Source organism: Ambystoma mexicanum, chromosome 2q (assembly GCF_040938575.1).
Source record: "Ambystoma mexicanum isolate Mex_15411 chromosome 2q, UKY_AmexF1_1, whole genome shotgun sequence".
In the NCBI taxonomy this organism is placed as follows: Eukaryota; Metazoa; Chordata; class Amphibia; order Caudata; family Ambystomatidae; genus Ambystoma; species Ambystoma mexicanum.
Genome location: NC_090924.1, coordinates 722,666,600 through 722,738,688, shown reverse-complemented (window position 1 = coordinate 722,738,688; position 72,089 = coordinate 722,666,600).

Sequence of the window (72,089 nt, the reverse complement as noted above, 5' to 3'; positions counted from 1 at the left end):
TCGCGACTGGGCCTGGGAGAGCGTGTTACGTGTATTCCTGGGGTGGGCGGGAAGATTCACACGGTCGCCTACAACGCGCCAAAAAATAAATGGTCCAATCCTGAAACACGTACGCCAGCATGAAGCAGGCGTAGGTCGACCTGCGCAGCATAAAAGTGCGCGCAAGCAACAAACAAGCTCAGACCCCAGTATGAATATACCGTTCCTAGCAGCAGTGGCCGTGGGTTACCAAAGGAGGAGGAGGAGGATAGTGAGGGCCCGAATTTTCACTCCCAGAACCAGCCTTTTTGGTATGCCTGATGACCAGGTGTATGGGAGGTACAGGTTTCCACCACACATAATACTGGACCTGGTCAGTGAGTGGGAGGATGACCTCACATCACCCACCCTGTGCTCCCAAGCACTCAGCCCCCTGGAGAAGGTCCTTAATGTACTGCACTTCTTGGCAGCTGGATCATTTCAGCGGACAAGTGCCATAGTGGGTGGGGTGTCACAGGCCATGCAGTCACGCTGCCTACACCAGGTCTTGAACATCATCACTGCACGCCCATCAGTCCGCAGGCACATATACCTGCCCAGGACACCTGCAGAAAGGCAGGCTGCTGCCCTGGATTTCTACGGTGGGACACAATTCCCAAAAGTGCTAGGTGCCATTGACTGCACCCATGTGGCACTACGTCCCCCCAGGGCATCTGAGCACATCTATAGGAACCGCAAGCACTGGCATTCCATCAACGTGCAGGTAGTATGGAATGCCAAGGGAATCATCACCTCAGTATATGCCAACTATCCAGGGTCCACCCACGACAGCTTCATTTACTGAATGTCTACCCTAAGCCGGGACCTAGAAGCTGGGCGGCATGGCGATACATGGCTGCTTGGTGAGTATGAATGCCACTGCACATGCATGGATGTCAGATGCAGAGTTATGTCACTACCCCAGTAATGATACCCATCACCTCCTCACCAGGGGACAGTGCCTACCCTCTGAGCACTCACATGATGACGCCAATTCGGAACCCCATCACGCCTCTCGAGGTAAGATACAACACAGCCCATATTGCAACTCGGGGCATAGTGGAGCACACATTCTGAGTGCTCAAGTCACGCTTTCGCTCGATTGACTGTTCTGGCGGGCAGCTGTTATATGCGCCTCCAGTAGTGTGCAGGATCATAGTGGCAGCATGTGTCCTGCACAATGTTGCAACACGCCGGGGCCTGGCTGTGGACATGGTGGTGCCCCCACATCCCCAACCACATGCACGCCCGCTGTGCATGGGAGGGGAAAGGGCACAGGGTGAGGCAGCCCGTACGCAGCTGGTGGCTAATTACTTCACATAGAAATCACACCCCTGTGGAGTGCACACAGCCCTGGCACATACCATCTGATAAGCAATGATGACTCGACCTGACAATTATGACGAACAAAGGGACAGTCAACTGTCAGAACCATAGCAGCCTGAGATTGTTCATGTGGAAGTGTCACAATGTGTGCATCCCTACCTACACAAACACCACCAATGCAGTGTCATCAAAAGACACACTTCCATGCTGCACAAATGAATACCCACTTGCAAAATACTACATGAGAACAGTGCCATGTCACCCAACCCCTCCCCGGCACGGCCACACAACACACCATGGCATGGCATGTCATGCAATGTGAGAGCAAACAAATTAATCCCCACAACATGCCCCAAGTGTCACCAACTACAGTGTCCCTAATGGAAACTAGCCATACATGAAATGCTCACAGTAATGCAGGACCTACAACACACATTACCAAATACTTACCAAGAATACCAAGAATACCAATCACCTACACAACCTCCAACCTACCTTAAACATGACATTACAGACTTAAAAATTTGGTAGCCTCACTACCTGATAATGCCAGCACTTCGAACACTTCCAAGTATACAGTGTTAGCGCCACGCAAGAGTGTAGGTGCACTGCTTACAACATGGACTCCAGTTCCAAGGTAGACCGCCTTGTGAAGGATGAGATGGATGCAGAGGCACATATCAATACACCATGCAGTGTACAATACAACAACAATATGCACTATGAATGTATACACAGTATTGACTAAAGACTGCCCACACATCAAATGGGAGTCCAACTTCACCATGTACGTCAATGTCACTTGGGCACACCCTTTGCAAGCCCATGGAAACGGGAAGCAGGAGGGGTGTGTGTCACACAAACCCAAGCATCTGAACCAAATTCATGACAAGCCTGCATGTGCCCAGCCACAATACAGCGTATACCCACGGGAGCCACACAAGGCAACACACTGTCCAAAAAACAAAAATTAATAAATAAATAAATAAATCAAAAATGGCCATTAATGGGCCCAGGGGGGTGGGGGAGGCCACCCAGGAGGTCCAAGGACAGGGTGCACACCAAAACCCACCTGTGTGGATCTTGCGAAAAAAAACACCTCCATGGGCTCATGGCCTGCACGGCTACCCTATTGTGAGAGAATCACTGCTGTCGCTCTCCTCACCCTCTGCAGACTGCAACAGGAGGTGGTGGCACTATGGGAGGCAGCCCACGCAAAGCCCTAGTCTGGTCCTCCATGGCAGCAAGCATGCGGGTGTGGAAGGTCTCGTTCTGGAGGATAATTGTACGTAGGTCCCCATGCAACAACTCACGGGATGCCCGGACCTCTGCCCTAGTTGCCTGCATCTCAGCTGAGAGCGTACGTGTGAGACGCTCCAGCTGCTGTTCTGTCCTTCTGTTTGTTGAAGCCTCAAGCTCAACAAGAGTCGTCCTGAGGTGAAGGAGTTCCACCCTCAGGGCTTCCCTGTGGCCCTGGGACTCTATGGAAATGGCTTCCCGCAGAGTCGCCCGTGCCGCCCGCCTGTCCCTGTCGGACGCCAACACGTCCTCCCTGTGTGACTGGCAGATGGAGTCTGTTGCCTGCTGTAGTCGCTCCATCAGCCTTTCAGGGGGGACAATGGAAGTTGCCACCCTATCCATGGCCTGAGCCAACATCTCTGATGATGCTGCCTGTTGGGTTGACATACCGTATATGGATTGCTCCCATGCGGTATTGCCAGGTGGCGGACGGCCACCACATTGGCGGGCACCACACCTGTCTGGGGCAAGGCGAACTGCGCCTTGCTGTGCCGGCACTGCCTGAGGCTGCAGGACTGCATTCCCCCTCTGATCTGCTGGCCCAGGAACAGGATCAGATGTTACGGAGTGTGACCCTGCATCCGTAACCACCAAAGGTGTACCTGCCAACACTGACATCCCCATTGAGGGTTCTAACCCTGGTGCAGGTGGGTCGGACAGAACAGAATCCCTCCCAGGAACACTCACCTGCGACGGCACATAGGTCTCATCATCCGAATCGACACCTGAATACAGCTCGGGGGAGGTGCAGCCAGAGACACCCCTTGAGAGCACGACTTGCAGCAGTTGTGGGTTCTCACCCACCACCACACCACGTCCCTCACTGGTGGTCGGTCGGGCCTGAGACCCCTCCTGGGTCTGCACCATCTCCACAACCCCAACAGTATCGAGTGCGTCATCCCCTGCAAAGACATGAAAGAAAACAAATGGAAACAGGCATTAGCACTATGGCACACAATTAGGGCTGAGAAGCTACAGAAACAGTACTTGATTGACACATGTCCCACATGACTAAAACCCTCCCATTCATGCACCGTCACACCGTGCGTGTGAAGGGGAAGCAGATGGCACACATTGATGACACCAAGATGGAAGATGAACACATTTGCTGCATGCTGCCTAGCAGTGGCATCACACATTGGCCTGTGATTGGCAGGTCAAATACACATGCCATCACACAGATGGCATGTCCCCTAGCCATAAAGTGAAGAGGGAGAGGAGGGTACCATTTGTTCATTCAGTCTAGTTTGCTCATGAAATTAATTTTTTCATTGAAATGGTTCAAATGTTTAACCTGGAGCTGCCAGTCCAAAATGGTCCTCTAGCGCAGGGACATGTCTAAACAAATCATGTCCAGGAAACAAAGCCAGTCCACTGTACCATAGCCATGTCAGACATGTGACAATAGGACTGAGAAATGCCTAGTAAAAGTGGTGGCATGCAAACAATCTGCCTGAATAAACAGAGGAAAATAAGCAACAATGTTGTGACAAGATGACACTTCAAGGGCAACTGGCGTGGTGTTGGGCTGGATGTCTAATGTTGGCAGAAGGGATACTGCTATACCCAAATGCTGGTGCGCAGAATGTACTGGATGAGGCACATGGGTGACCCAAACCACTCAGGCACACACACCCTCACCTGGCACCCAAACAGAAGCCCTCACACACACACCATGCACATGGATGACACACACATGCATGTGCACTCACAGGACAATGCCTCGTAATCTGCCAGTTCTCCCATGCCTTGGATCTGTTCCTCCGTGACGTAGGTCCCAGCAACCTGCTCATATGGAGTGAGTTCTATGTCCTCTGCTGGAGACCCACCTCCAGTCACTAGAGTGGCGGCATGACTTGAGGCCAGCTTATTCTTTTCCCTGCGCTTCAGGTCATTCCAGCGCTTGTAGCATTCAGTAGCTGTGCGCCTCACGATTCCAAGGGCACTTATGATATCCGCGATGGTCTGCCAGTGTGCCTGACGTTGTGCAGGTGTGGTCTTGGATCCCGCAACAATCACCATTTCGTGGTCATGTGCGGACACATACTCTACAAGTGCATTCACTTCGGCCTCATTGAAGCTGGGCTTCCTTGACGGGCCGGACTGTGTAGCCGTGTCTGGGGCATCAGCCTCTACTGGACGAGCACTCTTCCTCTTCTGCTTGGAAGGTGGTGGGGATCCTGAGTGTCCTACTCCGCTCTGGACACTAGGGGCAGGAGCCCCGGTGGACTCTGTACTAGGAGTGTGGGATTGCACACTCAGCATGGGAGTTGGTGCAGGCATTAGCTCAAGTGTGATTATGTCAGGGGGAATGTCAGCAGGATGGACTTGGACCGACACTGTCCTGGCTGGGTGTGTGAGAGGTGGGGTGGATGGAGCCACAGCTGCCCCTGCATCCTCCCCAGTCTGCCTACGGGGGGCAGCAGATGACCTAGCTGCCCCTGATCCACGTGGCCTGATGACACCAATGTGCACCGGCGCACGTGGCCTAGACCTGCTGACCTGGAAGTCAGCCATGGAGTCACCCTGTGCCAGGTCTGGTTCCACAGTGGGCTGGTCCAACAAGGGCTGAGCATGGATGGTGTCAGCCACGTTACCCTCAACCGGGGGGGCATGGGTGTCCCTGACTGCTCCTCCACACATGGGGGGCTAGGGGCACCCTCAAGTCACGGCCACGTCCCCTACCAGATCCACCACAGCCACCACTTGGGGCTCAGCCACCTTTGCCACCCCTACGGCTTGTTCGCCTCCCAGCCATGGCACTGATGTTATTGTGCGTATGGGAGTTGCTGTGAACTATTGTCCTGGGCAATTGGGGGTCAAAGGGGTTGGGTACCAGATGGTAATCGTACCCTAGTGCTTTAGCAAGGCTGTATGTCACCCCTGGGGAAAGATGACGGGTCACGCAATGCACAGGCACCCCAAAAAAGAGAAGTAAGGTGCACGCAACCCCTCCTAGACCACGTGTGGAAAAATAAACCTGCACTACGCTGTGGCACCCAGAAACACAAGAATGAACGTATGCGTGTCACACGCAGCCTAGAATGACCTCTGAAGGGGTATGCGACACACGGGGCAAGCACAGATGTTAAATGCGTGCGCGACTCACCGTCTGCCAGGAACAAAAGCGTGAAAAATATGCGCGTGTGCGCGTTGGCAACACCCCCGCCAAAAGAAGAATTGTACGCTGTCTGAGGAGACAGGACAACAGTAGAAGGGAACGCTGTTTGAGGAAACAGGCCCAGGAAAAAGAGGAAAAGAGAAAAAGCTGTCAGAGGTAACAGGGAGTACGAACTTGAAACGCCGTGAAGTAAATCGCGTGTGAACCGTCAAGAAGTACAGATTTCACCCACTCGCTCTCCACGAAAAACACATACAAGGAAATGGCGTTCTACACGTACCTTTTATAAACACGTCACAGACGCACATACGCGATGAGGCCATTTCCACCAATTAAACGCTTTGACACTCGGACGTGTATCTTTTTTTTTACACGCGCCATTCTCTACGGCCATGCGCGTGACGTCATAGCTGCGCATGGTGGCCTTTGGGCCAATGAAATCGCGTATGCGTGCAGACGCGCTTACGCGCTAAGGGCCTTTCCTCGAATTACACGCAGACGTGCAGGATTTTCACGTACCAAATCACTCCGTATCAAGCTGGCCACGCTTAAGCACACGGAAGACCACGTTCCTGCCCAGAAAGCCAATTTACTGCCCCCCAGAGCCACGAGCACGCTCCCACCTGCCATCTGCTGCTGCCTGACTGCCTGCTGCCCATGTGCCCTGCCATTTGCTGCCTGCACATCAGCCAGGGGTGCTGTTGCTGTGACCACCCCTGCTGGAACCGAAGACTCCCGACTGGGATTCCATCGCTCCACAGCCCAGCCCCAGGACCCAGCTGCCCACCCACTCCTGCCTCTGGGGTTGTCATGTCGGGCGCTGCAACATCTGGCACCACTGACAACCCCTGGCCAGAGAGGCAGAGGGGCACCAGCTTCAGTGCCAGGGAAGTTTGTGTCCTGGTGGAGCAAGTCCTGGGGCAGTATGATGCCCTCTTCGGAAGTGTGGGCCGACAAGGAAGGACGGACTCGGATCTGGACGGACATCGTGACTGCCATCAACGCGGAGGGGGTGGCATTCCGCGACTTCCAACATGTCAAGAAGCGCTGGGAGGACTTCCGGTCCAGGACCCTCAACAAGGTCCGGCGCCTCTTGAAGGCAGCGGATGCTAAGGGGCACCGGGGCCACTTGTCGGAAGATCAGATGAGGGTCCTGGAACGCATATCCCCAGCGCTCCACGTCCAGGTCCTTGAGAGGCAGACCCGTCTGGAGTGGAGCGGTAAGTGTACATGCATCATGATTGTAAGCTGTGCGTGTGGTGATGTGCCAGTAGTGTGCAGGTTGCCCATCTGTTTGTATGGGGCCGAGTATGGGAGGGGGTGTACAGGGCTGTGAGGCTAACACATGTGTGGGCTGTCATGTGTGAGACATGGATGGTGCTTGTGTGTGTAGGGTTGCATGCCAAATGCAGTTGTGTGGGCACACATGTTTGGATGAATGTGTATGTAAGTAGGCATGTTTGTGATGTAACGCATGTATGTTGTTTTCAGCTGCATGTATTAACACTGTGTACATGTCCATGTGTGTGTATTTGACAAGGGTGCAACAGTGATGCAACATGGATGCATGTGACAGCGGGATGTGGAAGCCTGATTGGCAGATGTTACATGGATGCCCATCTGAACACTGCGACAGTTGGCTGAGGTGTACACATGCATGCAAGTGCGGTGGTGTGCATGCATGTGTAGTGCACTCCCTGTGTTGCATGTGATGTCTGGCTCACCTTTGCCTGCTCATGCTGTTGTATGTGTATGGATGGTGCTGGCAGTTGCGATATGGCTGTGGTATGGCTCATGTGTGCAAGTTGAAATGACATGTGTGTTGCCAATTGTGATGCCATGTCTGAGGTTTGCCAATGACACTCATGTGCAACTGTCATGTGTGTATGTGTCCATTGTACAGGGCCCTGATGCCTGTGTTTTATTTCTCCCTGTCTGCAGCGTCAACTGATGAAGAGGGCGGAGAAGGTGCTGTGGAGCACAACGGCGGGGATCGTACCGCCAGCCGGAGACGCAAGGCCCGGCTCCCCTCCCAGGTTGTGATCTCGTCGGGGAGTGAGGAGCCCGGTGCCGCGTCCCAGGCCGCAGCTGACGGGGGGAGGCCCAAGAGGCGGAGGTCAGAGTTGGACTCCTCGGCAGCAGAAGGGGAAGCTGGGACCCCACAGGGCCCAACGGTGGAAGATGGCACAGAGTCATCCAGGTTGGTGGGGGGTTTGGTGGAGGAAGAGGCCGTGCAAGCAACAAAGACGGGGTCTGGAGGTGAGGATTCCACTGGTGCTAGTGGTGCAGTGCAGGACCAGGGACAGGAGGCAGCACAGGTCGCCGCGGAGGTGCCTGTGTGCAATCCTGTCCCTGATCCTGTCACTGCATCATCTTGCACCAGCAGGGATGCCTTCGTCCAGACCCGTTTTCAGGCAGGGGATGAGCTCACGACAACTGGCCTTCCTCTGCCTGTGGACGTGGCTATCCGGGTCCGGGTTGAGCCTGTCCTGGCTGGTGTGGCGTTGCGTCAACGGGCCATGTGAGGTGACCTGCATTCTTTTCATGAGGAGACTGCACGTCATCTCGAATGGCTCGTTGACCGCGTCGGCCTACTGGGACAGGTCACCCAGGCCGGATTCCTCCGTTTGATGGGGTTTGCTCAGACCCCCTCCTCAACTGAACCCCCTATGCGCCCGTCGTCCTCCGTGCCATCTTCCCACCCATTAGTCACCTGGGTGCCCTGTGGAGCTGCCTCTGACGGTGCGGCCAGGCTGGTGGAGGAGGTATCCCTGCCACAGTCGGGAGTCGACGTCCAGCAGGGGTGGCCACATCAACAACTGCACCCCATCCAGCGGAGGATGTGCAAGCAGCAGGAGGCAGTGCACGGGCAGAGGCACAGCAGCAGCAGCAACGTGGTGGGAGCCATGATGGCTCGGGACCTTCGACATCGGAGGGGCAGGCATCGGCCGGAGGGCAGGAGGACCCAGGACGGGAAGTGTCTTCCGTGTGGCAGCGGTTGGGCCACACCATAGATGCGGAGCGGCAGCGGGCGGAAGAGGCACGGCTCACAATGGTCAGGGCGGAGAACTCCATGCGGAGGGCCCTGAGACGGGCCGAGTGCCTCGAGGCAATCCGCCGGGAGTTGGGGGTGAACATGTCGACAGCCTTGCAGACTCTCGGGGCCATGGAGGAGGACCGCCTCCGGGACATTGAGCAGGAGTTCGATGATGCCCTGGCCCGGAACATCCCGAAGTGAGCCGTCGGACTAGCCCGCTGCCCTTGTAAATAGTTCTGTAGTTAGTGTTAGGTTTCCTTTGGTTTTGCATTTTTTTGGACCTTTTGGACAATGGCCCACATTTTTGTATATAGTTTCTTTTTTTAGGTAGTGTTATTAGATAGGTTTCATTTCTTCTGTTGGGATCATGGACCCTGGATTGTTTATCTGTATATAGTTGACTTTTGGATTTTAATTTTTTTGTATGATTTTCCCATGGAGCAATGATTTTCGATTTTAATTTTCCATTGGATTTACTTTTGTGGACTGTGACTTTGGACACCTTTCCTTTGGATTATGATTTGTGGTTTTGCATTATTTCATGGACATGCTGTTTTTTTGAAATTTCCATTATTGTTTGTTTATTTTTGATTCAATTTATGTTGCTTTTAATACATATGTTTTCTTCAAACTTCAATGTGTAGTATCATCTCATTGGTTTCATGCATTTCATGATATGGGTTTTGACATTCACTGACACCCATTGGGTGTATGTGAGGGACATGTGTTCATTTCCAAACTTGCAATTGGGGTTCTATCATGTTATTGCCATTTCTAAGTGGGTGTATGCAATACTCAGGTGTGTGTTTGGCATTTGGAGGCTGACGATAAGGGCCAGGGATCTAGATTGTGATGACATGTTGGCTGGAGGACATGAGTGGGGGCCTGGTGGAGGGTGCCCTGCACTGATGGGGAGTGGGGGTGCAGAATGACATGAGTGGGGGGCTGGTGGATCTTGCCTCTGGATGCTAGGGGGTGGGGGTGCTGGGAGACATGAGTGGGGGCCTGGTAGAGGGTGCCCTGCAATGCTGGGGGGTGGGGGTGGTGGGAGACATGAGTGGGGGCCTGGTGGAGGGTGCCCCTGCACTGCTGGGGGGTGGGGGTGCAGGGGGACATGAGTGGGGGCCTGGTGGAGGGTGCCCCTGGATGCTGGGGGGTGGGGGTGCTGGGAGACATGAGTGGGGGCCTGGTGGAGGGTGCCCCTGGATGCTGGGGGTTGGGGGTGCTGGGAGACATGAGTAGAGGCCTGGTGGAGGTTGCCCCACAGTGCTGGGGGTGGGGGTGGTGGGAGACATGAGTGGGGGCCTGGTGGAGGGTGCCCCTGCACTGCTGGGGGGTGGGGGTGGAGGGGGACATGAGTGGGGGCCTGGTGGAGTGTGCCCCTGGATGCTGGGGGTGCTGGGAGACATGAGTGGGGGCCTGGTGGAGGTTGCCCCACAGTGCTGGGGGGTGGGGGGGGTGGGAGACATGAGTGGGGGCCTGGTGGAGGGTGCCCTGCACTGCTGGGGGGCGGGGGTGCTGGGAGACATGTGTGGGGGCCTGGTGGAGGGTGCCCTGCACGGCTGGGGGGTGGGGGTGATGGGAGACATGAGTTGGACATGAGTGGGGGCCTGGTGGAGGGTGCCCTGCACTGCTGGGGGGTGGGGGTGGTGGGAGACATGAGTGGGGGCCTGGTGGAGGGTGCCCTGCACTGCTGGGGGGTGGGGGTGGTGGGAGACATGAGTGGGGGCCTGGTGGAGGGTGCCCCTGCACTGTTGGGGGGTTGGGGTGCAGGGGGACATGAGTGGGGGCCTGGTGGAGGGTGCCTGTTAGGGAGAATTCTCTGTTTAGGCTGAATTTCCTAACCTAGTGAGTCCCCCAGCAGCTTTGCTGGATTTCTGGAGTTTGTTTTTTCCATCCTGCCAAGAGTGAGACTCTTTTTCTCCCACTCTTGGACATAAATGTGTGTAATTCCTTTGAATGTCAATGTGTTCTATGGGCTATGGGGTCTTTTACTCCATAGGGTCTCATATGTTTTGCTATGTGTGTTACACTGCACCCTCCCTGCCGTAGCACTGGGGCGTCCTAGTGGACCTCCATCATAGACTCCATACCCGGGGACTGACTACTGTCTCCCCGGGCATGTAAAGTCACCATTGGCTTTACTAGACCTAAATTTACTAACAGAACTAGTACAAACCATCCTATTGTGGACGTACTAGTAGGGGTAATTCGATTACTCCTGGGTCTGTTATTCGAGGGGGCACTGTCCCATCCCCCCTCGTCCAGTTTTGGCTGGTGGCAGTGGAAACTACTTGTTATGTTCGACCCCAAACATAACCCTATGGGATTCTTCACATTGTTGGAGATTGATACTTTTCCTCGTTAATCTCTAACATACCACCGGTTTACTTATCTTAAATAAGTCTATCGGATGGTATTTTCTGCCAGAACTCGGTTTTTAAAATGGCGTCTGTGTTCGTCTCTGTGACTCCTAAACCAAAGGTTGAGCCCTTTGTTCCACTTTTGGCGGGCTTCTGTACAGAGATCCTACAAAGTGGTGCCATTCTGTCTGGGTTACCACAGGGGTGTGGGAGGGGGTTTAGGCACCCTGGACGGAGTCGCCTTGCCAACTCCGGTCGCACTCTGGTGTGATTGGCCCAAGTGGTGAGCCTCCCCGCTCACCACTTAGCGTGTTGGCATTGACAGCTAGGCTGAATGAATGGGGGTTCTCTGCATAAAAGCAGGGCTTTTGGGACTGGATCTTCAGAAGTCGCCACAGGACCTAAGAATCCGACGAGGGTAATGCTGAGCCGACCTGCAACGACGACACCTCCGGTGGAGCCCTGCGGAACCGACTCACCACTTCCTGACGACAGAGGAGATCTCCATGCCGGAGAGTCTCTTCCCCTGACTGGTGGGAACAACCAGTCCCCTTTGCTTTTTCTTCGCTCCAGGACGCAGTGGTCGAATTGCCCGTGCAGAGCACCTCGGCAACCGGATAGCCACTACCCCTGTACCGCGACCAAAAGGTGGTGCCTTGTGACGGAGCACTCCGCGGCTGGTCTCTTCCCTGGTGGTGCACCGGACTTCACTTTTCTTCGACGACCAGATCATCTCTACTCTTGGCAAAGACCCGACGTGCATCCACCACCAGGAACAACTGCCCCCGCCGGAGCTGGCTCCCCACGAACAAGGTACCGTGTCCGCCTGGCTTCCCTTTCTGCCGGATCGAGTGAGGTGTCTTAATCCTCACCTTTCCATTGGGTCGCCTCCAAGCTTTCTTTAACGTGTTGTTCTGAACTGGTCCAATCTTTCCATAACAATTTTGCGATAAAGACTCGAAACACATTTCCACTAAGACACTTTTGGGACATATCGCCTTGCATCTCTCCGAGTGGGCCTGGCCTCTGAACTTTGTGATCTGCAGTAGACCTTGCCTTACTTGCGTTGCCTTTGTCCAAAAAGTATTGGTACCGAGTTGACTTCATAACCTGCCTTATTTTACTCTCCCGTCCTAACGAACACTAGAATACCATCTAGGTTAAAGCATACACCTCTGTCTGCAAATAAGTGATGCCGGTGAACCTAGACTTGTTAAACTATTGTTAGGAGGATTGATCTTTTTCTTCGTATAGTAATTGTGAGTAAAGTTGTCTGCCGTATTAGTGCCAGAGTGTTTTTCCATAGATGTGTTGTTATAAATAAATACCTTTATATCTTTACACCAAAGCCTTGTACCGTGTTTGCTTGTTCTACTGTGTAGATTGCCCTATATTGTATACTCCACATACTGCCTAACTCTTCTTCAGGGAAGTCTGACTGCTCAGCCACAGCTACCAAGTGAATCTGTGTGGTACAGACTGCTACCAAGTGGGTTTACTGCCAAACACCTGTAGTCCTAAATCTTTTGCGGTGGTCCCAGAGGGAACTGCACAGGTTTCCGCCTAACACTGGTGTACAGCGGTGGGATTTGTATCGAGTATACAGTTTAGAGTGCTTTTTGACACTTTAGGATAACTAACCACAAAGCTTAGCACTAAAAAGCAACTTTCAAAAACATGTCTACTATGGAAGCTTACAGTCAAGAATCCTTGTCAGGTGAAAATACTGAGGGTTTACGAGCCCTCTGTAGGCAAGAGAATCTTTCTGTAAGAGGCAAGAAGTTAGAACTGATAGCGAGATTGCTGGAAAACCAAAGTCTGGGTACTGGTTCAGAGGAACCAACTTCTCCAGCAGATGTAGATAACAGTGATGGTGTTGATCTAAATCGTAATTCTGACGATAGTGATGAAGAGGCTGACGAGGAAGGAGAGGCTAACGAAACTGTCTCCCCTGCTCCTCTACCTGCCTTACCAGCTGTACCTACGGGGCCCATACCAGGTCCCACATGTAACCCTGCTTATTTTGAACATGAAAAAATGAAGCTTGAATTAGAATACAAACGGTTCTTGGCTTGATCTGAACGAAACCAAGAGTTTGAGTTCAGACGGATGAATGCCCAGGCTGAGCAGAAGCAAGCTGAGTTAAGACTCAGGGAAATAGAACTTAATCACGAGTTAGAGATGAAAAAGTTGTCTGTGGAAAATGCTTCTCTCTCCTCTGGTTCCTCTAGGAGCTCCAGTCCCCAAAAGACCCCGGATGCCGAAGGAATTTGTGGGTATGTATGAACCGAGATTGGATGTGTTGGATTGGTTAAAACTGTTTGAGTACAATCATGGGCTCCAGGGCATCACCGGGAATGATTTACTTCCCTGGTTGTTCTCTAGGCTCCCCCCTGTTGCGACTGATGTGGTAATGGAGTTGGGGGAGGCAGATAAGATGGATTACGAAAGTGTGAAACTAGCTTTGATAGCTAGATTTGGGAAGACCCCTTCCCAGTATCTAAAGAGGTTTAGAACCCTCAAAAAGCATGATGGTACACCTTGGGCTACCTGGGTGAGTGAAGGGTTGAAAAACTTTGAGGGATGGATTAAGGGTTACAAAGTGAACACTTATGAGGGTATGAAGAATCTTTTTAGGTTGGAGTCGATTTATGATGCCTGTTCTCCTGAGCTCAGACAGCACTTGGCTGATTCGAAGGAATTGGATTCCCGGAAGCTAGCTAAGGCTGCTGACTTATGGGTTGCCAACAGGGCTACTCATAAGGATTATGGGGCAACTCAGAAGAAGGATGAGGGAAAACAGCCTAAAAAAGACTCAAAAGATAATTTGAATGACTCAAATTCCAAAGAGGGCCCCAAACAAAACCAGAAGGGTAAGCCACAAGGAAAACCGCAGCAGACTAGTGTGTCTTCTGGTGTCAAACCGGAAGGAGGCCAGAACAAGCCACCATTCCAAAAAGCGTTTGGTAAATGCTTTGTTTGTGGCTCGACTGACCACGTGAAAGGAGATCCCAGATGTAAGGGTAAACCTTCAGGGGTCCAGCCTGTCTCCTTAGCCTTCGCTCCTGAGGAGGAAGTCCAAATGGCAAGTGGAAACTTTCTACTGCTAGCTGACGAACCCATTGGAGTCTCAGCCAGCGTTTCTTTAGTATCTCTGGGGTTGAGGGAACAACCGAATTTAGATGTCTATAATTCTATCCCCGATAATACTAAAGAGTATTATAAGGACAGTGTCCAGGTGAATGGTCAGGAGACTCCTGCCATTAGGGACACTGGGGCCAGCATAACTGTGGTGGATAAATCGTTTTTTCAGGCTGAGGATGTTGCTAAGGCACCCAAACACCTCACCAAGTTAGCTGGAGGGCCTGTGCAGATGCTTCCCCAATTACCAGTTCTCATCCAGTGTAATGACATGACTGTGAAGATACCTGTCAGCATACAGAGTGAGGTACCAGGACGCGTACTGTTGGGTAACGATTTGAAAACTCTCGGAGTTGTATCGCATACTCCCAGACCTCCTAGTAAACGGTTACAGGAGCTAACCAGACCCGCAAGAGAGAGGACCATGCGCGGTACTCTCCCGGAGATGATGAAGAAAGAAATCACTCCTGCTCCACTGGAATTGTCGGCCGCTGTCTCGAAGAAATCAGAACCGAAAGGGAAACCTAAGACTTCTACCCCGAAACCAGCAGCCAGCATTTCAGTGCAGCCAACACGGACTTCCCCGCGGTTGTCCAAAGTTACACCCGTAACTCCACCTCCAGCTGAGGCTGAGAAGGAGGTACAACCCTGTGTGGTGGAATTAGACTCTGAGGAAGAGCTAATGGAAGGCCAGGAACTCATTGGAGATCTGGAACCTGTTGACCATCCTGAGCTGCAGTCTTTACTGGCAGAAGGTGGACCCAGCAGGGCAGACTTCAGTAAGGGACAGAGAGAATGTCCAACTCTGGAAGGTCTTCGCCACCAGGCAGAAGCTCAGGCTAAAGGGTAAGAGCCTGGGAAGTACAAGTTGCACTGGGAAGATGGCCTCTTCTACAGTGAACTGACCGAGTCTGCACCCGGAGACTACAAATGACTTGTAGTACCCCAAGAGAACAGACCACAGTTCTTGCAGTTAGCCCACGAGATTCCTTTGGCTGGTGACTTGAGTTTCAAGAAGACTAAGGAAAGGCTCTCTCTACTTCTATTGGCCGAAGATGGGGGTCGAAGTGGAAAAACACTGCAGCAGCTGCCACACCTGCCAGACCTCTGGTAAGGTTGGCTCCAAGAATGTGGCACCTTTAGTGCCTCTCCCAGTTGTGGGAGTCCCGTTTGAGAGAGTAGGGATTGACATTGTTGGTCCCCGTGATCCTCCAACCTCCTCAGGCAACAGGTTTATACTTGTTGTAGTAGACCATGCTACTAGGTATCCTGAGTCAATTCCTATGAGGACTGTTACAGCCCCGGTTGTGGCTAAGGCCCTCCTTGGTATTTTTACTAGGGTCGGGTTTCCTAAGGAAGTAATCTCTGACAGGGGGTCAAAATTTATGTCCCACTACATGAAAGCCATGTGGAAAACCTGTGGAGTTACTTACCAGTTCTCAACACTTCTACTGCCATGCCTTCTCTTTGCTTATAGAGAAGTCCCTCAGGAGGGAGTAGGTTATTCTCCCTTCGAACTTCTCTATGGTCATCCCATCAGAGGTCCATTGGCCCTGATTAAGGAGGGGTTGGAGAGTGCTCCTTCCCCCAAGCCAGTCAGAGTGACTGACTACGTGATAGGTCTCCGGAGGAGAATGTCGCACATGATGACAGAAGCAAGCGATAACTTGAAAGCTGGACAAGCATTGGTCAAGCACTGGCACGATCAAAAAGCTAACATGGTTGAGTTCGCTCAAGACCAGCTCGTTCTCGTTATGATCCCAACAAGGCAGAGGGCCTTGCAAGACAAATGGATGGGACCCTTCAGAGTTGTGGGTAAACTCAGAGAGGTTAACTATCTGGTGGACTTGGGCAATCCCAAGGAGGCTCCGACAGTCTTCCACACCAACAGACTCAAAGCGTATGTCTCACGACCTGATGTAGGAGCGTTGCTTCTAGCATCATCCGAGGAAGAAGAAGAGAGTGAAGCTCTTCCGGATCTCCTCAGAGGCTTGCCTTTGGACGAACAAATTGAAGGAGTAACTCTCTCCTCCAATCTGACACCCGAGCAACAAGAAGAGTGCAAATCCATGTTGAATCAGTTTGCCTCTCTGTTCTCGCTTTCACCAGGCTTGACCCTTTAGGGTCAGCATGACATACTCACTGGTGACTGTCTGCCAGTCAAAAGCATAGGATACCGAATGTCAGAACACGTACGAACACATAACATCAAAGGTGAGGTCAGCAAGATGCTTGATCTCGGGATAATAGAGCCCTCTACTAGTCCATGGTCTAGCCCAGTTGTGTTAGTGCCAAAGGCCGGATCTAAAGAGCTTAGATTCTGCGTGGATTATAGAGCTCTTAATCAGTCACCAAGACTGATGCCCACCCTTTGCCAAGAACAGATGAGTTGGTGGAAAAACTTGGCGTCGCCAAGTTCCTCAGCACATTTGACTTGACGTCAGGCTATTGGCAAATAGCCCTGACAGACCATGCCAAGGAGAAAACTGCATTTTCGACCCCCGTTGGCTTATACCAATTTAAGGTAATGCCTTTCGGATTGAAGAATGCACCTGCTACGTTTCAACGGATGGTAAACCAGGTTCTGAATGGGATGGAGGACTTCTGCATGGCATACTTGGATGACATCGCAGTGTTCAGCAATTCCTGGGAAGAACATGTAACCCACCTGAGAGATGTTTTGCAGGCTCTTGGACGAGCCAATCTGACCATAAAGGCGAGTAAATGCCAAATTGGACAGAGTAAGGTAGTCTATCTTGGACATGAGGTAGGAGGTGGAGAAATAAGGCCTTTGCTCAGTAAGATTGAAGCTGTGCAAAATTGGACAACACCTACTACTCAAACCCAAGTGAGAGCCTTCCTAGGCCTCACTGGGTATTACAGGAATTTCATCGAGAACTATGGAACCATAGCCTCTCCACTGAATGTCATCTCCTCGCCCAAATTTCCTAAAAAGGTTACATGGAAGGAGGAGTGCAATCAGGCTTTTGAAAACCTGAAAAAGGCTCTTTGCCAAGCCCCAGTACTCAGAGCTCCTGATTACCGCCAACCCCTCATTGTGCAGACAGATGCTTCAAATGTTGGAATAGGTGCCGTACTCTGTCAACTGGATGGGAAAGGTAGGGAGCACCCCGTTTGCTTCATCAGCCGCAAGCTGAAGGATCCTGAAACAAGGTGGGCAACAATCGAAAGAGAGTGCTTTGCTATCGTGTGGGCTCTGAAGAAGTTTAGGCCGTACTTGTATGGTTCTACTTTTGTCATTCATCTGACCACCAACCCTTGAGATGGTTAATGCAAATGAAAGGGGAAAACCCGAAACTATTGAGATGGTCGATCTGCCTGCAAGGGCTTGATTTCACCATTGAGCACAGGTCAGGGTGTCACCACCAAAATGCTGATGGTCTCTCTAGGATGTATGTCATCGACTAGAGGTATGAGATTCATCCAGGAGTGGATTAAATCCTCCTGTCCCTTAGTCTGGGGGGGGCGAGTGTTAGGGAGAATTCTCTGTTTAGGCTGAATTTCCTAACCTAGTGAGTCCCCCAGCAGCTTTGCTGGATTTCTGGAGTTTGTTTTTTCCATCCTGCCAAGAGTGAGACTCTTTTTCTCCCACTCTTGGACATAAATGTGTGTAATTCCTTTGAATGTCAATGTGTTCTATAGGCTATGTGGTCTTTTACTCCATAGGGTCTCATATGTTTTGCTATGTGTGTTACACTGCACCCTCCGTGCCGTAGCACTGGGGCGTCCTAGCGGACCTCCATCATAGACTCCATACCCGGGGACTGACTACTGTCTCCCCGGGCATGTAAAGTCACCATTGGCTTTACTAGACCTAAATGTACTAACAGAACTAGTACAAACCATCCTATTGTGGACGTACTAGTAGGGGTATTTCGATTACTCCTGGGTCTGTTATTCGAGGGGGCACTGTCCCATCCCCCCTCGTCAAGTTTTGGCTGGTGGCAGTGGAAACTACTTGTTATGTTCGACCCCGAACACAACCCTATGGGATTCTTCCCATTGTTGGAGATTGATACTTTTCCTTTTTAATCTCTAACATACCAGTGGTTTACTTATCTTAAATAAGTCTACCGTATGGTATTTTCTGCCAGAACTCGGTTTTTAAAATGGCGTCTGTGTTGGTCTCTGTGACTCCTAAACCAAAGGTTGAGCCCTTTGTTCCACTTTTGGCTGGCTTCTGTACAGAGACCCTCCAAAGTGGTGCCATTCTGCCTGAGTTACCACAGGGGTGTGGGAGGGGGCTTAGGCACCCTGGACCGAGTTGCCTTGCCAACTCCGGTCGCACTATGGTGTGATTGGCCCAAGTGGTGAGCCTCCCCGCTCACCACTTAGCGTGTTGTGATTGACAGCTAGGTTAAATGAATGGGGGTTCTCTGCATAAAAGCAGGACTTTTGGGACTGGATCTTCAGAAGTCGCCACAGGACCTACTTCCCGACGACAGAGGAGATCTCCCTGCCGGAGAGTCTCTTCCCCTGACTGGAGGAACAACCAGTCCCCTTTGCTTTTTCTTCGCTCCAGGACGCAGTGGTCGAATTGCCCGTGCAGAGCACCTCGGCAACCGGATAGCCACTACCCATGTACCGCGACCAAAAGGTTGTGCCTTGTGACGGAGCACTCCGCGGCTGGTCTCTTCCCTGGTGGTGCACCGTATTTCACTTTTCTTCGACGACCAGATCATCTCTACTCTTGGCAAAGACCCGACGTGCATCCACCACCAGGAACAACTGCCCCCACCGGAGCTGTCTCCCCACAAACAAGGTACCGTGTCCGCCTGGCTTCCTTTTCTGCCGGATCGAGTGAGGTGTCTTAATCCTCACCTTTCTATTGGGTCGCCTCCAAGCTTTCTTTAACGTGTTGTTCTGAACTGGTCCAATCGTTCCATAACAATTTTGCGATAAAGACTCGAAGCGCATTTCCACTGAGACACTTTTGGGAAATATCGCCTTGCCTCTCTCCGAGTGGGCTTGGCCTCTGAACTTTGTGATCTGCAGTAGACCTTGCCTTACTTGCCTTGCATTTGTCCAAAAAGTATTGGTAACGAGTTGACTTCATAACCTGCCTTATTTTTCTCTCCCGTCCTAACGAATACTAGAATACCATCTAGGTTAAAGCATACACCTCTGTCTACAAATAAGTGATGCCGGTGAACCTAAACTTGTTAAACTATTGTTAGGAGGATTGATCTTTTTCTTCGTATAGTAATTGTGAGTGAAGTTGTTTGCCGTATTAGTGCCAGAGTGTTTTCCATAGATGTGTTGTTATAAATAAATACCTTTATATCTTTACACCGAAGCCTTGTTCCGTGTTTGCTTGTTCTACTGTGTAGATTGCCCTATATTGTATACTCCACATACTGCCTAACTCTTCTTCAGGGAAGTCTGACTGCTCAGCCACAGCTACCAAGTGAATCTGTGTGGTACAGACTGCTACCAAGTGGGTTTACTGCCAAACACCTGTAGTCCTAAATCTTTTGCAGTGGTCCCAGAGGGAACTGCACAGGTTTCCGCCTAACAGTGCCCCTGGATGCTGGGGGGTGGGGGTGCTGGGAGACATGAGTGGGGGGGCCTGGTGGAGGTTGCCCCACAGTGCTGGGGGGTGGGGGTGGTGAGAGACATGAGTGGGGGCCTGGTGGAGGGTGCCCCTGCACTGCTGGGGGTTGGGGGTGCAGGGGGACATAAGTGGGGGCCTGGTGGAGGGTGCCCCTGGATGCTGGGGGTTGGGAGTGCTGGGAGACATGAGTGGGGGCCTGGTGGAGGTTGCCCCACAGTGCTGGGGTGTGGGGATGGTGGGAGACATGAGTGGGGGCCTGGTGGAGGGTACCCCTGCACTGCTGGGGGGTGGGGGTGCAGGGGGACATGAGTGGGGGCCTGGTGGAGGGTGCCCCTGCACTGCTGGTGGGTGGGTGGGAGACATGAGTGGGGGCCTGGTGGAGGGTGCCCTGCACTGCTGGGGGGTGGGGGTGGTGGGAGACATGAGTGGGGGCCTGGTGGAGGGTGCCCTGCACTGCTGGGGGGTGTGGGTGATGGGAGACATGAGTGGGGGCCTGGTGGAGGGTGCCCCTGGATGCTGGGTGGTGGGGGTGGTGGGAGACATGAGTGGGGGCCTCGTGGAGGTTGCCCCACAGTGCTCGGGGGTGGAGGTGGTGGGAGACATGAGTGGGGGTCTGGTGGAGGTTGCCCCACAGTGCTGGGGGTGGGGGTGCTGGGAGACATGAGTGGGGGCCTGGTGGAGGGTGCCCCTGGATGCTGGGGGGTAGGGGTGCTGGGAGACATGAGTGGGGGCCTGGTGAAGGGTGCCCTGCACTGCTGGGGGGTGGGGGTGCTGGGAGACATAAGTTGGACATGAGTGGGGGCCTGGTGGAAGGTGCCTCTGGGGGCTGGGGGTGCAGGGGGACATGCGTTGGTGGGCAGTAGTTCAAGGTGACATGTGGGTTGGCTGGGGTCATGGGCATCGTGGATGGGCTGCCTGCGGGACATGTGCAGGGTAGGCCCCTGTGGTGTGGGCCACTTGCAGGGGCCGTGGAGGGTGTAGAGGGTACACCTGGGAGGACCCACATGTGCAATTCACGTGTGGTGCTCCCCGCGCACCCCTGGAATACACGTACCCTGATGGAATTGCATGTGATACTTCCTGCGCACCCCTGTAATACACGTACCCTGCTGCTTTTGCGTGTGATACTTCCCGCGCACCCCTGGAATACACGTATCCTGATGGAATCGCGTGTGATACTTCCTGCGCACCCCTGAAATACACGTACCCTGCTGCTTTTGCGTATGATACTTCCTACGCACCCCTGGAATACACGTACCCTGCTGCTTTTGCGTGTGATACTTCCCGCGCACCCCTGGAATACACGTACCCTGATGGAATCGCATGTGATACTTCCCGTGGACCCCTGAAATGCACGTACCCTGCTGTTTTTGTGTGTTATACTTCCCGCGCACCCCTGGAATACACGTGCCCTGATGGAATCGCGTGTGTTACTTCCCACGCACCCCTGATGTAACATACCCAGGACAATCGCGTGTGAAACTTCCCGCGAACCACTGAAATACACGTTCCCCGCTTGGTGTTTGCTGTTTGGCAGCCCTGTGAACTGGTCCAGGGTTAGCGCAGCCCTTTGCGATGATTTGGGAATTTTGAAGGCTTTTCCTTGCACGAGGGCGTTCTTTGGGGCGTAACTGGCGCTGCTGCAGGGTCACTGCGCCACTCTACGCCACGGCTGGTTTCGGAGGCTAAAATCCATGAATACGCTGTGCGATGAAAAGGATTTTTTCGCACGCGGCTGGCGCAGTGTATCGCACAGGGACACTGTGCGCCAGCCGCGTGCGCCACTTTTGTGCGAATTTCTATGAATTACCCTGAAAGACACAATAACACATACAAATATGGGTATATACAGGGAAAGTGAAGTAAGCAAAAAAGCAGAAGTAGTAGCAGAAACAATTCATAACCTAACTGATTATCTTTATGCAAATAAATGATTGCTTTGTTTCAAAGCTGCTGTTTACCCTATGTACATGTATCACATGATGTGACTGAACCCTAAGGAAAGTAGTGTGAGTACAATGTATACAAATATGAGCATATACAGGGAAAATACAGTAATAAAAAAAACAACAGAACTATCAGAAAGTGCTGATAACTCTACTGATTATCTTCATGCACAGAAAGGATTGCTGTTTTTCAAGCTTGTGTCTTCCCATATGTATATGTTTCATATGATATGACTGGACCCTAAAGGAATAACTGTAAGAACATACTTGAAGGATAGGTCTACAAATATAGTGTGTTTATAATTTTTAGTTCCTGACTGTTACTGAAGAAAACCATGTGGCCTAGATATGTCAGTAAAGGAAAAAAGAGGGAGACAGACATGTGATGTCATCAGTGATGTCATCAATGACATTTGTGATGTCATCTTTGATGTTGTGGGTGTTAGTCTTAGCAGTGCACGGTGGTGGCGCGAGTTATGGTTGCTCAGCTTACCCTAACTGGCGAATTTCAGAGGGGTTTTCAGTTTTACTTGAAACCATAACGTCCCTTTAACAAAGTTTTTTCACTGAAAAAAAAAAAAATATATATATATAAAGTTGGTGTTTCCATAGGAAAAGCATTTTTTGGGTGGCTTATAACTTTGCTCCCCCTGGACGAATCCTCACCAAACTTTGCAAAAAAAGTATATGGCCCACTCTGAATTTTGTTTGGAGAGGTTTGGTCCAGGAGAGGTTTGGTCCAGGGGGGGCAAAGTTATAGGGGGGGCCCCAAAACTTTTGTTTTTTCCCATAGACATAATGGGAAAAAACTTTGCGCACGCCTACAGCCCAAACCGCTGGACGGATTTACACCAAATTTGCGGCAGGAGCGGGGGCTTTGTCCCGAAAGCGTGCTTTTGCAAATTTGGTGTAAATCCGTCCAGTAGTTTTTTTAAAAATTACCAAAATGTAAGGCAAAAAAATGTGTGATATCTCTGTTCGCTCCGCGGACGGACTTCCCGCTTCGCTCCGCGGACAGTGCCCTGATTGGCCGAGCGGCTTGCGTGATGTCCGCAGACATGCAAAGTGTTCGCTGATTGGACAGTGTGGTGCGTGAAACGTGTCAGATTTTCTGTGGCGCCCGCCATCTTGCTTTCGCGGACGACCGCGGACAGCGGGGTGAAACTTGGATTAAAAATTGTATTTAGTGTAGTGTGTTGGTGTGTAAGAGTGTTTGGGGAGGGTCGGGGAGTATGAGATAGGTTCAATGTTCTGTTTTTTGTATATGCTAGACACTTTTGTTGTGTTCGATTTGTCTGCAGACAACACGGCTGTTCTGAAATGTTCTACATAAACTAAAAGGTGGGGTAAAAAGAGTATGTGTCCGTTTTGTTCGCAAGCAAGCTAAAATTGACCTAAGAACACTCGCGGTGCCCTTAAATGTTCGTACATAGACAAAATGGGGGTGTCCTGAGGACGCTGTCCGTATTGTACTCTGGCAAGTTGAATGTGTTCTAAGAACACTTGCGGCGTCCTGAAATGCTCTGATTACTTACCGGTAATCTTCATTACTCCTAGTCCTACTCTTCCTTGTCACAGTACTGACGACCCTCCCTGCGGGGAAGGTCCCATGCTCCGGCTTGGTAATATGAAACTGAGTGATGTGGATGTGGGGGAGGAGTTATAGGAGTTTAAAGAAATAGAATAAGGTTCTGTGTCGGAGGCAGGGGCCTCATGAAGTAAGTACTGGGACGAGGAAGAGTGGACGTGGAGATAATGTTGGCAATTAAACAAAATGGGGGTGTTCTGAGAATGCTGTTCGTATTGTTCGTTGTCAGGTTAAAAGTGTGCTAAGAACCCTCCTTATGTCTGTTGACATTACAATTTCCTATGGCCCTTACCCAACTTTTTGTCCACTAAACAAACGATAAATCAAGCTGCTGTGCGTCGACATTATGTGATAATCCTATCACTTGTCCCATCGACCTGGCGGACCTGCTTTTGCGACATTAAATCATATCTCCTGCCCCTAAGCCTGACATTATCTAAGCATTCATATTCCCCGTCTCTCTCTGTGACGGTACATGGTGCGTAGCCAAACGCACCCAGTCGTCTCCAGTCCTACACGACTTTACACAGAACCCGGAAAACAACACAGATCATCTCACAAGACAGTGCGCAACAATTCGGAATATGAAACTGTAATTTAAAAGCAAACAGCAAGATTGTACATTTCGTAAAGTACTTTTATTTGACATCAAATGTTTAGAGAATATTCAGCGATTTGCATTTGTCTTTGCTGTCGATCCGCAAAAGTTCATCTTGAGTCACGCGCTGTTCCTTTGCGGTACACAGGGTGTTGGTTTATGATAAAAGAAGCACTATGGTCACACTGATAATCGGAAGGCTGTTCCAACAACGAGGCATTAGACCACCATAATGGTTGGTATGTTGCTTCTAGCCGCTAGTACCGCGTAAGGGCATATTGGTCCTTGGCGATTATCCCATAAAATGGTGAGGGTCATGAAGTTGTTTAGAAGTAGCTGCACCTGGCAGTTAAAAAATCAGTCGGCCAGGGTCTGAAAATCATGGCATGGACAGTACGGAAGGACATACCTGTTTTAAAAAACATAAATTAGTCTCACCAGCCGAACATCATTAAAAATATTCATTTTGTTTATTAGGGTGTGAAACTATTTGCTAGTGAGGATAGTGCAACGGAGTATGTTAACTTATTCCCATTAACCCACCCTCTTCCCTCTGCCTTTTTCAGAGCCCTCTAAGCGACAGGGGACCAATTTGGCGGTGATAGTTCGCGGTAGAAAACACAATGCCACATTGAATGAACAAGTACAACTTAACCGGGCTTTAACGCCACGCTATTGTTATTATATTCTGGTATAAAATAATCTAAAGGGTTACTTACATTATATTGGCATTTTCCATTGTCTAAGCGTAGTGCAGTCCCAAAATATGACTCCGTCTGTGCCAGCGATCTTTCTCATAGTGATATAATATATAAAAGTGGTTTCGTTTCAGAAATTTCATCCTTATCGTGTCTTACGTTTTTGCAACACTCCTTCAAAAGAAGTCTTTTAGCACGATCCCTGTCTGTCAAGGTAAAAAAACAATAGAACCTCATAGTGCGAGTCGTGGGCCTCTCCGGCACACGAGCAAAAAATGGAAGCAGCGGACCTTCACTGTAGTTTCTGACTGTTACTGAAGAAAACCATGTGGACTAGATATGTCAGCAAAAGAAAAAAGAGTGAGCCAGAAGAACACTCGCGGTGTCCTGAAATGTTCGTACATAAAGAAAATGGGGGTGTTCTGAGGACGTTGTCCGTATTGTTCGCTGGCAAGTTGCATGTGTTATAAGAACACTTGCGGTGTCCTGAAATGTTCGAAAATAAACAAAATGGGGGTGTTCTGAGGACGTTCTCCGTATTGTGTGACTGCTTAGCTGTATGCAATGAGGGAATGGCACAGAGAGTGAAGTGGAAATGGTAGAAGGGCTGTCCAAGAGTTACGCGGTCCACGGTTACCGCGGCTGTCCGTGGACAGGGCATGCTACATCCGGGGTTTTCCAGCAAATCCAGCATGGAAAGAAGACTGTAGGGATCAGCCAATCAGATGTTGAGATTTTGGATTTGTGTTGAAAGAGTCTGTGTGTAGTGAAGATGGCAGAAGTGGAGAAAGTCAGGGTGTTGGTGCTCGGAGATATGTCTGTGCATGGTTTACAACAGTATGCTCAATGCAGACATGTTGCAAAGAATTTTGATGTTAAAGGAGTGGAGGTCGTGTGGAGCAAAACCTTTGTTTTTTCCCATAGACATAATGGGAAAAAACTTTGCGCACGCCTACAGCCCAAACCGCCAGATGGATTTTCACCAAATTTGTGCCAGGAGCTGCGGCTTGCTCCCGGAAGCGTGCTTTTGTAAATTTGGTGTAAATCTGCCCAGTAGTTCTTTTTAAAACAACCAAAAAGCTGGTCCAAAGAAAATCATGATATCTGGGTGATGATGATGTCCACGGGCATCGGGCTTGCACACTGATTGGATGTTGAAAAGCGTGAAGTGCGTCATATTTTTGGAAACGCCCACCATGTTGGATTCGCAAACATCCGCCCATGTCCGCGGACACTGCAGTAAAATCATATTAAAAAAAACAACATTGCACTGTCAAAATGATCAAACAATCTCTGGGGAGGTGAGTGGTGATGAGAATGTAATGGGATATGGCCATAAGAAGCAAAACAATGGGTGTTTTTCACACCCGAAGTCAGCGAACTGTCCGGATGTTCGGGAGCAGTACTGTGATGTTCGCAAACACTTCAGATGTTCAGGGACATCTAAGCCTATTTCTGCATTACTGGGTTGGTGAAAAGCAGTTCTTGGGTGGCTTATAACATTGGTGCCACTCAATGAATCTGCATGTAATTCTGGAATGTTATTCTAGAGCTGATTCTGAATGGTTTTGGAAAGTGTGGAGCTGTTTTGTCAAGAGGGAACAAATTTAGATGTGTGCTCCCAAAATATTGTAAAGGCTTATAAATGTGGTGGCATTTGACGAATCTACACAAAACTTTGGAAAGCAATTTTAAATCTAGATATAAATGTTTTTGTAAAGTTTGGTGAGATTTTCTCAAGAGGGGGCTTAATTAGATGGGGGTCTCAGCATTTTTAAATGGCTCATAACTTTGTTGCAGTTTAACGAATGTGGACAAAAGTTTTCAGAACGATTATGGATCGCAGCATCAACACAGTAAGCAATGACACCCTAACCAAAAGACTGGAAGATATAGGTATAACGGACATGGGACTACTCTGGATTAAATCGTTCCTAGCAGACAGAACAGAAACTGTACGGATAAAACCCTTCAAATCTACTCCACGAGTTAATGACTGTGGAGTACCACATGGATCCGCACTATCAGCACTATACTTCAACATATACCAGACCCCAGTAATCAGAATCTTCAAAAAATACAAAATTACATGCTACTTCTGTGCAGACGACACTCAAATCGTCTACTAAATTGAAGACACCCAAGCAGATCACTCAAACCTAATTGAGTGTCTAAAAGTAGTCTTTAACTGGATGAACGTCAACAACTTGAAAATCAACCCAGGAAAGACAGAAATCATGATTATATCCAAAATCCAAGAGGACAACACCTACATTCCCTGGCCAATGGAAATGGGAACTGCACCCACACGAACTAAGGTAGCAAAAAATCTGGGAGTCCTGATGGACAGCACCCTAACCTTAGAACCACAAATAAACCTAATAATCAAGAAATGCTTCTTCCTTCTTCACACAACAAGAGGAATTTTACCTTTCCTCTCCTTCACCCACAAAATGTGAATAACACGCAGGGCAATCAGCGGCAGGGAGCTGAATTCATATAAAAGAAAATACTCCTCAGATCAAGCAATGAAATCCACCTGGTACCAAAACAATGTCAAGAAAAGCTTTCTCCGGCATGCCGTAAAAACCTGGAACAACATCCCGAAAGAAATAAGAAACACCAAAGACCACCTAGAATTCAGATAACGTCTAAAAACCTGGCTCTTCAACACTTCAGAATCAAATTGAAACAACTAAACAATTAAACCCAAAACACAAAGACCAGGTTGACAGAATTTAAGGTTGGCACAAGCACCTCCCAGAATTGACTAAGGGAAACTCCTACAATAACAAGAAAGGCGACGTTAGGTGGAATAGAACACAAGCGACAACCCCATGAGGACAAAAATTAGCATCCCCACCCAACTCCATCCAACAATCTCTCCCACTCCATGAACGCAACCAAGTGCCACACTTGGTTGGAGTTGTGAATGTTAGCAGTTGCCACATGTGAACAGAGTTGTGAATGATGGCAAATGCAGCGCCTGCATATAGTGGCGAGTGTTGGCACGCTTGAATGTGTTTTGAATGACAGCCTGGGTGAACAACTAGATGGAATTGTTAATGTCGACCATTGCCACATCTGGATAGAGGAGCGGTTGGTGACCAATGCCGCGTCTAGACTACACTGGGAATGCTATCGAGGCCAGATTTTGATGGAATCACGAACACTAGAGTGCCTCACATATAGACAGGTTTTTCCTCAAAGGTGGGCAGGGGCTGAATTTGGCCACAGTTGTGAATATTGGTAGGCGTCATAATGTCAGATAGAGGTGCGAAGATGTTCATGCGTCACACTCGGAAAGATAGTAGAAATGTAGCATATCACTTCTAGACAGTAATGCCAATAACCAACCGACTAACAATTTCACCCTTCTGTATACACCTCTCAAACTCTAACCAAACACAACCACAACTCTATAGCACAACAAACTGCACATTCTTCACTACACTGCAACAACAAACAAACCACACATAGACTCACTCAACAGCACACTACGGATACCAATCGGAAATCACCCCAAGCCCAGCGAACGGTGTTAATGGCACATCACTGGTCCCTTGCAATTTTCCCGCTTAATTCCTACTAACTAACCCCCATCCCTTTTCAGAGCTGCCAGAGCACCAGGGACCACTCTGGTGGTGATACTTCGCGGTACAAATATCCTTTAACATTAAACTAACCCAACCTTCAATATTTGTGTAAAGACTGAATGGATTTTGTCAAGTCGGGGCTAAGTTATATTACTATTGTATGTACATACATTTTGACACTTTTGAAAAAATGAAATGTGGGCGGATTTCAAGCAAAAAGGTTTAAGGAGAATTGGCAAGGACCTTAAAGCATGATTTTGCAAATGTGCCTGTTATTTTTTTTGACAAGTGTCATAATGTAGGTACACACAATAGTGATATACCTTTGGTAACTGAGGTATAGTCTGTGGTCCTGCGCAGTGGCCAGATTGTCTGGGCCATTGTATAAGGTCATGCCCCAGACAATCTGGCGACTGGCCATGACCGCTTGGGATGAAAAATGGTGTTAAAGTGGCCATGTACACCTGGGACCAGCTATGTGGTAAAGTTATTCGAAAGTAGGATAGGTTTGAAAGGGAAGAAAATGTGCTTGTGGTAATATGGTCATAGGGTTCTGACTTCCTCTTCTTCAGGCTGCCATTGAAAGGGAAGAGGGGCTCTGTATGGAGCACTGCTTTCTAAAAACTATTTTTTAGCACCCTGGGTTCCCGCTTTGGGAACCAGGGGTGCTAATGGCCTTTATCCCCCATTGCAGGGGCTGCAATGGAGGATAATGGTCCAGAGCCCTCTTTATTTATTTATTTATTTATTTATTTATTTATATATTTATTTATAACACACCAAACCTGCAGGCATCAGAGCACACAGAGACACACTTCGCTTGGGACGATAACTTGGACTGCCGGGCTGTTATCCCCCGTTCCGGTCCCTGGAACGGTGGATGAACGTCACATTATTCCCATTAGCATAACTCAAAATGCTAATGGGATTGTTGGAAAAACCTATTGGGCCTCATTACGACCCAGGCGGTAAGTTACCGCCTGGGTCATACCTTTACCACCATGGCGTAAACTATGTTTACGCCATGGTGGTTGGCGACTTACCGCCCCATTCCGAGGTGAGTGGGGCGGTAAGTCCCCATTAACCCATTTACCCTTCCCCATTCCCATTTTTGCCCCATAGGGCATAATGGGAGTGGGGAAGGCGTTAATTAGGCCACCGTAAATTACGGTGGCGTAATTAACAACAAGGTCCCTTAGCGCCATGGATTTTAAAACCTGCTAAAAGCAGGTGTTAAAACCTCCATGGCGCTAAGGGACCTCGGAATCAGGCGGTAAGGGTCGGCGCTGTTTACACCGCCGTAAACCCCTTACTGCCTGGGTCCCAATGAGGCCCTTTGAGTCTATGTTCTTTACTGAGAAATGTAAAGTAGGTAGATTCTATAAGATTTTTTAGTTCTATGTTTTAACTGTGAAAGGTGGTTCCTAAAGGAACCTTTCTTTTTTGTTTTAAATTTTTTTTTAAAAAAAATGTTTTACAGAAGAGGTTAGAACGCAAGGTGAGGAGGGAAATGAGGAAGAGATACCAAGCTCTAATATGGAGGGGAAGTTGGACAGTGGAAGATGTTGCATGTGTTTTACTTATAAGGTAGTGGGCAATGTTTCTCATGCTCCTTGATTACAGCTTCAAACACAGGTCAAAATGCTTCCCCTGCAGAGTGGTGTATTACAGTTTAAACAGAGGACTGTTGTCTTCCAAACATATGGATCAACAGGCTCTTTTATTACTTGCAAGGTAGATGGTGGGATGTTGTGTCCCACAGAAGTAGGCTGTGTGGTTACAGTATTGGTTGAGGTAGATGATGTGGAGGAAGACAGCCTACTACTTGATAAGCAAGGAACAATCTTTCTGAGAGCATTGCGGTAGCTGGATTTGGTGTGGCGACACATGGAGGTGGTCCCGTAGGAGTAATGTCCAGGTAGTCCGCGACTGAGTGTAAAGTTGCACTCAATGTATTTCACTTTTGTAGCTTTAGCCTTTGATACATTCCCAACAGTGGCAAAGAACTGCCACACCCATGATTATCTTTGGGTGCTAGAGGAAGGCACTTCCTCTACCTCATCTTCCTGGTCCTCTTCATTGTCTTTGGAAATACTGCACTTTGTTGTTGTGTGGGTCCTCCAGCTGGTGGAGGTGGTGGCTCTTGGGGAGGAGGGATGGCAATAGCTGAGGCCATTTTTAAGAAAAATAGCAGTTTTGCTACTATTCTTCCAAGTATGTGCTTTGTATTAGATTCTAAATGGATAGTGAGTACGAATAGCTGTAGGAGCTGTGCAAGGGTACAATTTGAGATTGAAAGTTCCTAGATCAGTAGAAAATGCAGTTCTCAAGATGGGATCAGTACCTTCTCTGGGCCTCTGGCGCTTCTGGATCAAAACTGAAAGACTGCAGACCAAACACGAAAGCTGGCAGAGACGCAGACTGGATTTCAAAAGACATCTTTTATTCTTCACAGCAAGCAGCCAGCATACAGCAGGAACTCCAACATTTATCAAATGAGCACTGGATTTAGCCCCCCTACATACTGTATCAAGGCTGGTTTAATTTAATAAATAATACACAAACCATTGTTATTGGTCTTTATAATTAAAGACAAACCCTCTCCCCTCTCAGGGTTGGTTGGCTGGACTGCCACTCACCAGGTGCCCCTGTCATACCTACTCATGCACATAATTAAATTTGAGTTAGATACACTTGACCTTTAAAATGAATCCTTTGATATGTCAAGAAAGAACATGTATGACATCATCCTTGAGATAGTTTTGGCAGGCAGCACCATGTTTCCCTGTCCCAGGATTCCAAGTATGGGCATCAGCTGTGTGGACTGCATGTGAACCCAACAACTGTTGCTAGCTGACCAGCTGTCTGTACTAATTGCCACCATGCCTTCAATCACTACATGGCTGCCCCTGGCTCGCCAATGACAAAATTACTGCCAAGAAGTCCAGACAGTATGTCCTTGTCTGCTCAACTTTCAATTAACTGTTTATGAAAAAATATTCAATTACATCATCATAACTTTGTGAAATTAGACCATTTTGTATTATTAGAAACCATTTTAGGATCTGCCTGACTATGTCTTATTCTGAATGCCTGGTTATTACAAAGTGGTTGCCCGGTCTATTTTTGATCAGCACTTAGCTCCTGTTCAGTTTCGAGCCTATAATTTTGGTATCTATATAAATGTATGCTATCTAACATGCCCTCTGTTGTTCAAGTCATTCTGACCGCAAAATATATGCCACCCTATAATGTGCTTGTTTTGGCCTTCCAGGAACTACAATTCTGATTTTTGCAGTACTATAGTCATTGATCAACCCGACAGGTTATCTGCATTCAGTTTCAGAGGGGTAGGGTCTACCGCCTATACATTCAGTTGAGGGGCTGTGGGGTCTACCTCCTGTACACTCCTCCCTCTGGATTGTATTTAGTCATTGTATTTAGTCACTTACTCAATACATACCACTACACCCAATGTCCACTCTCCTACATATTCAGTGTACCTACATATCCCTGTCCTAATCACCCCGCTCTATGAGGCGATATGTTTCAGTATGGGAGGCATCCTAAAAACATTTCTACAACATCAGTACTAACACAGTATATTCGCCTAATCTAAACATGTATGTATCCCTAAAGAGCACCTTTGTTCACTTTTATCTGAGTCCCACCTCTATTGCCCAGTTTAATTTTACACTAATTACACATCAGGTCATTTATGGCCACTGTGAGAATCAAGAGACGGTTTTGCTTTGAGGAAACCCACCAGGCCATTTTCTCAAATTGTTCACATGTGGCTTATTCTCCACATTTCTTCCTTACTCCCAATCCATAATGTTTTCCTTGTTCCCCATTCACATTTTACTCAAATTAATTTTCTTTTCTTCTTCATCCCTATAAAAAACCTACTCTTGTTTGTCTGTCAAACATTCCTGCCTGCTAAACAATCTCCATTCTATATTACTTTCAAACATTCCTGCCTCCTAAACAAACAACTTTTTTCTTTCTCTGTGTACATGTTTGCTTTTTCTCATACGTACGCTGTCTGGTGGCTGGGACATGGTTTGCTTACAATAAACACATTCACCTGTCTAGTATGTGCCCTTCTTTTCTCTGGGCTTTCTTTTTTTATCACAAAATATATGTCCTTTCAGAGAACATGCTATTTCCCTTAAGTCGACATTCTCAGTCTAGGGATTCGAAAAATAATAAACAACAAACAACATAACAATTTAAAAAAAAAACATTTAAACAGGGAATGCATCTTCGTGTACTGCTCTCCTTCTGTCTTCTTGGCGCATCTGTAGCTGGAGAGGACCATGCTGGTGCAGGACCTTGTTTTCTGCAGAAAACCTAAATAGAGGTAAAAGTAATTTGGAGACAGCCAAGGGGCTGAAGTTTTCTTCCTATCATAAACCCTTTCTCCCTGCTGCTGTTCAAAAAAGAGGTTTACTAAGATCATGTATTTGAGTATCCTTAGCTCTCTGTCTACATTTCAGTATCAGTCAGGCCTATACTCTGCTTTTTTCTGTTTAGCTCAATGTTTTTCATCTGCTTAGCTGAAAGTTCTTCTCTCTTCTTTTGACGTGTTCCTTTTGCTTGAGTAAGATCGCAGTCATCTTCTTTCTGTGCTGTGTTTTCATCCTATTTGAGACATAATAGAGATGTTGCTGTTCATCCCCTGGTGCGCTGTCGCCTGCTGCTCCTGCTTGTCCTACACTAATCTAGCCGACCCCTTTTTTTCTGCAATCTGGCACTGATTCTATTACGTGCCTTCATGTTTTAACTGAAGACACTTATCGCTGTGCCTATTCTAAACATTTCCTTCACTTCTGCCAAATCTTCACTTTTTGGCATCTTGCCAATTATCAAAATTTAAAAAGGTTACCCACCTTTTATTTGACGTTTTCTATGTCCTGTGTTGTCCGAGGTGGCCATGCTTGTATCTATGTGCTATTCTATGTTCACACCTGTTTGTACCTATCTCAGGAAGAAGGCTACATAATTGAAACACTGTATCCCTAACTTCCTTTTTTCTTTCTGTACTCACCTGAGTCTTCTTACTCCTAATAATGATCAGCAGTGTGTCCACACATTGCGGTGTGAACAAGAACTCACCTTTTTCTTCTCTCCCTATTCACTAGTACTTGCCTTTCTAGTTGTATAATGTCTCTTCCCCTATCAAGGCCATGCTTCCTCCCATTTTCAAGAAAGGCCGTGATCTTCATCTATAAAATATAAACAACACCATTATATACATACAAACAATATTATTTTACTTCCTCTCATAGGTTCTTTCATGCAGTTTTAATAGAGGTGTTTTCCCCTATGATCAAAACGACCTTGGCCCATCATACACCTGTGGCCCTTCATCATTCCCATTATCTTTTTATGTATAATACCCAACATTTTTCTATTATGGCTAGCAACCTTAATTGGTGCTATTTAGTTTATCAAATTTGGATTTTTTACTTATGTTATGCTTTTTATTACTTTAATATCCATTAATTAATTCATCCAATCATTTCTTCATTCATTTTTCCATTCCTTCATTATTTATTTTTTATGTATTTATTTCACCTAATTGATGTCAATTTCTTGTACTGAGCTTCTTATTCCTATACTGTCTAAGGTCAATCATTTATTTTTCTTCCCTTAATTAATTTTTCTGGACCCATGCCATAAGGGCCCATAGTCCACCAAACATTTGGTTCTCTCCAAGCCTTCCTGAAATTATTCTGAATGCTGCTGCATTATTCCCATATGCAATAAGAACATTCCTTTTTCTCTTTTTCAGTGTGTGATGTTCTCAAATAAACACCACTTCATCCTTTGTTTATCCTTATCTAGATATGTCATCATCAGTGACGTCAGTCAACATAGGCCCTTTCATGGGAGACATTACAGTCCTTCATGGTTCGCCTTTTTTGTCCATTCCCTTTAAACATTGCCATTTTCTCTTATACTATGGCTGCTTTTTAATGTTATGGGGTTCACCTGTTCCCCACTCTTTATCCATAGATATCCGTGGTGTGAAAATGAATTAATCAAATATTCTCACCATGTTTCTCCACCGGGCCACATAGACATGTGTAGCACTATGCTCATTTTATAATACTGAAACCTCTGGTTTAACCAGAAACACCTCACAGGGCCTCTTGCACTGTGCACCCTACTATGAATTCACCCATATTCAAATTATGCATACCAAAATGTGGAACACACTATCCCTAGATCCTTATGAAACATCATCATGTTAAACTGTGTCATCTTCTCCCTTCTTAAACCTTTGACAAGTGCATGCCACTAATATAACAAAGATCCGCCATAACACACGCTCCTTCAGAGACTGATAACTCATCAACAAAAACACTCCATTTGTAGTTTGAAAAGAACCCTCAATCTTCTAATAATCATTCAACACCTTTCTGCCTTCATCGCATAAACACGCAGTCCCAGTGTCCATTAATAAAACAAAGATTGTTCTTCTCCCCTGCCATATTTATTATTGACACCTTTTGGGGCCTAGTGTCACTAATAATTCTGAATATATCAAGTTGCCTTGTGAGCTGCCCTACTCTGGGTGCATGCATACCCCTGTTCCTATAAAAGGATTTCTTTCTTCCATACTGGCACCTTCAATCCTGAGGGTCAATATTTATCATGTTTTTACATATTTGCCGAATCTGCAGGGGGCTCACTACAATTGGCCTTTGCATTAAATCCGTTGTGTATCTTGCCTGGCCAATGGAAATGGGAACTGCACCCACACGAACTAAGGTACCAAAAAATCTGGGAGTCTGGGAGTCCTGATGGGCAGCACCCTAACCTTAGAACCACAAATAAACCCAATAATCAAGAAATGCTTCTTCCTTCTTCACACAACAAGAGGAATCTTACCTTTCCTCTCCTTCACCCACAAAATGTGCATAACACGCAGGGCAATCAGCGGCAGGGAGCTGAATTCCTATAAAAGAAAATACTCCTCAGATCAAGCAATGAAATCCACCTGGAACAAAAACAATGTCAAGAAAAGCTTTCTCCGGCATGCCGCAAAAACCTGGAACAACATCCCGAAAGAAATAAGAAACACCAAAGACCACCTAGAATTCAGATAACGTCTAAAAACCTGGCTTTTCAACACTGCAGAATCAAATTGAAAAAACTAAACAATTAAACCTAAAACACAAAGACCAGGTCGACAGAATTTAAGGTTGGCACAAACACCGCCCAGAATCGACTAAGGGAAACTCCTACAATAACAAGAAAGGCGACGCTAGGTGGAATAGAACACAAGCGACAACCCCATGAGGACAAAAATTAGCATCCCCATCCAACTCCATCCAACAATCTCTCCCACTCCATGAACGCTACCAAGTGCCATACTTGGTTGGAGTTGTGAATGTTAGCAGTTGCCACATGTGAACAGAGTTGTGAATGATGGCAGATGCAGCGCCTGGATATAGTGGCGAGTGTTGGCATGCGCCACGCTTGGATGTGTTTTGAATGACAGCCTGGGTGAACAACTAGATGGAATTGTTAATGTCGACCATTGCCACATCAGGATATAGGAGCGGTTGGTGACCAATGCCGCGTCTAGACTACACTGGGAATGCTATCGAGGCCAGATTTTGATGGAATCACGAACACTAGAGTGCCTCACATATAGACAGGTTTTTCCTCAAAGGTGGGCAGGGGCTGAATTTGGCCACAGTTGTGAATATTGGTAGGCGTCATAATGTCAGATAGAGGTGCGAAGATGTTCATGCGCCACACCCAGAAAGATAGTAGAAATGTAGCATATCACTTCTAGACAGTAATGCCAATAACCAACCCACTAACAATTTCACCCTTCTGTATACACCTCTCAAACTCTAACCAAACACAACCACAACTATATAGCACAACAAACTGCACATTCTTCACTACATTGCAACAACAAACAAACCACACATAGACTCACACAAGAAGCACACTACGGATACCAATCGGAAATCACCTCAAGCCCAGCGAACAGTGTTAATGGCACATCACTGGTCCCTTGCAATTTTCCGTCTTAATTCCTACTAACTAACCCCCATCCCTTTTCAGAGCTGCCAGAGCACCTGGGATCACTCTGGTGGTGAAACTTCGCGGTACAAATATCCTTTAACATTAAACTTACCCAACCTTCAATATTTGTGTAAAGACTGAATGGATTTTGTCAAGTCGGGGCTAAATTATATTACTATTGTATATACATACATTTTGACACTTTTGAAAAAATAAAATGTGGGCGGATTTCAAGCAAAACGGTTTAAGGAGAATTGGCAAGGACCTTAAAGCATGATTTTGCAAATGTGCCTGTTATTTTTTTTTTGACAAGTGTCATTATGTAGGTACACAAAATAGTGATATACCTTTGGTAACTGAGGTATAGACTGTGGTCCTGGGCAGTGGCCAGATTGTCTGGGCCTTTGTATAAGGTCATGCCCCAGACAATCTGGCGACTGGCCATGACCGCTTGGGATGAAAAATGGTGTTAAAGTGGCCATGTACACCTGGGACCAGCTATGTGGTAAAGTTATTCGAAAGTAGGATAGGTTTGAAAGGGAAAAAAATGTGCTTGTGGTAAAATGGTCATAGGGTTCTGACTTCCCCTTCTTCAGGCTGCCATTGAAAGGGAAGAGGGGCTCTTTATGGAGCACTGCTTTCTAAAAACTATTTTTTAGCACCTTGGGTTCCCGCTTTGGGAACCAGAGGTGCTAATGGCCTTTATCCCCCATTGCAGGGGCTGCAATGGAGGATAATGGTCCAGAGCCCTCGTTATTTATTTATTTATTTATTTATAACACATCGAACCTGCAGGCATCAGAGCACACAGAGACACACTTCGCTTGGGACGATAACTTGGACTGCCGGGCTGTTATCCCCCGTTCCGGTCGCTGGAACGGTGGATGAACGTCACATTATTCCCATTAGCATAACTTAAAATGCTAATGGGATTGTTGGAAAAACCTATTGAGTCTATGTTCTTTACTTAGAAATGTAAAGTAGGTAGATTCTATAAGATTTTTTAGTTCTATGTTTTAACTGTGAAAGGTGGTTCCTAAAGGAACCTTTCTTTTTTGTTTTAAAAAAAATGTTTTAAAAAAATGTTTTACAGAAGAGGTTAGAACGTAAGGTGAGGAGGGAAATGAGGGAAGAGATACCAAGCTCTAATATGGAGGGGAAGTTGGACAGTGGAAGATGTTGCATGTGTTTTACTTATAAGGTAGTGGGCAATGTTTCTCATGCTCCTTGATTACAGCTTCAAACACAGGTCAAAAAGCTTCCCCTGCAGAGTGGTGTAGGTGGTTACAGTATAGGTTGAGGTAGATGATGTGGAGGCAGACAGCCTACTACTTGATAAGAAAGGAACAATCTTTCTGAGAGCATTGCGGTAGCTGGATTTGGTGTGGCGACACATGGAGGTGGTCCCGTAGGAGTAATGTCCAGGTAGTCCGCGACTGAGTGTAAAGTTGCACTCAATGCATTTCACTTTTGTAGCTTTAGCCTTTGATACATTCCCAACAGTGGCAACGCATTGCCACACCCATGATTCTCTTTGGGTGCTAGAGGAAGGCACTTCCTCTACCTCATCTTCCTGGTCCTCTTCATTGTCTTTGGAAATACTGCACTTTGTTGTTGTGTGGGTCCTCCGGCTGGTGGAGGTGGTGGCTCTTGGGGAAGAGGGATGGCAATAGCTGAGGCCAGTTTTAAGAAAAATAGCAGTTTTGCTACTATTCTGCCAAGTATGTGCTTTGTTTTAGATTGTAAATGGATAATGAGTACGAATAGCTGTAGGAGCTGTGCAAGGGTCCAATTTGAGCTTGAAAGTTCCTAGATCAGTAGAAAATGCAGTTCTCAAGATGGGATCAGTACCTTCTCTGGGCCTCTGGCGCTTCTGGATCAAAACTGAAAGACTGCAGACCAAACAGGAAAGCTGGCAGAGACGCAGACTGGATTTCAAAAGACATCTTCTATTCTTCACAGCAAGCAGCCAGCATACAGCAGGAACTCCAACATTTATCAAATGGGCACTGGATTTAGCCCCCCTACATACTGTATCAAGGCTGGTTTATCAGTATCAGACTGTATCAGACTCCCTCTCAGGGTTGGTTGGCTGGACTGCCACTCACCAGGTGCCCATGTCATACCTACGCATGCACATAATTAAATTTGAGTTAGATACACTTGACCTTTAAAATGAATCCTTTGATATGTCAAGAAAGAACATGTATGACATCATCCTTGAGATAGTTTTGGCAAGCAGCACCATGTTTCCCTGTCCCAGGATTCCAAGTATGGGAATCAGCTGTGTGGACTGCATGTGAACCCAACAACTGTCGCTAGCTGACCAGCTGTCTGTACTAATTGCCACCATGCCTTCAATCACTACATGGCTGCCCATGGCTCGCCAATGACAAAATTACTGCCAAGAAGTCCAGACAGTATGTCCTTGTCTGCTCAACTTTCAATTAACTGTTTATGAAAAAATATTCAATTACATCATCATAACTTTGTGAAATTAGACCATTTTGTATTATTAGAAACCATTTTAGGATCCGCCTGACTATGTCTTATTCTGAATGCCTGGTTATTACAAAGTGGTTGCCCGGTCTATTTTTGATCAGAACCTAGCTACTGTTCAGTTTCGAGCCTAGAATTCTGGCATCTATAATAAATGTATGCTATCTAACATGCCCTCTGTTGTTCAAGTCCTTCTGACCGCAAAATATATGCCACCCTATAATGTGCTTGTTTTGGCCTTCCAGGCACTACAATTCTGATTTTTGCAGTACTATAGTCATTGATCAACCCGACAGGTTATCTGCATTCAGTTTGAGAGGGGTAGGGTCTACCGCCTATACATTCAGTTGAGGGGCTGTGGGGTCTACCTCCTGTACACTCCTCCCTCTGGATTGTATTTAGTCATTGTATTTAGTCACTTACTCAATACATACCACTACACCCAATGTCCACCCTCCTACATATTCAGTGTACCTACATATCCCTGTCCTAATCACCCCGCTCTATGAGGCGATATGTTTCAGTATGGGAGGAATCCTAAAAACATTTCTACAACATCAGTACTAACACAGTATATTCTCCTAATCTAAACATGCATGTATCCCTAAAGAGCACCTTTGTTCACTTTTATCTGAGTCTCACCTCCATTGCCCAGTTTAATTTTACACTAATTACACATCAGGTCATTTATGGCCACTGTGAGAATCAAGAGACGGTTTTGCTTTGAGGAAACCCACCAGGCCATTTTCTCAAATTGTTCACATATGGCTTATACTCCTCATTTCTTCCTTACTCCCAATCCATAATATTTTCCTTGTTCCCCATTCACATTTTACTCAAATTAATTTTCTTTTCTTCTTCATCCCTATAAAAAACCTACTCTTGTTTGTCTGTCAAACATTCCTGCCTGCTAAACAATCTCCATTCTATATTACTTTCAAACATCCCTGCCTCCTAAACAAACAACTTTTTTCTTTCTCTGTGTACATGTTTGCTTTTTCTCATATGTACGCTGTCTGGTGGCTGGGACATGGTTTGCTTACAATAAACACATTCACCTGTCTAGTATTTGCCTTTCTTTTCTCTGGGCTTTCTTTTTTTATCACAAAATATATGTCCTTTCAGAGAACATGTTATTTCCCTTAAGTCGACATTCCCAGACTAGGGATTCGAAAAATAATAAACAATAAACAACATAACAAATTTTTAAAAAAACCCATTTAAACAGGGAATGCATCTTCGTGTACTGCTCTCCTTCTGTCTTCTTGGCGCATCTGTAGCTGGAGAGGACCATGCTGGTGCAGGACCTTGTTTTCTGCAGAAAACCTAAATAGAGGTAAAAGTCATTTGGAGACAGCCAAGGGGCTGAAGTTTCCTTCCTATCATAAACCCTTTCTCCCTGCTGCTGTTCAAAGAAGAGGTTTACTAAGATCATTTATTTGAGTATCCTTAGCTCTCTGTCTACATTTCAGTATCACTCAGGCATATACTCTGCTTTTTTCTGCTTAGCTGAATGTTTTTCATCTGCTTAGCTGAAAGTTCTTCTCTCTTCTTTCGACGTGTTCCTTTTGCTTGAGTAAGATCGCAGTCATCCTCTTTCTGTGCTGTGTTTTCATTCTATTTGAGACATAATAGAGATGTTGCTGTGCATCTCCTGATGCGCTGTTGCCTGCTGCTCCTGTTTGTCCTACACTAATCTAGCCTACCCCTTTTTTTCTGGAATCTGGCACTGATTCTATTACGCGCCTTCATGTTTTAAGAAAAGACACTTATCGTTGTGCCTATTCTAAACATTTCCTTCACTTCTGCCAAATCTTCACTTTTTGGCATCTTGCCAATTATCAAAATTTAAAAAGGTTACCCACCTTTTATTTGCCGTTTTCTATGTCCTCTGTTGTCTGAGGTGGCCATGCTTGTATCTATGTGCTATTCTATGTTCACACCTGTTTGTACCTATCTCATGAAGAAGGCTACATAATTGAAACACTGTATGCCTAACTACCTTTTTTCTTTCTGTACTCTCCTGGGTCTTCTTACTCCTAACAATGAACAACAGTGTGTCCACACATTGTGGTGTGAACCAGCACTCACCTTTTTTTTCTCTCCCTATTCACTAGTACTTGCCTTTCTAGTTGTATAATGTCTCTTCCCCTATCAAGGCCATGCAGACATTCCTCCCGTTTTCAAGAAAGGCCATGATCTTCATCTATAAAATATAAACAACACCATTATATACATACAAACAATATTATTTTACTTCCTCTCATAGGTTCTTTCATGCAGTTTTAATAGAGGTGTTTTCCCCTATGATCAACACGACCTTGGCCCATCATACACCTGTGGCCCTTCATCATTCCCATTATCTTTTTATGTATAATACACAACATTTTTCTATTATGGCTAGCAACCTTAATTGGTGCTATTTAGTTTTTCAAATTTGTATTTTTTACTTATTTTATGCTTTTTATTACTTTAATATCCATTAATTAATTCATCCAATCATTTCTTCATTCATTGTTCCATTCCTTCATTATTTATTTTTTATGTATTTATTTCACCTAATTGATGTCAATTTCTTGTACTGAGCTTCTTATTCCTATACTATCTAAGGTCAATCATTTATTGTTCTTCCCTTAATGAATTTTTCTGGACCCATGCCATAAGGGCCCATAGTCCACCAAACATTTGGTTCTCTCCAAGCCTTCCTGAAATTATTCTGAATGCTGCTACATTATTCCCATATGCAATAAGAACATTCCTTTTTCTCTTTTTCAGTGTGTGATGTTCTCAAAGAAACACCACTTCATCCTTTGTTTATCCTTATCTAGATATGTCATCATCAGTGACGTCAGTCAACATAGGTCCTTTCATGGGAGACATTACTGTCCTTCATGGTTCGCCTTTTTTGTCCATTCCCTTTAAACATTGCCATTTTCTCTTATACTACGGCTGCTTTTTAATGTTATGGGGTTCACCTGTTCCCCACTCTTTATCCATAGATATCCGTGGTCTGAAAATGAATTCATCAAATATTCTCACCATGTTTCTCCACCGGGCCACATAGACATGTGTAGCACTATGCTCATTTTATAATACTGAAACCTCTGGTTTAACCAGAAACACCTCACAGGGCCTCTTGCACTGTGCACCCTACTATGAATTCACCCATATTCAAATGATGCATACCAAAACGTGGAACACACTATCCCTAGATCCTTATGAAACATCATCATGTTAAACCTTGTCATCTTCTCCCTTCTTAAACATTTGACATGTGCATGCCACTAATATAACAAAGATCCGCCATAACACACGCTCCTTCAGAGACTGATAACTCATCAACAAAAACACTCCATTTGTAGTTTGAAAAGAACCCTCAATCTTCTAATAATCATTCAACACCTTTCTGCCTTCATCGCATAAACATGCAGTCCCAGTGTCCATTAGTAAAACAAAGATTGTTCTTCTCCCCTGCCATATTTATTATTGACACCTTTTGGGGCCTAGTGTCACTAATAATTCTGAATAAATAAAGTTGACTTGTGAGCTGCCCTACTCTGTGTGCATGCATACCCCTGTTCCTATAAAAGGATTTCTTTCTTCCATACTGTTTTTACATATTTGCTGAATCTACAGGAGGCTCACTACAATTGGCCTTTGCATTAAATCCGTTGTGCACCTTTCCTGGCTGCTGTGCCTGTTACACTCCCATCACTCATGTCTACTATAATGTCTAATTCTGGGCACACTGTTCCTTAATTTGTGAGCTTTATATTAGGGGGTGCACTTCCCACCACCTCTTTACTAAGAGGTCACCTTTTAGGTCGGTCTGGCCATGCCAGAGGGTCTGGCATCCGAAATTTCGGTAGGTTCAAATCCGACCATATCACTTCTGTGTCTGTCTAAGAACACCCCTGCCCTTGGGATCACATGCATCAGTGCCCTGCTCCGCTTGAATGGTTCACCCTTTTTGGTCTGACAAATCTTGTCCCTAAATGGTGCGGCTATCACCTTTCTAGTCTCTGTTTAACGTCAACCTGTCCAAAGACAATGCTCTAATACTTGAGGCAGAACAGGCTTCTCTCTTGAGATTTGTTCAATCTGCATATCCTGGGCTTTTATATGCGCACGGTGTGGCTTTTTATGCCACATACCCAGCAAGATGAGGTGCTTCTCCTGTTTGCCTTCCCTGTCATGACTTATTTATCACTCGACATATTCTGGAAACAGTTTTGATTCCTCTTAAAAAAAAACTTCCTCTGTAGGTCATTCCTTTATTGCATGGCATGAATCCATTCCTTCCTTGACCCATCAGGCGTTTATTTATTCACCCATGGTGCACCCACTGCTTGCCACATTCCCAACTCTATTCTTTGCCTGTCAGTATTTCCCTTCCTACGGCATGTATTTTAACATATTCTCTTTGATCCAGCTTGACACATAAGCTACCCTTGCTATCTTTTCTTTGGCAGTAGTCTACACAAAAATATGCGCTAGTCGCTGCATTCTTGTCTCATGACTTTTTTCTTCCACTCCCACTCACTTCCCAAAAATGTCTTCCTGTTTCCTCTAACATGAACTGCAGTTAATTATTGTTCCCACTCTTGCTTTTTGTATTGAAATAAAATCTCAGTATTTCTAAATATAACCACGTAAATCTCTACCCTTTCTATTTTTTCAAAACGGACCAGCTATTCGCCATGTCAGCTATCATTCTAACTGTAAAACAAAAACATCCTGTGTTTGTGTGTGTATGTGGATGAATGCGTGCAAGAGTGTGTATGTCTTTTTAAATACATTGGGCCTCATCATGAGTTGGGCGGTATCCCGGCGGTATTCCCACTGGGATTCTGCCTGCGCTAATAGCGCTAGCGCCAATGGGTCCGGCGCTATTAGCGGCGGATCACAGTTTTGGTCTAACAGGAATTCTCCATTTCCCACTGGGCCCATTCAGGAATTCCCCATTCCCCATTGGGCCCAATGGGGAATTTCCAGCGCAACTACCGTCGGCAGTATTACTATGCATGAATTGCACCAGAAACTAGAAGATTTGTGGCAAATTTACCCCCAGCAGAGAGCTGGGGGTAAATCCTGCCAAACTCGTGATTTAGCGGACCATTAAATGCAGCGTTAAGAGCGTTACTGCTGCATTTAAGGGTTACCGCCAAACTCGTGATGACCCCCATTGTCTTATATTTCATTGATCACTTACACTTTCAAAAAATCACGTGTGCACATGGGTGTGTGGTGCTTGCGAGTGTGTGTGCGTGTATGTGTGTGCATACATCTGTGTATGTGTGCTTTCTCATCTCAGATGTGCCTTGTGAGCTCTTCCTTCAATGCTCAATGCTTTGCTAAATACAAAAATTCTTTCAATTTTTCACATTCCAACATTTTTCAAAAACAGTGTTTTTCTTTATTTCATTTTGTCATTTCCCATAGATATTTACTGTGCCTAGTTCAATAGCATTCACTAACACATTGGCCTGCCTTTTACTGCAATTCGCACCCAAAATTATATTTTCTAATCTCAGCTGCTCTTGTGATCCTGGACATATTTATTTAAAAAAATATTCTCTGAATGTCTCCATATTTCACAGTCATGATGTTCAGTGAAGAAAACATTATTCCCTTGCTTGGCATCTCTCCAATGCGCCCTGAATTTATTTGGTTCACATTGTTAAACTTGCATACTTTGCACCTCATGCTTCCTTAATAATGATATCTCTCTCAGCATTGTCATAATTTTTGATTACCTAAAGCACTCCCCATGTGCTGCTATTTGGCAATCTGTCTTTCTTTCTCTTTTCATAGCACACTGAAAGCTATTTTACCAAAAAAAGAAATGCCTCTTCTTTTCTCCATAAGAGACGGCAGTTTTGCCATATATAAAATCAACAACTTAAGGTGCACTCTCAAGGTGCACCCATCAAAAAACCATTCATCGCTGCCCCATCAGAATCACTTAGCCAACCTTTCTAGATTAAGAAACAGCTTCTGCAATTTTTTAAACACTGTCTCATTGAAGCTTTCTTTAGCTCGCACATGCTCCCAAAGCCGTGGACAGCTTTTACCATAAAAGCAATAACATTTTAAAACAAAATCTCAACCATGTAACCCTACCCAGTTTAAAACACCAACTTCTTCCAAATACCCACCACCACGGGGTCAAGTTGCTTCACACATTTGAATTCAAAGACAATGGGCCTCATTCCGAGTAGGGCGGTAAGGGATACCGGGCACCGGTAAGGAAACCGGTGCCAGTTATCCCTTACCGTCCTACTATGAGTTCCCTTAGTGGGTCCCTCTGTTATGGACGGGACCAGTTAAGGGACTTCAGAGCTAATAACGGTACCGCACTTTGCAGTACCGTTATTAGCGCCTTCCCCATTCCCATTGAGCTCTATGGGGGCTCAAATGGGAATGGAGAATGGCTTTTTCAATGGGGATTTACCGGTCCCGCAAAGGTCGGACTACACCGGTAAGTCCCCATTGAACCATACCGGTGCCATGACTACCTCCAATCTCGGTAAGAAGGCCCAATGGACCTCATTATGACATCGGCAGTAGCCGTGCCTGTAATACAGGCACAGCTGCCGCCGGTGTCATTTTTCTTCCGGCGTCCACGAATGGACAATTATCGGGTCATTACGGCCCTGTCGGACCCGGTAATTGGCCATTTGCGGGCATCGAAAAAAGATGCTCTCCATTCCCATTCGGCCCCATAGGGCTGAATGGGAATGGGGAGGTTGGATGCACCGGCACCGTTAATGACGGTGCCGGTGCATTGGACATGCTGTGGTCGCAGCTGCATTTCTGTCCGCCAGGTCCGACAATGGGCAGGAAGGCACCCGCGAGCACAACTCTTGATTTGCCGGTCCGAGAACTACGGTACTGGCAAGCTTACCACAACCATAATTCCCGGACCAGCAAACTTATAATGAGGCCCATATGCTTTCCACAACATCTGTTTGTTTCATCATTAATCATTGTCATTCTTCCGCACAAACTGGAAACTATTCCTGTGAATTAGCCACTGGAATGTACAATCTTATCTCTTAGACCTTGAGCGGGATACCATAGCTCTATTCAGAGCAAGTTTGAAAACATTTATCTACTGCACGCATTCTCTTGGCTGGCTGCCAAACTACGCATTCTAGTTATAAGAAAACATGTCTATTTTCGCAAGGTTATTTTCAAGGTATATACTGTCTCATTAGCTGTGCTCCCCTAAGCATGAAAGGAATGTACTTGGCAGATTTACAAACTTGGCTGTAAAAAGCCCAAGTCAACATTTTTCATTTTCTGTCAAAATTTATCCTGGCTTCGTTTGCATGAAAACAAGCGCGTTTTCTGTCATATGAAGTTATTTGAGTAGCTAGGACTGTGAAATATCCATGAATATAAAAATTAACGCTGTATCTGCCATGATCTGGCTGCTACATAGGTTAAAAAATGACAGCAATTTTTCTAACTTTTTCTCCATTATCTGGCCTAATATTTGTTTTATCATAATTTTAAAGCACACACATAGGTGCATTCTCATCCCTAGCTCAAATTTACATATTTTTCTCCATCTATTGAACACCTTATTTTTCTGGATTGGTGCCAATTTTTCCTCAAATAAGTAAACTTATATTTTCTTGACTCCTTATCATAAAAACACATACAATACATGACATGTAACACACACTACACATAGACAAACTTGACAGACATCCGGACACATAAATCATCACCTACGCTCCTCGAGGCTCTCTGCCAATGCTCATCATGGCTCTCTTCCCCTAAAAATACTCCTACCCAGTGTGAGTGGTTCCCTTTAGACAATCTTTCAATATGTCCATAGTCTACGTCCTCCATTATTGGGACTCTGGATACGACTCCTTCTGAAAACGTGGTGTAAGGCAGGACTCTGGTCTTAATCTAACTGTGATGCTCCTCATACGGGTACACTGCAGATTACACCCCCATCCTTTCGAGGGGTCTCCTCTGCCAGCCCTGCCAGCATATACCTTATGTCTGGGTCTGTGGCCATGGAGAAAAGGTGTCCAGTCAGTCTTCATCTCAGGGTCCCATCTGAAGGTGCCATGTGTAGAGATGGGATCAGTACCCTCTCTGGGCCTCTGGCACTTCTGGATCAGGACTGGAAGACTGGAGACCAAACAGGAAAGCAGGCAGAGGCTCAGGCTGGATTTCAAAAGTCATCTTTTTTCTTCACAGCAAGCATTTCTAGTCAATCAGCATCCAACAACGCCCGCTTTGGACATCCTCCCAAAAATACATAAAGACGCCCTAGTACCACCAGGGAGACCGATAGTGGCGGGCATCAATTCGATAATCGAACCACTTTCTATTTACTCAGACTAGTTCCTTCGGCCCTTCATTTCAAAGATGAAATCCTAAGTAAAAGATATGGCCTGCATGATAAACATCATTCAAACAGTACTGTTAGGTCCTTATGATATCCTTGTAACCCTGGATGTGGTAAGTCTCTATACAAGTATTCCGCAACAAGATTGCCTGGAGATGATGTCCAGATATCTGAATAACCACGTTCATCTTGGATTGCTTAAGATTGGCCCTCACAGAATTTTTTTTTCTCTATGATCTAAAATTTTATGACCAACTACAAGGCACAAGCATGGGGGCTACATTTGCCCCAGATTTAGCCAACCTGTATATGGACAATCTGGAAAACTCATCCATCTACCACCCTGACAACCCTTCTGCCCAACAAATTACAGTATGGCTTTATTATATTGACGATATCTGCATGATATGAACTGGCACAATAGAGGAATTAACAGCTTTCCACCTTTGGCTCAACACACAAAATCCATTTATCAAATTCACTATGGAATATAATAAAAGAAAAGTATCTTTTTTAGATCTAGAAATTCAGCAAATGGACATTGGCAATTTAGAGACAGTTCTCTATAGGGAATCCACTGATAAAAACACGCTCCTCGACTATCAAAGTTTCCGCCCACGGAGCCTAAAAGAAGTACTCCTGTACGATCAATTTCTGCGTAATCGCAGAAACTGCACACATATGGAGCCATATAAAGAAGATGGCAAGATCCTAAAAACAAGGCTGAAAGACAGAGGGTACACCTCCTCCACCGCACATCGAGCATACAAAAGAGTGCAACACATGAACAGAGCAACATCTCTGCAACCCATTAAGAGAAATAATTTAGAAAAAATAACCTGTGTAAGTTTGTACAGTCCAATTACCAGCATTCTCAGCAAAAACATCTTAAAGAATTGGCACATGATCAAGACAGAGGATTTCAATCCTTCAACCCAGCGCTTTGCCTTTAAAAGGTGGAAAAAAAGACACCTTGGTACATTCATACCCTAAACCACTTGAGAGACAGCAACAATTGCCCCTGTGAGACCTGCCCCCAGTGATAGGACACCACCGATGTGGCAAATGCTTGGTATGTCAACAAACAGAAAATATTTTTAAAGTATAAAGTATTGTGCTAAAACATAGAGAGATCCAGCTGAAAATGTTCACAAATTGTCTGACACAATGGGCAGTATATGCAATCAAATTCCCCTGTGACCTTGTTTATATAGGAAAAACTAAGAGGCAAATCAGACAGAGAATCTGCAAGCATAAATCATGTATAAGAGACAAAGTAGATTCCAAACCACTGGTGACACACTATGTGTCCAAACAACATAAATACACAGAGATGCTCTGGTGCATTATTCAGGTCATCAAGAGGGCCAACAGAGATTTTTGCCTCACAAAGTGCGAGCAAAAATGGATCTACGATCTTGACACGGTAAAGCTCTATGTAGCGATATAATGGAGTGTGTCTATTTAACAACATCATAATGAGTAGGAGAGATAACCGTACACGAATCACAGCTGGGCCTAACTATTACTTTGAGCACTGTAATAAGACGTGCCCCTATGAGATAATAAACATGTACAACAACCTGGTAGGTGCTCTATTTCACCGTTTAGATAACAGTCCAGTAACACGGACAACAGACCAGTAGTTGCCCTAATGTAAATAGCTAAACACAAGTCCCTGGTCAACACGTGTGTGTACAAAAGACAAAGGTCTAATTGGGTACACATAGACACATACAGATTATATCGCACCACATTGTATCTTTGAATTGAATAGCGCAACCTGAAAGGTCGATATTTGGTTTTAATAAATTGAAACACCGGGTGAAGAAGGGCATTAAGCAATGCCACACCATGCATATGACAATACACCTTTAGTGCAGTATTTTTATTATACGGAGAGAGAGAGACACTAAGTGACACAAACTGAGGTATTTGATAAATTATAAGGCACTATCCAGCTTCAAACTATCTTTGTAGAACACTAATCTTGGTCAGAAGTTAAGTACAAAATTTGTGTTCATGCACATCTGACAGTTAATGAAAGGGTGTTGATGGGTCCTACAAATGCAGTTGTATGGTACATGGGTCCTGCCGCAGTCCTTCTCAGACCGACAATGATGTGGGCCTTCTACACCTAGATATACAGTAAGGAAAAAGAATTACATTTAACAATGACAATAAAAGATTTTTTTCTGCAGACTGAGGCAAGACAGGATTTAGACTAGTCACAAGTGAATAGACGTCAGAATTTATAAAACAACTACGAGGATAGTAAAGAAAAGAAGAACATGATGTGGAGCATGTGACCCGGCATTCCGAGTCACGTAACCAGAAGTAGCACAAGAAGTGGAGGGCCTTCTACACCGAGATATACAGTAAGGAAAAAGAATTAAACGTTGAAATTAACAATGACAACATAAGAATTTTCTCTGCAGACTGAGGCAAGACATGTTTTAGACTAGTCACAAGTGAATCAATGGCAGAATTTATAAAACCACTTTGAGTAGCACGAGTCACATGAGCAGAAGTAGCACAAGAAGATCTATGCCCGCCTCACTTTGAAATCGCACACAACGGGAAAGTCGGCGCAGGCACAAGACTCAGAGAACCAGCGAGGTGAGCTAAAATTGATTTAATCTGGTACTAGGGTGCAAAGGTACCACAGTCTTCCTAGAGAAGGGAGACCCTTGTGGCATGTAGCCAGTTTAAGGATAAAATAAAAAGAAATAAGACAAAATGAGGCACCCACTAAAGATCAGCAAGTGGATTTACCTACTAAGAATGGTAAAGAAACAAATGTTCCACAACTTATAATAAAATATGTAAGCTTCGACCAATGCCCCACCGATACATATATATATGTGTATATATATATATATATATATATATATATATATATATATATTACATGGCCGCGGTAGCGGCCATGTAGTTATGGTTAAGTTGGTGTTTCCATAGGAAGAGCACTTTTTGTGCGGCTTATAACTACGCTCCCCCTGCACAAATCCTCACCAAACTTTGCAAAAAAGTATATGGCCCACTGTGAATTTTTTTGCAAAGTTTGGTGAGCATTCGTCCGGGGGGAAAAGTTATAGGGGGGTCCCAAAACGTTTTTTTCCCATAGACTGAATGGGAAAAAACTTTGCGCACGGCTACAGCCCGAACCGCTGGACGGATTTACACCAAATTTGCGGCAGGAGCGGCGGACTGGTCCCGAAAGCGTGCTTTTGCAAATTTGGTGTAAATCCGTCCAGTAGTTTTTTTTAAAAATGACCAAAATGTAAGGCAAAAAAATGAGTGATATCTGTGTTCGCTTCGCGGACGGACTTCCCTGTTCGCTCCGCGGACAGCACCACGATTGGCCCAGCGGCTTGTGTCATGTCCGCGGACATGCAACGTGTTCGCTGATTGGGCGGCGTGGTGCGTGATGCGCATCAGATTTTCTGTCGCGCCCGCCATCTTGCATTTCCGGACGTCCGCGGATAGTGCGGTGAAAGTTTGTTCAAAATGTGTATTTAGTAGAGTGTGTTGGTGTATAGAAGTCTTTGGGGAGGATGGGGGAGTATGAGATAGGTTCAAAGTTGTATTTTATTTATGTGCTAAATGCTTTTGTTGTTTTCGATTTGTCTGCGGACAACACGGCTGTTCTGGAATGTTCGTAAATAAACAGAATGGATTTGGTGTCAACTTGAAAGTGTTCTAAGAACACTCGTGGGGTCTTGGAATGTTTGCAGGGGTGTCCTGGAGACGTTGTCTGTATTGTTCGTTGGCAAGGTGAAAATGTTTTAAGAACAATCGCGGTGGACAGAAATGTTCGTACATAAAGAAAATGGGGGTGTCCTGAGGACGCTGTTTGTATTGTCCTCTGGCAAGTTGAATGTGTCCTAGGACATTCCCCCTGTCCGCTGACATAACAATGGTTCCAATGTTTGCATCTATGGGTGTGATATGCTGCGGTGGTTGTGGCCAGGGTATAGAATGTTGGGTGCATGGCCATTTGGTGTGGTCCACAAATGGAGAAAGCAAGGCGTAATGTTAATAAGGCTGTTTGTGCCTTCCTAAGAGATTTTGGCATGTCCTCTTTTAACAATGAAAATATTTTGTTTCGTAGTACATACATTTTTCGCAAAGATGGAGTCCATCTTACTTATGCTGGCAATCAGATTTTTCTGAGAAATGTACAAAATGCATTGCGACCTTTTTTAGAAATACAGCATTTGTTTTGAAGTACGTCTTACACAGTTAAAATGTTTTACATTCAAACACCTCCCAAAGGCTCTTTTCAGAGCCACCACTTCCTGTTAGAGAAAAATGCATTGGTTTCAATAGGGTAGCAATGCAATTGTTTTTCTGTTCGCGGACCGTCCGCAGACTTTCACGAAATGGAAATGGCTATGCTTTATGTATCTTCACTTCTATTTTTTAACTGTGAAAGGCGGCTCTGAAAAGAGCCTTATTTTTTTTTTTGATTTTTGTTATTTTGTATTTTTTTTTGGTTTTTTTTATACACAACACACTAGGAGAGGAGGGAAAGGAGGGTAAAGGGAGGGGGACACCATCCACAGGGATAAGAAAGGGCGAGCTGAGAGAGGAAGATGTAGAGTGTGTTTCATTTGGGTAGTGAGCAGGTCTTCTGGTGCTCTGAGACAATCGTCTCAAAAGCACTCCAAAGTCGTTCCCTCCTGCAGAGTACTGTGTCACAGTACACACATACAACTGTGAGCCTCGAAAGGTAAGGGTCATCAGAATTCTGTATGGCCTGTGAGGCAGCTTGAGGAAGACGCTGTCCCCACAGAGGTGTTCCTTGTGGTGACAGGATCAGGAACGGAGGATGAAGTAGCGGCAATCAACAACCTTGCGAATGGCCCCAGTGTGGAATGAGCGCAGGTGTCGCTTCATGGTAGTGGTCCCAAAGCTATACGAACCATGCTTCCCGCGACTGAGTACCATTTTGCACTCATTACAGGTGACACGGTTCGCATGAGACTTAGGACCGTTTACATGAACGGTAAACAACCGCCACACCCAAGATTCATGCCGAGGACAGGTAGTAGGGATTTTTGCTCTACCTCATTCTCGTCATTCTCTTCTTCCTCCTCTGTATCCTCACTCCTGTTCTCCTCTTCAGGCCCTTGAAGAAATGGTGGTGGGGGAGGGGGTGGGGGTGGTGCTGAGGCAGATGTAGCACCATGTGGTAATAGTCGAGCCATAGATGTCATAGACTTGGAGATGGAAATCTCAAAATCTGCAAAGTATGCAGCAAAATGCAGTGTGCTCTGTGGAATAGTCAGAAACACAATGAGAATGCGCTCTAGGGCGTGGTCTTATATTGGGGTGCTTGTGCGCGGGTCCCGTACATGCGCGCCGTCCGCAAGACAGATCAAACATCAAAAAAGGTTTAAAAAGTCACAAAAACTATGTGGAAAGTTAGGATTAGTATGTGGGATTTGTGGTATGGTGATTTTCTAATGAGAAATATTGTGGATTACTTGGAAATGTACTTTGAAACTGGTCAGGGACACGAACAGTGTCCGCATTTAGAGCACGAGATGAGCATGGGCGCGGTCACATGATTGTTTTGTGAGCATGTTCGCTAAGTTAGCGGTCGTCCGCAGGACACCCAATGTACGGACATTGTTTTGTGCATGTGTGTTGATGTTCTGCGGACAGTGTTCGGGTCCTGAACTAATTAAAAGTGCGTCACATGTAAAACAAACAGTAACGGACAGCGTTTGTTCTTAGCACAGTTTAATTTATCTGCTAACAATACGGACAGACATAGCGTTTCAAGCACACCTCCATTTTCGTTTATTTACGAACAATTCAGGACACCACAAGTGTTCTTAGAACAGTTTCTGTTTGCTATCGAACACTATGAATAGGCATAGTGTTCTTAAGGACACCTCCATTTTCGTTTATTTACGAACATTTCAGGACACTACGAGTGTTCTAAGAACATTTTCAACTTGCATGAGAACATTACGGACAGATGTAGGGCCTCATTACGACCCTGGCGGTAAGGGGTTTACGCCAGCGTTAGCTGCGCCGACCCCTTACCGCCAATTACGAGGTCCCTTAGCGCCATGGCGCTTTTAACACCTGCTTTTAGCAGGTGTTAAAATCCATGGCGCTAAGGGACCATGGAGTTAATTACGCCACCGTAATTTACGGTGGCGTAATTAACGCCTTCCCCACTCCCATTATGCCCTATGGGGCAAAAATGGGAATGGGGAAGGGTAAATGGGGATTGGGGACTTACCGCCCCGCCAAGGTCGGAATGGGGCGGTAAGTCCGCCAACGACCATGGCGTAAACGTAGTTTACGCCATGGTGGTAAAGTCACGGCCCAGGCGGTAACTTACCGCCTGGGTCGTAATGAGGCCCGTAGTGTCCTCAGGACAGTCACATTTTCGTTTCTTTACGAACATTTCCGAACAACCGAGGTGTCCGTGGACACCTAAATTGGTTTTATCACAAGGAACTGAAAGTAATTACAACACAATATAAGAAAAGTAACTTTATTTCATATATATATATACAATTATGACTGGGAAGGTGGGGCAGAAACGGAAACAAAAACAGGAGAATTGGGGATTTCTAGATAACTGGGATCAGGTGAAGAAGGGAAGGAAATCTCATCGAAACGCTTTGGTCCATAGACAGGGTTTGGGGTTAACTGCGTGGGATAGGGTGAGTGGGGACAAGTGCAGGTTGGACAATGGTGTGCTGTTGGGGGTTTCACATAATTTTCCACAGTTTTTCAAATCCATAAAATTTTGCATAAGGTCGTCCATTTTTTGATTAATCTGCTGTAGAGTGATATCCTCTGATTGTTGTTGTGAGATGCTTGGAATTTTTGTATGGTCTGTAATAAAAAAAATGTATATGTTAAATGTATACAGAATAATATTTATTAATTGGTTTTGTAGTAAAGTGTGTACCATTAAGTGGACTATTTTCTAACATTTCCTCTCGTGGGAAATGCTCCTCTAGCCAGTCGAGAGTACTACACATTTCTGTGAGAAAACAAAAAAGTAATATGTTTTTTTTTTCTAATATAGAAAGTTTATAAATATATGAGTAGAAAGAAGTGCACTTACTATGTCTGGTGAGATATGTAATCAGTAGTGTATACGTCTGGTCTTGCTGTTGGTTGTGGAGCATCTGTGAGGTAATTATGGTGGAAGCCACTTTATCTTCTTTTGGTATATTCCATTTTAAAACATATTGTATTTACATGAATGGTTAGTGTGTTACATATATGGGTAGCATGTTTTAAGTATTACTACATATACTTTGTATGTGTGCTGCTTTGTGAATTTGTTAAATGTTCCTATGTTATGATATAACTATTACACACACCTCCCTAGAGTTTTTAGGTGGTGGTACTTTTGTCCAAACATGTCTACGGACCGTCATATTCAGTAGAAAGGGTTCAGTATGTTCCATATTATATGTACATGAAGTCAAAGTTATTATTGTTAAGTTGTGCTACTAAAAAACTATGAAATTCAGTAAAACAACTTTGTTAAAGGGACGTTATGGTTAAGTTGCGCTACTAAAAACCTATGAAATTCAGTAAAAAAACTTTGTTAAAGGGACGTTATGGTTAAGTTGTGCTACTAAAAACCTATGAAATTCAGTGAAAAAACGTTGTTAAAGGGACGTTATGGTTCAAAGTAAAACCGAAAAACACCTGAAATTCAGCAGTTATGGTAAGATAAGCAACCATAACTCGCGCCGCCACCGTGCACTGCTAAGACTAACACCCAGGACATCAAAGATGACATCACAAATGTCATTGATGACATCACTGATGACATCACATGTCTGGCTTCCTCTTTTTTCCTTTACTGATGTATCTAGGCCAGTTACAATCAGGAACTACAAATTCACTATACTATAATACAAAGTACTATGTAGACTTATACTACAAATATGTTCTTACAGTAATTCACTTAGGGTCCACTCAAAGCATATGAACCATATACAAGGGAGAAAACACAGTCTTGGAAGACAACAATGCTTTCTATATATGAAGATGATTAGTACGTTTATCAACACTGTGTTATAGTTCTGTTGTTTTTTTATTACTGTACTTTCCCTGAATATGTTCATATTTGTACACATTGCACGTACACTACTTTCACTGGGGTCTAGTCACAATATGTGATAGTTATACATAGGGAAGTAGTAGCTTTGAAGCAGAGCAATCATTTCTGTACATGAAGATAATCAGTTACGTTATGAAAATTGTCGGGTAATACTGCTGTTTTTTTGTTTACTTCACTATCCCTGTATATGCTCTATTTGTATGTGTTATTGTCTGTTTGTGTTTGGTGTGCAGTAATGCAATAATGTAGTACTTGGGTTTTATTAGCTATCTATTACATGTTTCACATTATGCAAAAATAAAAAAGCAGTTATCATTTCAGTATTCAACATGGCAAGATTATGAATATTGCACCTTCATCATTTATGCTGCACACACTGCTTATGTTTCTGCATGAATAGCTTAGTATACTGGATAGAACTTCATAATAGAATGCTATGTATATCAACATATTCCTTAATGCACTAATTAGCTCATGATATTTATTCCAATGATCCTTGACACTTTTTTGTCAATATTACAATAAGAATCCCTTCTACAGAGTTTTCATGAAAAGTAAATGCACATGTGATGTCATCAGTGATGTCATCAATGACATTTGTGATGTCATCTTTGATGTCCTGGGTGTTAGTCTTAGCAGTGCACGGTGGCGGCGCGAGTTATGGTTGCTTATCTTACCATAACTGCTGAATTTCAGGGGTTTTTCGGTTTTACTTTGAACCATAACATCCCTTTAACAATGTTTTTTCACTGAATTTCATAGGTTTTTAGTAGCGCAACTTAACCATAACGTCCATTTAACAAAGTTTTCTTACTGAATTTCATAGGTTTTTAGTAGCGCAACTTAACCATAACGTCCCTTTAACAACGTTTTTTACAGAATATATATATATATATATATATATATATATATATATATATATATATATATATATATATATATAAAATCTTTTTGGCAGAACCTGAGTTTGCACTGAAGTAAAGAGAGTGCTACTTATAAGTAACTATTTCCACCATCTAAACTGAGGTGGAGAGAAGCTGACACGCAAATATGCAGTCGTGGTACTGCTAATACGTAAGTCAAGCACAAACATTTGCAATAAAAATTAAAACTAATTAATGTAAGAAACAAATTGAGTTAAAAACAATGCTCTGGTTTTCCTAGGTCACTAAAAGAACTTGAAGCCAAAACAACACAAGTCAATGTGTGTTCTCAGACATCCCGAACAGTATTGTGTGGACAGCAGGTCAGTGATCGGGTCGTTTTTTTCACATAACAAATAAAACATCACCTCTAAAACACTGCCCCTTTGGCACTCCATTGACTATATAGTGTTATTAAACAAGGTTTTGTATGTATTGTTATTAGATCAGAAGATCTACCACTGGGGAACGGAATTGAATTTCCTGAATAACTGCTTTGTCCTGAAGATGGCCCAATAATTGAACTGAGTGACAGCCTTTGAGAGGGTGTAGTACATGCAAGAAGGGCCAAAACATATTTCAATCAACTAGGGAACACAAAATGTTTTCCCTATCTCTTTTGCATAACCAACTGATTGTTGTGTTATAAGCAAGACTAAGTTACCCCATTAGTTTAGTAAAGTGTTGTAAGTAAGTGGTGAATGCTGAATATTAAGTAAATAATGACATGTTTTTTTACAATGTTTTAAAAACAAGAATAATAAAGAGAATTGTTACACAATGTTTGTGACATAGAGAAGTGTCAAAGTGGAAGTAGGTGGTTAATATACTAAATGTCACAGTAGATTCCGATCCTCCTGCCTGTTGTGCGAAAGGGACCTCTAGAGAGGGGTAGTTCATCTGTCTTTTCCTAGTGTTTCACAGCAAGCAGACAGCATACAGCAGGAACTCTGACAGTTATCAAATAAGTTATGTATTTAGCCCCCTTATATACTGTATCAAGGCTGGTTTAATTTAATAAATAAAACACAAACCATTGTTATTGGTCTTTATAATTAAAGACAAACCCTCTCCCCTCTCAGGGTTGGTTGGCGGGAATGCCACTCACCAGGTACCCATGTCATACTTACGCATGCAACTAACTAAATTTGTGTGAGATACACTAGAACTTTAAAATGAATCCTTTGATGTGTCAAGAAAGAACATTTCTGACATCATCCTTGAGATCATGTTGACAGGCAGCACCATGTCTCCCTGTCCCAGGAGTCCAAGTATGGGCATCAGCTGTGTGCACTGCCTGTAAACCCAACAACTGTTCCTAGCTGCCCAACTGTACTAATTGCTACCTTTCCTTGAATCACTACATGGCTGCCCCCGCTCATCAATGTCAAAATTACTGCCAGGAAGTCCAGACAGTATGTCCTTGTCTACAGAACTTTCAATGAACTGTTTATAAAAAATGATTCATTTACATCATCATGATTTACGTCCATTTTGTATTTCTAGAAACCATTTTAGGATCTGCCTGACTATGTCTTATTCTGAATGTCTGGTCATTACAAAATGGTAGCCCGATCTATATTTTTTTTATCAGAACTTAGCTCCTGTTCACTTTCGAGCCTAGAATGTTGGTATCTATAATAAATGTATGCTACCTAACATGCCCTCTTTTGCTCAAGGCATTCTGACCCCATAAATATATGCCACGCTATAATGTGCTTGTTCTGGCCTTCCAGGCATTACAATTCTATTCCAGGGATACCCCTACCAACCTACTCAGTCCCACACAATGGATCCAACGATTTGCCACACCCCCTACACCGCTAAGGCCATGTCCTGTGAATATCAGAAACAAGCAACTAGGATCTCGATTCACCAATCATACAACGCCCACAATATGGCCTCATCAACCCCCACTTCCAAATCTGAAAAAGCATTTGCTAACCACTCATTCAGTAGTATCTACAGAGAAACATAACCTACCTACTGCCGCCGCCTGTTCTAGGGACCCATCATCTACAGCTTCAACAAGCGGGGGGTGGACCAACTCCCTCAATAATTCCACCTTCCATTAAAGGTGCACTGATCAATGCACAATCCTTAGTTGCCCATGAACCCAATATTGCAGACATCATCTCTGAAAACGGCCTGGACTTTCTTGCCATCACAGAAACCTGGCTCCCCCAGGCGGCAGGCCCTCCACTCTCCAAAACCCCCCTAGAGGGTTTCACTATTATCAGAGCTGCCAGAAACTCAGGCAGAGGAGGAGGACTTGCCTTTATTGTAAATACCCACCTGGGCCTCAGAGATACCACCCTCACCAGCATAGCATCTGCTGAGCTCTTATCAGCTAAATTCCCTCTAACGGCCTCCCAAACCATCCTCTTGCACCTCATCTACCGGCCCCCAGGTCCTATCTCCTCTTTTGAGGAAGACATCACAGGCCTCCTAACAGCCAATGTGAAACTAGGCTCTCAAATCATACTACTTGGAGATATTAACCTTGGATTCCAGGACCCTAATGATACCAACGTCCTAACTTTTGAAAATTCCATCTCCCAGCTTGGCTTTAAGCACCGAATCACGGAGCCCACACATGTCAAGGGTCAAACCCTAGATTGGCTGTCTGACCTCAACTGCTCTATTAAAATACTTTGGAATGAACCGATTGCATGGACAAACCACTATATATCCTATGAAATCCAGGGGACCCCACACCCACCTCCCAATTATCTCCCCCCCATCTCTTTCCAGGAACTCCCGGAGCATAACACTGCCCAACCTATGTCCATTTATCAATACCATCTTGGATAATACCATCTACACTAGTCGACCTTTACAACAATAACTTAGAGTCAGCCTTAAACAATATCGCACCACTCAAACTAAAATAAGTCAATCCAACTGCCCACCTCAACAAATGGTTCACGCCAGAACAAAAAATCTTGAGGAATGAAAAAAGAATGGCGGAATCTACCTGGCGTGAATCACCCACTTCTCACAATAAAGCACTGTACAACTTAGCAGCTGCCTCTTACAAAACTGCCATACTCACCACCAAAAAAAAAACTTACAATAATAGAATCCTCAACGCTAAATCAAGGACTCATCGTGAGAGATCTGGAATCCCCAGCTCTGCCGTCAGGGGATTGCACAAAGGATGCAGACTGGTGTGCTAAAACACAAGCCCTAGCTGACAAAATAGCTTCTCTCCAAACTAAAATAGAAGCCAAAAAGAATAGTCTCTCGAGTAGTACATCCTTTAAGCACTCTCCCAAGCAACAAGCCCCACTCTGCCCACCATTTGCATTCTCTCTGATCACTCCTAAAGAAGTAGAAGACATCATCAGAGGCCTAAAGCCTTCAAGATGTCTAAGAGATATCTGCCCGGCTCCCATCATCAAGGAAGTTGCCAAAGAGATGTCCCCCTTCATCGCCACTGTGATAAATTCCTCATTTAATGCCAGCCACGTCCCTAACAACCTCAAAGAGGCATGGGTCATGCCCCTCTTAAAAAAAAAACACTCTAGCCCCTAATATACCAACAAACTATAGGCCTATCACAACAGTCCCCTTCCTTCTAAAAATTCTTAACAGAGTTGCATATGTGCAAATCCAGAAACATTTGGAGGACAATAACTTACTTGGCCTCCAACAATCTGGTTTTCGGCCTGAACATGGGACTGAGACTCCCCTCTGGACCTGAAAATACAGATCGATGAGGCTAAAGACAAAGGCAAACTAGCCATCCTTCTCTTGTTAGACCTCTTAGCTGCATTTGACCTGGTAAATCACCAGATCCTCTCTGAACATTTGACCACAGCAGCAACCTTCTCCTACCAATGCTTCCAATTGGATTAAATCCTTCTTATCCTACCCCACCACCAGAGACTTCTCACCCTCAGCCTCGGCATATCCGATCCCCATCCACTGTGGGGTGCCCCAAGGCTCATGCATCTCACCAACGCTGTACAACATTTTCACGAAGCTCCTCTTCGACTGCCTTGACAACATGGGTGTCATCTGCAAGAAATTGTGCAGATGACACCCAGGTTCTCATCATGTTGTCAGGATGCTATGAAGATGACTCTAAGTAAATTAACAACATCTACTTAGAAATGCAGGCACGGATGGTTGCCCACAGCCTCTCCCTCAATGACGAAAAAACAGAGCTCTTGATTGTCAGCACGCTGGCTCATTTAAAAAAACTTGACCCGTGATATATGTCCTTCAATATTGACAGGAAACCGATTAAAGTTGCAAAGGAAATAAAAAGACTAGGAGTTTATCTTGACTCAACCTTGTCCTTAAAGAAACAAGTCAGCTCCATTGCCTCATCAACAGCCTACACTAACAAGTAGATCAATGCCTGTAAATCTTACTTGTCCCCCACTAGTTGCATGACGCTAGCTAGAGCCTTAGCGCTCTCTAAGATAGACTATTGCAACACGCTATTCCTAAGATCCTCTCAGCTGAATTGCAACAAACTCCAGGCCCTACAAAACAACTACTTAAAATCAGCACTAGACATTCCTAAATTCAGTCACATCTCGAGCCTGAGACAGAAATCTAACTGGCTCCCAGTGTGCGATAGAATAACACTACACGGCCTGGCAATCACCCACAAATGTGTGTCAAATTCTGCTCCTAGATACTTGTCAGACAAGTTCTCCAAATACCAACCAGCCTGCCCCACCAGATTCTCCCAAACACATCTCCTCTCAGTTCCAAGGTTTAACATAAAAACTGCAGGAGGTGCCAGCTTCCCTGTCCAAGCTGCCAATTATTGGAACTCCTTGCATCCCATCATCAGAACGGAACCTTCCTTCTGTGCTTTCAGATCTAGAGTAAAGAGCTGGCTCACAGATAAGTCTAACACCTGAAGGCCTAGTTGATTCTACTACTACAGAGGCTTCCAGCTTCTCTGTAGTCATGTCCTCATTGTCTTTGATTCTATGCTGCCAACTGTATTTATTATCTTCACCGTTTTTGATTTCTGTGTATTTATTGACTTCTAGACCTACCTGTAACCATGGTCGACTCAACTGTTGATGTCTTCTGTATGTATTCCTGTAACTTACTGAAGTTTTCCAGCACCCAGTTACCTCAGGGTTAGGTGCGTGATACAAATAATAAACAAATACAAATACAAATTCTGATTTTTGCAGTACTAGAGTTATTGATCAACCTGACAAGTTATCTGCATTCAGTTTGGGAGGGGTGGGGCCTACCTCCTATTCATTCAGTTGAAGGGGGTTGGGGTCTACCTCCTATGCACAGTTTGGAATTGTCCTCGAAGCAAGGACCCAAACGTAAAGTGCAAACAGGTTCATGGACACGTCATCATGCCGCACGCAAGCTCATGGTCACGTGCACTGTCCAGAAGTTCGCCGACGTCAATGGACGCAAAAACTGTGGAAAACGTATAGAAGTGTTAAACATGATGCTAGAAGGTGGGAAATGGTAGAGTTTTAGGGTGAAACATTGTAAATTGAACAAAAAAGTTGCTATATTGGGGTAAATATGATATTAGTAAGTTGTAGAAAAATAGCATGCACGGGTAAAGACCCGTGGAATTCTCTGAAAAACACATTGTTAAAGACATGTTATGGTGAAGTTGCACCAATAAAAACCTATACAATTCACTGAAAAAACTTTGTTAAAGGGACTTGATGGTTAAGTTGCACTAATAAAAACCTATTAAATTCAATGAAAAAACTTTGTTAAAAGGACGTTATGGTTAAGTTGCACTAATAAAAACCTATGAAATTCAATGAAAGCACATTGTTAAAGGGTCGTTATGGTTACAAGAAAACTTAAAAACCTCAGAAATTCACCAGTTATGATAAGCTGAGCAACCATAACTCGCGCCACCACCGTGCACTGCTAAGACTAACAACCAGGACATCAAAGATGACATCACAAATGGCATTGATAACATCACAAATGTCACTGTCACTCCACCCGTCGCTGCATGTTACAATGCCAGTCAGACACACCACTAACATCATGAACTGATCTGTTACTGGGCCTTCGGGTTAATCGAGTGTCAATCATAATACCTAGAATGTACTCGTATGTCCAATAGAACAGAACTGAACAGAACTGAAGTAAATGCACACTGAGAAGATGTCATCCTATAAGCTATTGCAGTCACTGATACTGAACCATGGGTCCACTTAACACCAGTCATCGAATCAAGTTAGTACTTGTTGTCCGATAGAACAGAACTGGATGTAACCGCCCAACAAGAATGTATCACCCAAAAAACAATGGCAGACTGAAGGAGACATGGGGAGACCATAGACATACAACGTCACTAACCCAACCAGGATTAGGAATAGCAACTCATTACTGATGATACTTCCAAGCAGGGAAAGACAACCTCAAGCCTTGTAACCACAACAAACAGTACACTAAACAGAGAATCTCTCTCAGAGAACCAAGGCTCCGAACCTCTAAAATTGATATGGTCGACTCTGCAGGCACTGGAAGGTAACCAGGAATAGGGGTCTGCCATCAATCCACACAGACACTCAAACATACCAATATGCTCACACTCGCTTATGCACCAACAAACAATAGAATGCAGCTAAACTCCTCAATCATTTCGGCCTAGCTGCATACATACTTATATAACTCCATGTACACCTCAACACTCTTTTGAATGCAGCTATGATATACCCCACAAGAAAATTGACATAGCTGCACACATAATCCCATGCACAAGCTCCAGCGCTGCCAGCTTGCAGACTCCGATTTCAACGTCCTGGTTGCACACATTCAATTGATATCACCAAACCTCTACACCACTCTAGCATTAGAATGCAGCTACACACTGCATTAATCGCACTGGCTGCACACATACTGAGTGCAACCAAGCACTATTTACTACCCTACTCTCGTCACTGACCTGGACTATGGTCCCCGAGGGTGTTCAACCCACATCGCTTTGAGATCATACCAATGGTATATAAAGCGCTATACAAATGCACAATAACATAACTTAACAGAACAAAACATAAAAGAAAGGCTCTCATCTCATATGGCTGTAAAATAGTAAATCGTGACCCACTGGAGACTTTACGAAATAAAATCTGAGCATGGCACAAATGAAAAGTCAGGATTGGAGACTATTCAACTGGCTGATTTGAAAAATAACTCGTGAGAATGAACAGTCCAGAATGGAATTCATTAACTGACTGCATAATTAGTAACGTGCTAGTGTATCTTCAGCATAATAGTGCCAGTAAGGAGGGAGGTTATTACTCTTGAGAATATACTGCACGTTCCGACCCACCAATTAATGACATAATTACATGGTTGCCAAATGTATGCATGTCTTCAGTAAGATTCTTAAGGCCACTGCATAGGACTCATTAGTAATTTAATATCTGAATTGGGATTTTATTTTCTAGTGATTTATTTATTTGTACAGTTGTTTATTGGTTTCTTTTCTTGTAACAGATAGTCTCAATGTTGTCATACTTTGTAATAGTAATTGTAATTTGCATACTTTCTATGTATGCATTGCACGCAAAAGACTGATGGCCAGTGTGTGATCAGCAAAAACCTTCGCCGCCGATTTCATCAAAGGAGTTGTACTCCTGGTTCATAGCAATTCAATACAGTGGACCGTAGAGGAACAGTGGGCTACAGTAGACGGATGTCTTCAGTAACAGTAAACAGTCCCATTTCTATCCACTTGCACTGGCATTCTTTTGCTAAATTAGCTCCTATTATTTCATTCGTTTTTCAATTAATATTATTTATATAGTGCTTAACATACAGTATATTAGGCATGTAAAAGCTACGGTTCAGATTCAGACATGGCTTTAGAACCCAATGGGAACTGATACACAGAAAATTAGGTATCCCCTCCAACTCTTAACGTGTGATCCCTTTTAATGACCAATGTCCTTTTCCTTGTATTTATGCAACTCGGCCAAAAACAATGTGGAGTGTTTAGCAACGGCTTATCCAATTTTTGGAAAAAAGATATTGAGCCAGTGTTCATCACTATGTAATAAACATGTACTGGAGGTATTTAGACATTATCTAATTGGAAGTTATTTTGGATTTTTGTTTTGTGTTACTTTTGTGGTTGTGAGCATGACCATTGCAGTGTCTGCTTCAATTAGACTTCTGATTCTAGCGTGTTCACATACTGCTTTTCTCGCGATCCCCCAAAAACAACATCTAGGCACATTATGCTGATGGTATTCACTACGGTTGTTAAATTAGGTCACACTTTAGATATGGCTAAATCCATTCACATGGGCATGGTGAATTGCAATGTGTACCACACAGCTGAAAGATTGGAGTTGTGAAATTAGTTTTATTTTAGGTGTATATACAATACAAAAAGAAGTGAATACTTAGTTAGCTCACCAAGATGCAGGGCAAAGAGTTCACCAAGTGGCACTGGCGATTACAATTCCCCATTTATTTATCCATTGTTCTATTATTGCTTTATGTGTGTGTTTGTTTGTTTGTTCCTTTCAGTTCTATATGGCATCAATTGCAAACACAGTTGCTTCCTAGTGACACCAAAGCAAGGGAAGGGGGGAGGGAAAGCTGATCTTTCCCAAGCTTTAGAAACATTCGTATCAGTGAAGTGCACAGGAAATAAAAAAAGGAGCAAGGGAAGCGGAAATAGAGAAAGGTGATCTTCCCATGCTTCAGAAACAAGCAACCCCAACCTACCGGCTAGCTTTACTCTTTGTCTCTCCTTCCACACTACTCTAAAGTTCTTGAAAGCTTTGTGTTCAAATGTCTTAACTATTTTATTTCATAGACATCCACAACCTTCGAGACCCCCTACAAGCAGGTTTCCACTCCTGTCACTCCATGGAAACTGCTCTTATCAAATTGTCCAACTACATCTCCTCTGCTAAGCACTCCAACCTCTCCTATATCCTAATTCTCCTTGACCTTTCTGCTGTCTTTGACACTGTTGACTACTCTAATATCCATGATACTCTCTTTCTTCTTGGTATTTATGATCAAGCCCTTGCCTGTATTTAGTCCTACATTGCACCTCACCAATTGTCTGTCTCCTGGAGCAACAACACCTCTCACCTTACTACTCTAACTGTGAGTGTTCCACAAGACTTTTTCTTGGGTCTGCTCCTCTTTACACTAAACACCTCTGCTCGTATGGGTCTGCTCCTCTTTACACTAAACACCTCTGCTCGTAGGGCACTAATCTGCTCCTTTGGGTTCTCTTACCAACACTTCATGGACGACACCCAAATCTTCTTCTCTTTTCCTCTCTCTACTGATCTCTCTATCAATATTTCCAACTGTCTCTCTGCCATTAAATGATGGATGGATGTGCACGCTCTGAAATGATGTGAAACAGGGACAGATTTACATTTCATCTACCTGCACTTAATAATGTCCAATGTTGGTTGTCCTTAATCAATTTGTTATCTGTTTTATACCCGGTGACTGTTCCATTTACTCCCCTTCACAACCTGGTCAGAATATCCCTCAAACTCACCCCGTTGTAGGAAGCTCACTGCTTCCCTTAAAACTTGATTCCTTATCTATTGTACGCTCTTTTGTGATCAATAGAGCATTGATCCTCCTGTACATAAATTAATAAATACATTAGCATTATGATGAGTAAAATGCATGGGAAATAAAAAAAAAAGAAGCATTGGAAATGGAAATGGGGAAATGTGATCTTTCCCAGGGTTTGGAAGTAGTCTGATCAGTAAAGCGCAAAGGAAATAAAAAAAAAGAGAAAATAAATAAGTGCATGGACAAAAAAAGCAGGACACTAAGTGCAGTGCATGCAATCAGCCACAGAGGGCAAAAACTAAAGTACAAGTCATCAGATGGAAGAGCCACTTTGGTAGTAAGTTTAGATCAGAGCATATTGACAAATTACAAAAGGACAGGGTGATCAGGTCAGATCAGGTTAAGTCAGATCAGCTCAGGTTCCTTCTATAGACAAATCTATCACTAAAGAAAGGGTCATCACTGATCAAGACAAAACTATTCCCAGAAGAGAAAGGTTTTCATTTCTTTTTGGATCTGAAGGAGTGTTTTCCAGATGTTATGGTGATTGTAAGATTGTTTCAGTGGCAGACACATTGTGAGTCCAGTGTCGTGCCACCTTACTTTTTTCTTGAAACAGAGGTTACCATCCTCCAAGAGATCAGCAATCTCAAGGACCTAGTCACTAAGGATCTCTTAACCTTGTCTCACAAATACATGTGGCGTTCTTTCCAATAGAGTCTGGGCATGAGGCAGTGAACTTTAATGCTGATGCATGCTCTGACCAGGAGCCAAAGAAAAGAGGGAAGAGGACGAGTGATGGGGTGCCAGGATTGAAACGAATGGCCAAACTGGCTGCCTTGCTCTGAGTGATCTTCCATAGATTCTGTACAATGTTTTTTTGTCGCTGAGGAGGCATTACAAAGTAGCATTGTGGACAATCAACTATAATATTGAATACGTATACTTTTCCTAACTGTGAACACTTCACTGCAGCATTGCCTACTATAGAAATCTGCATTCATTTTCACATGAGACACTGGACAGCAACACAAATCTGCTTGCCCATTTAGCCTAACTCACTTTAGTGTGGCTCCTAGGACCCGACTTTGTTCATGGAATTGTGGCATGCTATCGTGTCTCAAAACATTCAAAAGTGGCTGATGTAATTTTATTGTGTAAAGAAGACCTAAACACAAAGGGGCTGATTCATGGAATTATTTGCGCCGAAAAACGGGGATGTGTGCGCCATTCTGTCCACAAATCCCCATTTGTTATACGGGGATTTGCGGGCAGAATGGCGTACAAATCCCGTTTTTCGGCGCAAATAATTCCATGAATCAGCCAAAAAAACAATGCCTTTTACTGCCATTGCAAAATAAATGCCCTTGTGTTGTGCTATGTTTTGCTACAACTCTTGTGAAGCATATGACAACCACATGGCAGCATGTTCAATGTGTACTGTGTGCCCAGCCTTGCCACTTGTTAAATTTAAGAAAATATCCATTCTGTATTTGATTACAAATGGATCTATGAAAACACACCTCATTGAATATCAGGATTAATTTGTGGATTCGAAGCTGGATATCTGTGCGCTAATAATCACTCTTGAAATTCAGATGGAGATACTGACAGGCCGATTCATGGAATAATTAGCGCGGCGCAAGTGGGCAAAAATGTGCGAATCGCAGTGGAATAGCGAAAATCGCAGTGCAAGAGCGAAAATCGCACGAAAAGCAGCGCACATCGATTCATGGAAGTCCGTGCGCGAGAAAACCAGCGGATGTGCGATAAAAAAGTGCGCGGCGCACGTTGGCGCACAGGCCATCTAACAGCGTGCGCCAGGTCACAGCGAAAATCGCACAGGCCAGAGTGAAAATCGCACATAGCGCGGCGCACGCAACAAAAGTAGGCGGAACACGGGCGTAACACTCGGAATGGGGAACAACTTGCCAAAACGTGGGCGTCACGGGTGAAGTACAGGGCACAAGTGCGCGAAACGCCCACACGCTCGCCTACAACACGTATTCATGGAAAAGAATAGGGCAAAAAAGCGCACGCTCAAACCAGCGCACAGACACAAACACGACCGCCACAAGAAAGCAGGCGGTAGCGTCTCTGCGGCTGTAAGAAATGTGCGCCAAAAGGTGCGCCAACCAATAGCACCTATATACTGCCATGATGAATGTCCCATACTGTGGCTCTCCAGGACAAATGACGTGCAAAGGGGTACCCACAAACACGGACCCGCTGACAAAAAATACGTGTGCGTGTATACCGGGGTGCGCGGGAAGTGTCACACGCGATTTGGCCGGGTATGTGGATTTCAGGGGTGCGCCGGAAGTTCCACACGTGATTACAGCAAGGCATGTGTACTTCAGGGGTGCGCGGGAAGTTCCACACGCGATTTCAGCAGGGTACGTGTATTTCAGGGGTGCGCGGGAATTTCCACGCGCGATTCCATCAGGGTACGTGTATTTCAGGGGTGCACGGGAAGTTACACACGTGATAGTCCCAGTGCGAGCAGGGTACGTGTATTTCAGGGGTGCGCGGGAAGTTCCACACGCGATTGGCCCAGTGTGAGCAGGGTACGTGTATTTCAGGGGTGCGCGGGAAGTTCCACACGCGATTCCATCAGGATATGTGTATTTCAGGGGTGCGTGGGAAGTTACACACGCGATAGTCCCAGTGCGAGCAGGGTACGTGTATTTCAGGGGTGCGCGGGAAGTTCCACACGCGATTGGCCCAGTGCGAGCAGGGTACGTGTATTTCAGGGGTGCGCGGGAAGTTCCACACGCGATTGGCCCAGTGCGAGCAGGGTACGTGTATTTCAGGGTTGCGCGGGAAGTTCCACATGCGATTGGCCCAGTGCGAGCTGGGTACGTGTATTTCAGGGGTGCGCGGGAAGTTCCACACGCGATTCCATTAGGGTACGTATATTTCAGGGGTGCGCGGGAAGTTACACACGCGATAGTCCCAGTGCGAGCAGGGTACGTGTATTTCAGGGGTGCGCGGGCAGTTCCACACGCGATTGGCCCAGTGCTAGCAGGGTACGTGTATTTCAGGGGTGCGCGGGAAGTTCCACACGCGATTGGCCCAGTGCGAGCAAGGTATGTGTATTTCAGGGGTGCGCGGGAAGTTCCACACGCGATTCCATCAGGGTACGTGTATTTCAGGGGTGCGCGGGAAGTTACACACACGATAGTCCCAGTGCGAGCAGGGTACGTGTATTTCGGGGGTGCGCGGGAAGTTCCACACGCGATTGGCCCAGTGCGAGCAGGGTACGTGTATTTCAGGGATGCGCGGGAAGTTCCACACGCGATTGGCCCAGTGCGAGCAGGGTACGTGTATTTCAGGGGTGCGCGGGAAGTTCCACACGCGATTGGCCCAGTGCGAGCAGGGTACGTGTATTTCAGGGGTGCGCGGGAAGTTCCACACGCGATTGGCCCAGTGCGAGCAGGGTACGTGTATTTCAGGGTGCGCGGGAAGTTCCACACGCGATTCCATCAGGGTACGTATATTTCAGGGGTGCGTGGGAAGTTACACACGCGATAGTCCCAGTGCGAGCAGGGTACGTGTATTTCAGGGGTGCGCGGGAAGTTCCACACGCGATTGGCCCAGTGCGAGCAGGGTACGTGTATTTCAGGGGTGCGCGGGAAGTTCCACACGTGATTTCAGCAAGGTATGTGTATTTCAGGGGTGCGCGGGAAGTTCCTCATCAGGGTACGTGTATTTCAGGGGTGCGCGGGAAGTTCCACACGCGATACCAGCAGGGAATATGTATTTCAGGGGTTCTGGGGAGTACTACACGTGAATTGGCCTTGTGGGTCCTCCCAGGTGTACGCTCCACAACCTCCACGGCCCCTGCAGGCAGCCCACACCACGGGGGACTACCCTGCACCCCTGCCCATGTCCCGCAGGCAGCCCATCCACCATGGGCATGCCCCCAGCCAACCCACATGTCACCTTGCACTACTGATCAACAATGCATGTCTCCCACCACCCCCACCCCCCAGCAGTGCAGGGGCAGCCTCCACCAGGCCCCCACTCATGTCTCCCACCACCCCCACCCCCCTGCCACCATGTGCAGCCTCCACCAGGCCCCCACTCATGTCTCCTACCACCCCCACCCCCCTGCCACCATGGGCAGCCTCCACCAGGCCCCCACTCATGTCTCCCACCACCCCCACCCCCCTGCCACCATGGGCATCCTCCACCAGGCCCCCACTCATGTCCCCCTGCACCCCCACCCCCCAGCATCCAGGGTCACCCTCCACCAGGCCCCCACTCATGTCTCCCACCACCCCCACCCCCCTACCACCATGGGCAGACTCCACCAGGCCCCCACTCATGTCTCTCACCACCCCCACCCCCCTGCCACCATGGGCAGCCTCCACCAGGCCCCCACTCATGTCTACCACCACCCCCACCCCCCTGCCACCATGGGCAGCCTCCACCAGGCCCCCACTCATGTCTCCCACCACCCCCACACCCCTGCCACCATGGGGATCCTCCACCAGGTCCCCACTCATGTCCCCCTGCACCCCCACCCCCAGCATCCAGGGTCACCCTCCACCAGGCCCCCACTCATGTCTCCCACCACCCCCACCCCCCAGCCACCAGGGGCAGCCTCCACCAGGCCCCCACTCATGTCTCCCACCAGCCCCACCCCCCAGCCACCAGGGGCAGCCTCCACCAGGCCCCCACCCATGTATCCCACCACCCCCACCCCCCTGCCACCATGGGCAGCCTCCAGCAGGCCCCCACTCATGTCTCCCACCACCCCCACCCCCCAGCCACCAGGGGCAGCCTCCACCAGGCCCCCACTCATGTCTCCCACCACCCCCACCCCCCAGCAGTGCAGGGGCAGCCTCCAGCAGGCCCCCACTCATGTCTCCCACCACCCCCCAGCAGTGCAGGGGCAGCCTCCACCAGGCCCCCACTCATGTCTCCCACCACCCCCACCCCCCTTCCACCATGGGCAGCCTCCACCAGGCCCCCCACTCATGTCTCCCACCACCCCCACCCCCCAGCCACCAGGGGCAGCCTCCAGCAGGCCCCCACTCATGTCTCCCACCACCCCCACCCCCCAGCCACCAGGGGCAGCCTCCACCAGGCCCCCACTCATGTCTCCCACCACCCCCACCCCCCAGCCACCAGGGGCAGCCTCCACCAGGCCCCCACTCATGTCTCCCACCACCCCCACCCCCCTGCCACCATGGGCAGCCTCCACCAGGCCCCCACTCATGTCTCCCACCACCCCCACCCCCCAGCCACCAGGGGCAGCCTCCAGCAGGCCCCCACTCATGTCTCCCACCACCCCCCAGCCACCAGGGGCAGCCTCCACCAGGCCCCCACTCATGTCTCCCACCACCCCCACCCCCGAGCCACCAGGGGCAGCCTCCACCAGGCCCCCACCCATGTCTCCCAACACCCCCACCCCCCTGCCACCATGGGCATCCTCCACGAGGCCCCCACTCATGTCCCCCTGCACCCCCACCCACCAGCATCCAGGGTCACCCTCCACCAGGCCCCCACTCATGTCTCCCACCACCCCCACCCCCCTGCCACCATGGGCAGCCTCCAGCAGGCCCCCACTCATGTCTCCCACCACCCCACCCCCCTGCCACCATGGGCAGCCTCCACCAGGCCCCCACTCATGTCTACCACGACCCCCACCCCCCTGCCACCATGGGCAGCCTCCACCAGGCCCCCACTCATGTCTCCCAGCACCCCCACCCCCCTGCCACCATGGGCATCCTCCACCAGGCCCCCACTCATGTCCCCCTGCACCCCCACCCCCCCAGCATCCAGGGTCACCCTCCACCAGGCCCCCACTCATGTGTCCCACCACCCCCACCCCCCAGCCACCAGGGGCAGCCTCCACCAGGCCCCCACTCATGTCTCCCACCACCCACACCCCAGCCACCAGGGGCAGCCTCCACCAGGCCCCCACTCAGGTCTCCCACCACCCCCACCCCCCAGCCACCAGGGGCAGCCTCCACCAGGCCCCCACCCATGACCCCCACCACCCCCACCCCCCTGCCACCACGGGCAGCCTCCAACAGGCCCCCACTCATGTCTCCCACCACCCCCACACCCCAGCCACCAGGGGCAGCCTCCAGCAGGCCCCCACTCATGTCTCCCACCACCCCCACCCCCCAGCAGTGCAGGGGCAGCCTCCACCAGGCCCCCACTCATGTCTCCCTCCACCCCCACCCCCCTGCCACCATGGGCAGCCTCCACCAGGCCCCCACTCATGTCTCCCACCACCCCCACCCCCCAGCCACCAGGGGCAGCCTCCAGCAGGCC